Source organism: Trematomus bernacchii, unplaced genomic scaffold (genome assembly GCF_902827165.1).
Source record: "Trematomus bernacchii unplaced genomic scaffold, fTreBer1.1, whole genome shotgun sequence".
NCBI lineage: Eukaryota > Metazoa > Chordata > Actinopteri > Perciformes > Nototheniidae > Trematomus > Trematomus bernacchii.
The window spans coordinates 789,665-861,753 of NW_022987565.1; the positions used below are offsets into that span (position 1 = coordinate 789,665).

At 39.3% G+C, this 72,089-nt stretch overlaps 4 protein-coding genes across 8 annotated transcripts in view; all 4 read right to left on the reverse strand.

Moving 5' to 3' along the window:
- Positions 1–9,345: 9,345 nt before the first annotated feature.
- Positions 9,346–23,796, reverse strand: LOC117478545 (CMRF35-like molecule 6). 5 transcript variants are annotated; one of them, XM_034125541.1, is made up of 8 exons: positions 23,697–23,777; positions 22,837–22,956; positions 22,627–22,720; positions 11,221–11,550; positions 10,953–11,057; positions 10,572–10,682; positions 10,426–10,463; positions 9,346–10,356 (listed from the first exon to the last, which is right to left on the reverse strand). In XM_034125541.1, the coding sequence occupies exons 2-8, from the start codon at positions 22,945–22,947 to the stop codon at positions 10,204–10,206; spliced, it is 942 nt and encodes a 313-aa protein (XP_033981432.1). In that variant the 5' UTR covers positions 22,948–22,956; positions 23,697–23,777; the 3' UTR covers positions 9,346–10,203. The 5 variants fall into 5 exon arrangements, with proteins under 5 accessions (XP_033981432.1, XP_033981429.1, XP_033981430.1 ...); XM_034125538.1 differs by having other exon boundaries at positions 22,627–22,956; positions 23,697–23,796; XM_034125539.1 differs by lacking the exons at positions 22,627–22,720; positions 22,837–22,956 and adding an exon at positions 12,582–12,911 and having other exon boundaries at positions 10,995–11,057; positions 23,697–23,793.
- A 5,195-nt stretch (positions 23,797–28,991) lies between these two features.
- Positions 28,992–33,680, reverse strand: LOC117478583 (polymeric immunoglobulin receptor-like). Its single transcript, XM_034125587.1, has 8 exons — positions 33,623–33,680; positions 32,508–32,837; positions 30,962–31,294; positions 30,693–30,797; positions 30,310–30,420; positions 29,830–29,867; positions 29,704–29,759; positions 28,992–29,037 (listed from the first exon to the last, which is right to left on the reverse strand). The coding sequence occupies exons 1-8, from the start codon at positions 33,663–33,665 to the stop codon at positions 28,992–28,994; spliced, it is 1,062 nt and encodes a 353-aa protein (XP_033981478.1). The 5' UTR covers positions 33,666–33,680.
- An 8,534-nt stretch (positions 33,681–42,214) lies between these two features.
- On the reverse strand, positions 42,215–59,659 carry LOC117478584. The gene is made up of 7 exons (XM_034125588.1): positions 59,633–59,659; positions 48,558–48,793; positions 47,092–47,275; positions 46,881–46,976; positions 45,542–46,049; positions 42,772–43,150; positions 42,215–42,641 (listed from the first exon to the last, which is right to left on the reverse strand). The coding sequence occupies exons 1-7, from the start codon at positions 59,657–59,659 to the stop codon at positions 42,215–42,217; spliced, it is 1,857 nt and encodes a 618-aa protein (XP_033981479.1).
- Positions 59,660–67,639: 7,980 nt separating this feature from the next.
- LOC117478539 (peptidase inhibitor 16-like) overlaps positions 67,640–72,089 on the reverse strand; it is a 25,553-nt gene continuing 21,103 nt past the window's right edge. The window contains exons 5-6 of the mRNA XM_034125528.1: positions 70,885–70,976; positions 67,640–70,248 (exon numbers count right to left, since the gene is read on the reverse strand). Coding sequence (XP_033981419.1) covers positions 69,587–70,248; positions 70,885–70,976 — 754 coding nt within the window. The 3' untranslated portion in view covers positions 67,640–69,586. The remainder of the gene's footprint in view (positions 70,249–70,884; positions 70,977–72,089) is intronic.

Below are 72,089 nucleotides of genomic sequence, written 5' to 3' on the forward strand. Positions count from 1 at the left end.
TCGCCCTCCCTTCGGCAAATCAGACCACATCTCACTGCTGTTGTTGCCTGCGTACAAGCAGAAACTTAAAAGGGACAGACCGGTAACAAGGACAGTACAGCGATGGAGCGAGGAGTCAGATTTAGCACTGCAGGATTGCTTTGCATCCACGGATTGGAGTGTGTTTGAGGACAATAACATCAACACACACACGGACACTGTCATCTGCTACATTGGGAAATGCATCGATGACGTGGTACCGAAGGTTTGTGTACGAACATTCCCAAATCAAAAGCCCTGGATAAACTGCGAGGTGCGCGGCAAACTGAAAGCGCGCACAGAGCTGGAGATTTGGAGGAGTACAGGAAATCTAGGTACGATCTCCGGAGAGCAATTAACAATGCAAAGAGACAGTACAAAGAGAAGGTGGAATCTGACTTCAAAGGCTGTAACACCAGGAATATGTGGGCGGGACTAAGAACAATGACAGACTACAAAGGAGCAGCGGGGAGTGCTGCGGGAGTGTCTGCGTGCGCATCTCTCCCAGATGAGCTAAACAGTTTTTTTGCACGCTTTGAGAGCAGCCAGGCTGTGGAGGTACAGAGGGACCAGGAGCTACCCTGCCCTTTTGTTTTAAACAGGGCAGATGTGTGTAAATCCTTTAAAAGGGTTAACCCACACAAGGCTCCTGGACCTGATGGCATCCCTGGCCGTGTTCTCAGGGTGTGTGCAGTTCAGCTGGCAGAGGTGTTCACAGACATCTTCAACAGGTCCCTGTTGCAGTCTGTAGTCCCCACATGCTTCAAACAAAAAGACAATAATCACCTGCCCCAACGACTACCGCCCAGTAGCACTCACCTCCATCATAATGAAGTGCTTTGAGCGGTTAGTCAAATCATTCATCACCTCCTCCCTCCCTGAATCTCTGGACCCCCTGCAGTTTGCCTACAGAGCAAACAGGTCCACAGACGACGCCATAGCCCTCACCATCCACACTGCCCTCTCCAGAGTTGGGTAATAATATTACTTTTGTCAGTAACGGAGTAGTGTAACGCGTTACTTTTATAATTCAGTAATCACACTACAGTTACTAACATTGCCCCGACACGCGTTACTTCGTTACTTTTATAAAATCAGTCATAATCACACTGACAGACAAGAGGCGTTTCCGCCGCAGGTTTATATGTACGTAATCTGCGCGACTTGCGCGTCCACATCTCCGCGTGCAGTGCTGCATAAACATGGCTGAGTCAGCGATAACTTTCGAGGGGTGGAGGTATGCCCATTATTTTTAGTTTGTCCGAAGAATAGACAGGAATGTGACGGTGAGGTGCAAACTGTGTCCAGGCCAGAAGCTGTTATCCACTGCTGCAAACACCACGTCAAACCTCAACAAACACCTGCAAAGAACACATGCTAAGGTGAAGCTAATAGCTAAGGACCCCCGAACCCAGAGTGAGGATGTTGTGAGTGCGCCGACGCCGACTCCGAAGCGGCACAAATTAGAATTTGGAGGACCGGTAACCAAAGCAGAGATGGACAGGCTTGTAGCATCCTTCATAGTAGAGGTAATGTTGCCCATTTGCACAGTGGAATCACCATCGCATCGTTCAGAGATATACTGCGCAAAATACAGATAGCAGGAGACAGAGGACAGCCATAGTCAGAGCTATCTGGATCAGTCTTATGCAACAATGGAAACTGAACTAAAGAGAACATTTGAAACTTTAGCAGTCTGCGTGATCTGCCTGTAGGGAGTGGCGGGCCGGCCCTGCGAGTAAAGTAACGAGTAAAGTAACGAGTAAAGTAACGAGTAAAGTAACAAGTTACTTTATGTAGAGTAACGAAGTAGTGTAATATATTACTTTTTTTTAAAGTAATATGTAATATGTAATATATTACTTTTTTTTAGTAACGACCCCATCTCTGGCCCTCTCACACCTGGACCCGAAGAACAGGAACACATATGTGAGAATGCTATTCATTGACTACAGTTCAGCATTCAATACCATTGTGCCCTCCAAGCTGGCCATCAAGCTCAGAGACCTCGGGCTCAACAGCGCCCTCTGTGACTGGATCCTGAACTTCTTGACGGGCAGACCCCAGGCAGTGCGGGTGGGAAACATCACATCCTCCACCCTGATTCTCAACACCGGTGCCCCTCAAGGCTGCGTGCTCAGCCCTCTCCTCTACTCCCTGTTCACTCACGACTGCGTGGCCACACACAGCTCCAACACCATCGTGAAGTTTGCTGATGACACGACCGACAGATGATGACGAGACGGCGTACAGAGAGGAGGTCGAAAACCTGACATCTTGGTGCCAGGATAACAACCTCCATCTCAACATCAGCAAAACAAAGGAGCTGATTGTGGATTACAGGAAGCAGCAAGGAGAGGGACACGCCCCCATCGCCATCAATGGGACTACGGTGGAGAGAGTCAAAAGCTTCAGGTTCCTTGGGGTCCACATCACTGAGGACCTGACATGGACTCTTCACACCACCACCATCACCAAGAAAGCTCGACAGCGGTTCTTCTTCCTCCGCAGGTTGAGGAGGTTCAAAATGGATTCCAGGATACTCTGCAACTTCTACAGGTGCACGATAGAGAGTATCCTGACTGGCAGCATCACGGCCTGGTACGGCAGCTGCACCGACCTCAATCGTAAGGCTTTACAGAGGGTGGTGAAAACTGCACAGCACATCACCAGGACGGAGCTGCCATCCATGGAGGACCTTTACTCCCAGCGGCTCAGGAAGAAATCACTACGGATTATCAAAGACCCCCATCACCCCAGCCACAGACTGTTCTTTCTGTTGCCGTCTGGCAGACGTTACCGCAGCATCCTGGCAAAGACAAAAAGATTCGGAGACAGTTGCTTCCCGCGGGCAGTGAGACTGTTAAACAATTTAACTGCTGAAACAATTTCAAAACATTCATCTTCTACTTAGTAATATATATCTAATATCTAATATATATCATTCCAATAACTTGTATATAGACTCGTACTGCACTATTCCACATGCTCACTTTATTTTATAACTATTTTTCTTTTTGTATTGCTCTTGCTATCTGTTTTGTTATTATGTTGCATTGTTGGAGAAGCCTGTGACATAAGATTTTCAACAACATAATTACTCTGTAGCTATGTCAGTTTGACAATAAAGAACCTTGAACCTTGAACCTTGAACTTTAGGATGAAGATTTGTTGCAAAGACTGACATTTATTTTTAAAATAATTTCTTCATCCCTTGAAATGATCATTGTTATATTATGACTTACCCTGAGTTTCCTTGAGTTCATATGCTCATAACTTCCCTAAAACATGACTTATCTAAACACTTCTGCATTAACTGTTCTTGAGAAAAGATGAGCTCGTCTCTTTGTGTAGAAGTGTTTTAAATGGTGAGGTTTAAGCAGAATGCATGTTTTATGGAAGTACTGAACATACAGTGAAGGACATTTGGACTATACAGCATTAGTTGTGTTAGAGTTAGTTAACGGATGTTTTAATATATTTTTGCTGTTGTAAAACACGGGCCCGAATTAATTTCACATTCTTTAAGACTTTTCTCCATTTTGGGATTCTTTGTTCACCGTGGAGTCACGCTAGAAAAAAAATTCAAATTCAAGATGATCTGAAAATGGTAATTTGGGGGTAAAGTATTCCTTTAAAGCCCTGACCGCAGACACACACCACCAGTTCAGTTGTTAATATTGTCTATTGATCTCAATCTATTACTAATTGTCTTACTTGTTAACAGAACACAGAGCGGCCGTATATGATCTACTTCATTCAGATAAGAACAGAGACAACAGATCAATATGCTCGTGCCCCCAGTATTAAATTATTCATCAATAATATTCTAAACAATAATATTAAAAAACACTTGTATACGTGTCTCAGTTTCGGTTTATCATTTACTTTCAGAAGACATGTATGATTTAGTAAGGTAATGGTGAAAAGGTAAAACTATTATTAAGATAATGAAGAAGATTCAGTTTTTAGTAGAAACTCACCATCAATAACGATGATTTCAATATCCTTGTATGAAACCCATGACAAAGATGGTCCCGCACCACACCTGTAGCGTCCTGAGTCAGACTTGGTCAGCTGAGTGATGGTGACAATAAAACCTCCATCTTCATAATCAATGCTGTATCTGCCTCTCTGAGCTGTGGCATCAGTTGTTTCAATGAGAATGTTTTCTTGTTGACATGGTTCCTTACAGAAGACCTTCCTGTTTCTATAAGAAGAAATGGAGCATTTAACTGTGACATCTTCTCCTTCAATTCCTGAATAGACAGTGTGTTGGGCACTGACGAGACCGGTGCTTCCATCCTGCAGAGCTGAACAAAAGATGAACCATCATTAGTATTGATCAGTACTTCCTGTAAGATGCTGCATTCTGATGACAACACTTCCTGTTTCACATGAACACAGATCCTCAGAGTTAAACCACAGCCTGTGACTGAAGATCACCATCAGCACTGCAGGTTAATGTTACCGTTTGGTCTGAGATCTTTATCTCACACAAAGACTACATGAAGTCTCCATCTGTAACTTTAAGAGTTACATTAACGCAAATCCTTAAAGGGGACCTATCATGCAAAATGCACTTTTGTACGTCTTTTATACATGAATATGTCTCCCCGGTGTTCCAGGGAACTCACCAAGTGTCAGAAAACACAACCCTCTCTATTTTCCTCCATACCCAAATCTCTAAAAAAGGGGCTGCAACGGATCTGATAAAAACTGATCCAGATTTGAACACTGTCCTGACGTCAGGACGGTGGCGCTACGGCTATTGGGCCAACTCCACCAATCAGGAGTAGACAGCCACGGCCATTGCCGTTCGAAAGTGCTGGAGACGCTGTAGTACATATGCCAGGCCTGTAAGTGGCGCTGTAGTCTGCCACAAAAGCAGCGAAATAGACTTGGTTACCATGGTTACCCTTCTGTTTATTCTCCACTGTGCCTTTCTTTCTCCCTCCCCGAAGCAAGAGTTTGCTCCCGCTGCTTTAATTCAATGCAATCCCTCCCCGTCGAGGCAAGCACTGTAATTCTCTCCGGTTAGTCCACCAGCAGATGACAAACACCCACCTCTCCGCCTCTTCCAAGGAACGAGGGGACCGTGCGGCAGAGTTTCAGTTTCAGTTTGTTTCGCCGGTCAAGATGTCCGTTAAAGTTTAAATCTTCCGGACAAAATTAGAAAAGTGCCGGTCAAAGGTCTTCTTTGTTATTTATTGAGCTTTAAAACAAATGAATAACGACTCTATACAGTATAATAAAACACGGAGGACTGAGATCTCTTTTTCTCCCCCTCTTCTGACAGCCCAGCAGCTGATCAGAGCACGTATCCCCTCTCCTGCAGGGGGGCGTGGTCAGCAGAATCAGACCCGTAGACAGCAAACAGCACATAGAGCGAAATGAGGCATGGCTAAAATGCATGATCTGTTTGGTATTTTGAAAACAGAAACGTCTAAATATACCTTATATAGGTATGGCCCTACAATATATCATTTAAATATAGCATGATAGGTTTCCTTTAAAGTACATAACCTAAAAAGTATTTAATGTCAACACACTTTTTTACATTTATGACATTTTTGGACAAAACACTTAGATAGATAGATATAAACTTTATTTATCCCAAATTGGGAAATTGTTTTTGTTCCAGCAGCAGTGTCAAGCCGTACGCAAGTTGTAAATGTTTAAAAGATACAATAAGATACAAATATAATAAAAAGTTTAAATTAACATTAACGGCATGTATATATAGTAAGAATACAAATCAAAAGATTAATAAATGAATCAAGAAAATATTTTGCAGATTAAATGATTATGAAAACAATCATATTCATTATTTCACAGAAAGTAATGACTTCATTTTACTAATTCAGTAAGCAGATAATAACTGAGTTTAATGATGATGTACAGTTAGTTTGAGGAAGTGAAGCATGTCATTGGTTGCATAGGTACTAAAAAGCCTGATTTTGGAATATTTGAATAACTCGTACTGCTGAAGCCTTGCATTAACTCAAGAATAACAGAAAAAGAAAACAAATGAATTACTAACATGAAAATAAAGTGATGTACTCACAGAAGAGGAAGAAGAAGCAGATCAAAGTGTGACAGACTTTCATGCTGAGACTCTGATGGTTTACCGCTGACTGTCTTTCTTCACTGGCTAACCAGGAACTTGTTACTTCTTTAAATGATGAAGTCCCTCCTCCAAACACAACACAGCTCTACTCTCCTCCCCAACGCAGAAACACTATGGTTTAAAAATACTCCAATGAAAGTTGAACTGAATTAAAAATGTTAGTAATTATCAGCAAAATGTACTTTCAGTTTCAGTAAAAGTTATCATTATGCACCAATCTCATCTCTCAATTTCACAGTGTTGTTTTATTATAGAATAGTATATTCTGTTTTTATGTCTAACAAATACATGTAGGAGCATTTTAATGTTGTAGTGTGTCAAGGTGGAGCCAATTTGATATAAGTAGTGTACAGTACTGCATCATATCATCATGTTTCATATATCAAACGTTACAAGTAGCCTAACTGAGTGTCAGATATCTATAGTTGAGTAAAACATTATAAAATCTCGAAGCATTACATTTAAATACTCAAGTAAAGAACCAGTTAGTTATGTACAAAAAAGGTTAACATAGAAGCTTAATTCAGGCAGATATTGGCAAAATTAGTAAACTTTTAATTTCCATCATTTCACGACAACGCTCACTTACTCATGTATATGTTGTTGAGTCAACAGTAGAAAAACAAATATTACTGGAAATGATATCTGTAGTTTCATCACATTGTTCCCCTGAAAGAAGGAAGAAGTACTCAGGTCTTGTACTTAAGTAAAAGTAGAAGTAACAGTGTAGGAATACTCTGTTACAAGTACAAGTCCTGTATTCAAAAGGTTACTAAAGTAAAAGTAACATGATTAGCATCAATACTTAAAGTACCAAAAATATAATTATTAAATATGTAAATTCACTGATTCCAGAATAATATATGTTTTGATTATAATTATTGATCATTAAAGTGTTATCAAAGCTGGTAAAGGTGCAGCTAGTTTTAATTATTCTGTATGCTGCAGGGTAGCTTGTGAATTGACTCCAGGTGTAGCTAAAGTCTGATTTAAGTGTGGATTATATTTCACATTATTTATCAAAATGTGCAAAGTAAACCAAGATAATAAATAGATGTAGTGGAGTAAAAGTACACAGATTACCTCTAAATTGTAGTGGAGTAGAAGTACAAAGTAGCAGAAAATGGAATTATCTCAAAGTATCTCAACATTGTACACCAGTTGAGTTAATGTACTTAGTTACTTCCCACCTCTGTCCTAATGTTAGTTTAAACGGAAAATAACTTTTTTTTAACAGAACACGGCTAACAGAATCAGTCTGGAGCTAGCTTAAAGTGGACCTATCATGCTATATTTAAATGATATATTGTAGGGCCATACCTATATAAGGTATATTTATACGTTTCTGTTTTCAAAATACCAAACAGATCATGCATTTTAGCCATGCCTCATTTCGCTCTATGTGCTGTTTGCTGTCTACGGGTCTGATTCTGCTGACCACGCCCCCCTGCAGGAGAGGGGAGACGTGCTCTGATCAGCTGCTGGGCTGTCAGAAGAGGGGGAGAACAGAGATCACCGTCTTCCGTGTTTTATTATATAGAGTCGTTGTTCATTTGTTTTAAAGCTCAATAAATAACAAAGAAGACCTTTGACCGGCACTTTTCAAATTTTGTCCGGAAGATTTAAACTTTAACGGACATCTTGACCGGCGAAACAAACTGAAACTGAAACTCTGCCGCACGGTCCCCTCGTTCCTTGGAAGAGGCGGAGAGGTGGGTGTTTGTCATCTGCTGGTGGACTAACCGGAGAGAATTACAGTGCTTGCCTCGACGGGGAGGGATTGCATTGAATTAAAGCAGCGGGAGCAAACGCTTGCCTCGGGGAGGGAGAAAGAAAGCCACAGCGGAGAATAAACAGAAAGACCTTTGACCGGCACTTTTCTAATTTTGTCCGGAAGATTTAAACTTTAACGGACATCTTGACCGGCGAAAGTAACTGAAACTGAAACTCTGCCGCACGGTCCCCTCGTTCCTTGGAAGAGGCGGAGAGGTGGGTGTTGAGGCAAGCACTGTAATTCTCTCCGGTTAGTCCACCAGCAGATGACAAACACCCACCTCTCCGCCTCTTCCAAGGAACGAGGGGAACGAGGCAAGCGTTTGCAGCGGGAGCAAACGCTTGCCTCGGGGAGGGAGAAAAAAAGCCACAGCGGAGAATAAACAGAAGGGTAACCATGGTAACTATGGGCGGGAAGTCTTCTTCGCTGCTTTTGTTGCAGACTACAGCGCCACTTACAGGCCTGGCATATGTACTACAGCGTCTCCAGCGCTTTCGAGCGGCAATGGCCGGCCGTGGCCCAACCCCACATTCCCCTGATAGGTGGAGAGTTGGCCCAATAGCCGTAGCGCCACCGTCCTGACGTCAGGACAGTGTTCAAATCTGGATCAGTTTTTACCAGATCCGTTGAAGCCCCTTTTTTAGAAATTTGGGTATGGAGGAAAATAGAGAGGGTTGTGTTTTCTGACACTTGGTGAGTTCCCTGGAACACCGGGGACACATATTCATGTATAAAAGACGTACAAAAGTGCATTTTGCATGATAGGTCCCCTTTAACTTACCGAGGCAGGAGAAGAGCTGTTAGTCCATTAAGAAGAAAACTGCACTCCTGAAGTTCTTCGTACCTTCTGAAGTGAAACATGTCACTGTAATAAGTCATGAATAACACTTAAATTACTGTTCGGGATAAGATTAAAAGATCAACTACGCAGCTCCTCATTCCTCTCAGGTTCACTTTCTCTGACCGGAAACTGCTCTGTAAAACTTCCGGTCAGTTTTAGATAAAGTTTGGACTTGAGGATCCACATCTTTAATTTAAGATTAATATTGTATTGCGTTGTTTTTTTTTACTCAACATTAGTTTAAAAATATCATGTGTTCAATACATGAATTATTCATTTTTAATTCCACATTCATCAGCGAAAACACTTTCCTACACTTCATGAGTTTAATCAATACAGCATCATCTTCCCAAATGTTAAACATACATTCAAACATATGTTAGGTTAAAGTCAATATCATCTTTTCTTGAGTATTTCCATTTACTGCTACATTATACAATATACTTCATTACACTGCTAGAAGCATTTTACTGCTGCTCTGTTGTTTTTCCTCTGAAAACAATTGTTTCTCTCTTATATTGTAAGATGTTAATGGACTGATTGAGCGCTTAGCAAGTGAAAAAAAGCATGCATTTGCAGGGACTTCCTGTGAAGCTGAACATTTATTTTGGGATACATATTTCTCTGTAAGGAAGACATCTTTTAGCAAATTGCGTGAGAGGTAGTTTCCTGTGTTGTGAAGGACAACATTCTCAGCTACAGTCTGGCTGAACCACTCTAAAGACATGTATTATATATATATATATATATATTATAAGATATTAAAAAGAACAGAAAAGCCAATGTTGATCGGAGACACATTAGAAAAAGGTACAACAATTTAGGAAATCTAATAATCAAATAGAAGTGACTCATACAGGTAGCTGATCACACTTCTAACCACAGGAACAAAAAAGACGGAGACTCATTTTAAAATATACAACACCTGATGAGCACACATCTGGGGGAGTATATCTGTAAATATAAAAAGGGAAATGACGTTAAATAGAAAATGACAGAAATACAAAGGGTACTTTAAAACCAAGAAGATCAAACCGTGGTAAACTGCAAGCCAACAATACATTCTTTACACCATTTCCCAAAAACTTTGGATACGATAAAACTTTATTGATACCCAGGAGAATTGTTGTGTCTCAGCTGCAGATCAGAGTCGGAACACTGCCAATATAGAATAAAGTGTAAATATTGACAACAAACAAAAACAACTTCAATCCTTTTCCTTTGGTTGGGCCATTTGTCATATTTACACTTATCTGATATCTGTTTTTACATTTAACAAAAGTTTTTATGGATAAAAAAGCAAGAGATGTAAAAAACGTTCCCCCACTAGCATTATTGTTTGGGTCTGTGACCGGGGATAAAGCGTGTGGACATTTTTTAAAGGATGCCGCCTAAAGCTGCTGTTTTATGAGCCCAGAGTTAAATAACCCTAACTGTATTTTATGAATTAGAAGCAGTGTCAATGTTGTAGTAATCTTCGGTTTCATCTCCATTTGGTCGTGTATATCTGGCGTGAGTGTGAACAGAAGAGATTTCCACAGGAGGAGATCTGCTCCGGCCGGCCTCCCCGATATCATCGTACACTCGGTCGGTCTACAGGAGAAGAGGTGTGAATATCAGCTGGTTTCACAAACACTAATGATCTGGTTTACCAAAACTTACCTCTGTGACGAAATCATATTGTGTTTCCACAGGAGGTTCTGAAAAATACAGCAGTACGTTTAGATAATGACACTACACTGGAAAAACATCTTGCTCAGTCAAATGGAGACAAACACAGATTCATCCCTCATCAACTGTCATGTTACCTGGTTCCTCACTTTTGGCTTTACAAGTCCTCTTCCTGCAGAATACCAGCACAGACAGTGATGACACGATGACCAGGACGACCAGAGTCAGACGCACATACAGGATCCCACCTGTGGTTGTTGGAGGACAAACACAGGTCTGTTTTACACTGACAGTTAGTGGTCAGCAGGGTATCTTTGGGGGGAGTATTCTACTGCAGGTCAATAGTATATGCCACATAGAAGTGGTTACATCTGATTAGCTGTCTATTTAAATGTTCAGGTTGTAAAGAGTGTATACAGGCAAGAACATAGTTATGGAAGAATATCATTGCCATCCCTGCTCTATTATGTCTCATTGGTTGTTAAAGCTTTATTTATTAAAAATGTGTGTGGATGTACGTGTGGTTTTAGGGGAGGCTGGTGAAGATGTGGAGCTTTCACTTTGGTTTGATGTTTCTGTAGAGGCTGATGGGACGGATGATGAAGGAGTAGAAGTGGTCAGAGCTGTGAACAAAAACAAGCAAGAAGTCCTGAGAGAAATGAGATCCTCCCAAGTGTCTGTGTGTGTCAGCTGAACTAAATTGAGAGTTTAAAACATCAGCAGCTGTCAGTGAAAACTGTCTTCAGAGACATGAACAAACATTTTCATTATCAAGCAGAAACTCACCATCAGTGACGATGAGCCTAAACCTCTGGTATGGATCTATAGAGGAAGTTCTGTCCAGACCACACCTGTACCATCCTGAGTCAGACTGGGTCAGCTGGTCGATGCTCACATACAGAAATCCTTCTTTTGGAGATCCTTCAAGATATCTGATGCTGTATCTGCCTTTTTTCAAAATATCGTAAGTCGTTCCAACAAGAATGTCTCTTTCACATTCCTCCTTGCAGAAGAACATCTCGGTCCCAGAGCGAGTAAAGGAGCATTCAACTACAATACTTCCTCCAGTTCTAGCATAGATTGTTTTTTCTGCAGAAGGATCACCAACAAGTTTTGCTGTTGAAAAACAAAAACAATCAAAAGTTACTATGTGTAGATTACAAATTGTAGTTTCACTATTTTAAACTTTGTATATTTTCAGACGTGATCCAGTCACTGAGGGATGAGGTGTGACTATTTACAGTAATGAAACAGCTTTTTGACTGAAATTCTTTATTATTTTATTTCAATTTGATTTGGTATCATTATACTTTGGATTTATATTAGATTTGAATGATTTAATAAAATCGCAGGCTTTGTATTTTTAGTTATAAATAGTGTCTGATTGAGCTTAACTGATAATATATTATGACCCTGAGTTACCTTGAATTCATATGCTCATAACTTCCCTAAAACCTTACTTATCTAAACACTTCTGCATTAACTGTTCTTGAGAAAAGATGAGCTCGTCTCTTTCTGCAGAAGTGTTTTAAATGGTGAGGTTTAAGCAGAATGCATGTTTTAGGGAAGTACTGAGCATACAGTGAATGACATTTGGACTATACAGCATTAGTTGTGTTAGAGTTAGTTAACGGATGTTTTAATATATTTCTGCTGTTGTAAAACACGGGCCCGAATTAATTTAACTTTCTTTAAGACTTTTCTCCATTTTGGGATTCTTTGTTCACCGTGGAGTCATGCTAGAAAAAGTTATCAAATTCAAGATGATCTAAAAATTGTAATTTGGGGGTAAAGTATTCCTTTAAAGCCCGACCACAGACACACACCACCAGTTCAGTTGTTAATATTTTCTATTGATCTCGATCTATTACTAATTGTCTTACTTGTTAACAGAACACAGAGCGGCCATAGGATCTACTTCATTCAGATAAGAACAGAGACAACAGATCAATATGCTCGTGCCCCCGGTATTAAATTCTTCATCAATAATGTTCTAAACAATAATATTAAAAAACACTTGTATACTTGTGTCAGTTTCAGTTTATCAGTTACTTTCAGAAGACATGTAGGATTTAGATAAGTTAATGGTGAAAAGGTAAAACTATTATTAAGACAAGGAAGAAAATTCAGTTTTTAGTAAAACTCACCATCAACAACGATGATTTCAATATCCTTGTATGAAGCCCGTGTCAAAGATGGTCCCGCACCACACCTGTACTTTCCTGAGTCAGACTTGGTCAGCTGAGTGATGGTGACAAAAAAAACTCCATCTTTATAATCAATCCTGTATCTGCCACTCTGAACTGGGGCACCGGTTGTTTCAATGAGAATGTCTTCTTGTTCACATGGTTCCTTACAGAAGAACTTCCTGCCTCTATAAGAAGAAATGGAGCATTTAAATCTGACATTTTCTCCTTCAATTCCTGAATAGACAGAGAGTTGGGCACTGACGAGACCGGTGCTTCCATCCTGCAGAGCTGAACAAAGGATGAACAAAAGATGAACCATCATTAGTAGTGGTCTGTACTTCCTGTAAGATGCTGCAGTCTGATCACAACACTTCCTGTTTCACATGAACACAGATCCTCAGAGTTAAACCACAGCCTGTGACTGAAGGTCACCATCAGCACTGCAGGTTAATGTTACCGTTTGGTCTGAGATCTTTATCCTTCTTTAGACACAAAGACTACTTGAAGTCTCTATCTGTAACTTTAAGCTTTACATTAACGCAAATCCTTAAAGTACATAACCTAAAAAGTATTTCATGTCAACACCACTTTTTTTATTTATGACATTTTTGGACAAAACACTTCGATAGATATAAACTTTATTTATCCCAGCAGTGTCAAGCCGTACGTGAGTTGTAAATGTTTAACCTGTTCCACTCTGAGCCTGTTTTTCAGGTCTCAGGCTCGAAAATGACATTCCCAGAACAAATGACCATATCTTCCCTTCTAAAAGGGTTAAATTAATAATCTTTTCTCAAAGTAATGATAAACCTGTGAGTTGGATGTAGAAGTGTCAGAATCAATATAAATGTTTTTTATTTTAAAGAAAATTCAGATTTTACATAGTAAAAAACTGTAAATTATAGTGTCCGTCCAAAAATTATTTTTTACAGATAGTGAAAACTACCCTTGGATGATGGGTTAGTAGACTAAAAGCTTTAGGAATCCAAAGTACAACATATAATAAGTACCCTGTATCAAGATTGATGCAAAACAAGTGAAATTTGACCTTTTTAGAGAGATTTAGCCAAAAACTGGGCCATCTGGGGTCATTTGGGTGGATTTGACCTATCTCTGGCCCCCCTTGCTCGATCTGGTTGGTTGACATACCCTTGTGACCGTTAGAGCCAATAGAATCGAAGGAGGATACTCACATAGACACACATTGTAAAGAAAAAATGTTGCCGCTTCGCGTGTGGAAAGCGAAACTAAACTGGAGGAATGTCTCCTTCTGGAGTTTGGAAACTAAAACGCAGTTGTATTGCTTATGGATTATCAGAAATAATTTCAAAGAAGGCACAGACACATAGGATGAACCTATGGATTAACTGCAGCATCGTTTTTTTATCGTTTTAATGCCATTGAAGACCACTTTTGACCAAGGTAAGCCATATTTATATGTTTAGCTTCTTGGCTCCACATGTGATGATGTACGCTTTCGTTGATAGCGTCGCGAATGTTTATCACTGAGTGTTGAGGTGGGCACCGTTAGATTCAGTGTCTCCAGGACACCAAAAAATAGTGTTTGGTTGTGCATCTAGGATAAGTAATAAGGGAGTTCTGAGTGAGTTTATGTGCCTTTGTCGGTCCCGTTTTTTCGATCGAGGCTAATTCAGAGGCTGAGTGCTAGCATTGTGGGTTTTTTTTGAAAAGAAAAATTAAAAAGATCAGTTAGCTGAGTTTCTTCCCGTTACATGGATATAACACATTCATAGTTTTATTCAATATTAAGATTCCTTAGACGTTGTTTCCTGCAAATGACGCGTTTATCCGCCCGGTACCGGGGGGAAGGCGTGAAACAGGTTAAAAGATACAATAAGATACAAATATAATAAAAAGTTCAAATTAACATTAGCGGCATGTATATATAGTAAGAATACAAATCAAAAGATTAATAAATGAATCAAGAAAATATTTTGCAGATTAAATGATTATGAAAACAATCATATTCATTATTTCACAGAAAGAAACTGTCGTAATGACTTCATTTTACTCGTTCAGTAAGCAGATAATAACTGAGTTTAATGATGATGTACAGTTAGTTTGAGGAAGTGAAGCTTATGTCATTGGTTGCATGGTACTAAAAAGCCTAACTTTGAAATATTTGAGACTTTCATGCTGAGACTCTGATGGTTTACCAATGACTGTCTTTCTTCACTGGCTAACCAGGAACTTGTTACTTCTTTAAATGATGAAGCCCCTCCTCCAAACACAACACAGCTCTACTCTCCTCACTTATAGTAGATAAAGTACATTATTCAAAAGTTTACATTCACTTTAGATAATAACACGGGATAAACGGATCCTCTCTCTCTCTCTCTCTCTCTCTCTCTCTCTCTCTCTCGATGATTTTCTTGGAATCTTTGGGACACAGTTTGGTAAAAAACTAATATTTTTTGTTGTTAAATGAGTTTGATGACGGCCTCTGGCTTTTTAACACTAACACTTTTAATGCTGCATGTTTGCAAAATCCTTAGTAACACATTTTTTTGGGTGTTCTTGTTGTTGTTGTTGTTGTTGTTCTGACTAAAGGTTTACTCGGTCAGTTCAGAAATGACCACAAACTGTTCAAAGTTCATTTCAAATTTAGCAAACATTTATTCAGATAGAAAGGGTCTCTAGTTACATTTTGAACAAAAAAACTCATGTGAAATATTGTAAACTCCACTTCTCCACATTTACCTGTTCAAGTGAAAGAATGTTTCACTTTTTAATTATTTTCAAAGAGCCGGTTTGTGCTTGTTATGTTTCAGTTTGAGAAGTGTGTGTGTGTTCGGCTGCATTTCCTCTGAAAACCAAACATAATTTAAACCACAAACAGCTCAGTCTGTGAAAGATGAAACTCATTTCCTCCCCGTTAACCCTTTAAACTCCTCTTCCTCTCAGTGGAGATGCAGCCTGTCTGTCTGTGTGGAATATTTTGTACAATATGGACTTAGAAATTATTTATCTATTTATCTAATATATCATATTCCAATAACTTGCATATAGACTCTTATTGCACTATTTCACTATTTCACTTTTTTAAACTACTTGCACTATATTTCTGTTTATCTGTTTTATTGTGTTGCACTGTTGGAGGAGCCTGTGACCTAAGATGTTCATCGTCATAACTACACTGTAGCTATGCTCGTATGACAAAATAAAAACCTTGAACCTTGTTATGCATGCCCGCCAAAAAGGAAATGATATCGTTTCCAAACCTAACTTTTTTAGGTCAATGCAGTTCAATTTGCTGAATTAATTTTAAACCCCCTTTCTCCATGACAACCAAACAAACCAATAAGATGGTTACATGTTGAAATCTCCAGTAAAAGCAAGTGAATGAACCCTGGAGTTGTAAATCTAAGAGGGCATATTGACGGATTAATCAACCCTGAAGTCACAAAAGCATGCATTTGCAGAGACTTCCTGAGAAAGATTTATTTTGGGAGCTTCTAGCAGGTTTCTCTTATTGTGTTATAGGGGTAGTTTCCTGTGTGAAGTCTCTGCAGAACCAATGTGAAAACTACAAAGTGAGACTATAAAAACTAACCTGGCTATGAGAAATGTATTTGAAAGCGTATGTGTTTGCATTGTTGCTGAATTTGTATCTTCATGGTTGATTGCAATTATATTGTGAAAACCTTTGGATGAAGGTCAAATGTAAAAAAAAGTTGTTGATTACAAATACATTAGGAATATGCTCACACGTTTTTGATATTAAATACAAATAATGTGACTCATACTCATGGCTGGTCACACCTTTACCCAAACAAACAAACAAACAGCTGATGGTCACACTGGGGGAGTTTAACATTAAATACAGAAAGTAAGATGACGTTATAGAGAAATGACAGAAATACAAAGTGTACTCACTGAGAACGAAGAAGATCAAACTGTGGCAGACGTCCATGTTCCAGTCTCTGATGGTTGAACGCTGCCTCTCTTTCTTCTTCACCGGCAAACCAACATGTTTTCACTTCTCTAAACGATGGAGTCCCTGCTTACAATAAAACACTCACAGCTGGACTCTCCTCTAACACCTGCATGTGTATCACGTATGGTTTCACTTTAAAACTTTGCAACTTCATTCAGGAAAATAATATATTTAGCTTTTAACATTTAAATTATTGAATTATTGTGAAACACATTTCAGAAATAATTTAAGATAACTTTTATTTGTATATATAGAAAGTGTGTTGTGCAGCAGATGCAGTACAGAGCAGGAAGAGTGCTAATATAAAATACAATATAAAAAATAAAACTATAAAAAAAAGGTGCAAATCCAAATATATATATAATCAATACAAACAGGTTAAAAGTCTGACACATTACGTAACAGTATGAGGAGTGGCATCTTGAAACCCGTACTGACCACATCTATAGTTTCATAACTATTTATTTATATTCCGCTATAATTAAACATTTCTGTAAATTAAAGGACACCTATCATGCTATATTTAAATGATATATTGTAGGGCCATACCTATATAAGGTATATTTATACGTTTCTGTTTTCAAAATACCAAACAGATCATGCATTTTAGCCATGCCTCATTTCGCTCTATGCTGTTTGCTGTCTACGGGGCTGATCTCTGTGAGCTGCAGCTGACCACGCCTCCCTGCAGGAGAGGGGAGCGTGCTCTGATCAAGTCAAGAGGGGGAGAAAAAAAGATCTCCGTCCTCCGTGTTTTATTATATTATTTGCCTATAGACAGGGGTGCACATAACTGGTACGCAGGTACGCATGCGCGGCAACAATCTGAAATGCGTACCGTCACTTGTGTCACAAAGCGCATTTGCGTACCGACGTACTTGTGAAGCTTTTCCAGAAGGCGGTTAGATCACCGGACGACAGAGTGTGTGCACAGACAGTGCTGCTGTTAACGTCGGTCTGAACAGCAGCACTGCGCTAAAACAGCACGTTCACACGCTCTGTGGTCACGAAGCTCTGTACTCCACTACCCCCCCCCCCCCCCCCCCCCCCCCCCCCTGACGACAGTAAAGTGTTCAAATCTGGATCAGTTTTTATCAAATCCGTTGCAACCCCTTTTTTAGAGATTTGGGTATGGAGGAAAATAGAGAGGGTTGTGTTTTCTGACACTTGGTGAGTTCCCTGGAACACCGGGGACACATATTCATGTATAAAAGACGTACAAAAGTGCATTTTGCATGATAGGTCCCCTTTAACCAAAATAGTCGATTTAATAATCAAAGCTAATTCTAAGCAACATATCTTATGCTAATCTACTAACTTTACTAGAACAGTCTATTTTACAGAGATAACTTTAATACCATATCAAGTGTAATAAAATGAACTTTATAAATAAATTGAAGCCATAAAAGAGCTTTTTACATTAAATATAATTTAGCTGAGGCTTTTATCCAAAGGGACGTACAATAAGTGCAACCAGCTTTGACCTGAAGCAAACTGTTGAAGCGGCACTTTTGTGAACTAGAGCAGAGCTGGACTTATCATCACATGAGGTCATTCAAAGCAGGTTTGAATTAAGTAAATGGTTAAATAATCGTACATATTCCCACAAACATCTCTCTGTCTCAGAATATTTACGCGGCCGCTTAATCCACACCAGCTTCTTCTGCCAGACTGTGAGAGTTATTGGGGGTTGTTAACAGTAGAGTACAGAGGGGGCTCATCAGAGCTAGCTTCCACCTGAGGAACAGAGTAGATAACACACTCAGCGTCACCGTGGAAACCGCTGTGGGACGAGCCGACGCTGACTAATTTGATCTCAGAGTAGGTGTGTTGACTCAGGTCGTCTTCAGCCTGGAGAAAACAACATTGCTTGATTAAATGTGTCTTTAAAAACAGAACAAAACAAGCAACTGGACTTCATTGTGAAGTTATAAAATAAACTTTCAGAAGTTTTGTTTCTTTAGGTATTTTATTCATATTTACACGTATTATAATACTGCAGACATTGTCCGAAATGAATCAAAGCCAAATCTGGCATTTCAGTAAATATGAATAGGAAGCAGCAACAGGTGCAAACATGTAGCACTACCGAGCTAATGTTGTGTGATCCCAAAGTTAAAGTTGTATAACATTTTTTGGTGTATTTTGTAAACTAGCTGCAGAGACATCGTTGTAGTAATCATTGGTTTTGGCTCAATTTGGTTGTGTTTATTTGGCGTAAGTGTAAATTAAAGAGATTTCCCCAGGAGATCTCACATAGACCCTTGTACACTTCGTTGGTCTACATAAAACTGAATTAATATGATGCTCAGATTTCCTCAAACTCACCTCTGGTGCAGAAGCACATTGTGTTTCCTCATGAGGTTCTGAAAAACACAACAGACCTTTGAGAAAAAGACTCGGAACAGATTTTCAAACATGACATCACACATTCCCCATTTGGACCAATATTTAGGCCAACTGTTCAAATCTGAGTAAAACAAGATAAATAGATGTGTTTTGAGTTTGTAAACTCCAGTGGCGGCGTGTGGCACAGTTGGTTGTGCGCAGGTGTTCAGATCAGGGGGTCACAGGTTCAAACCCCACTGCAGTCAGCATGTCATTGTGTCCCTGGGAAAGACACTTCACCCCAAATTGCTCCTGTGGGGATTGTCCACAGTATTGAGTATGTAAGTCGCTTTGGATAAAAGCATCTAACAAGTAACATGTAATGTAATGTAATGTAAACAACAGAATATACAGTATATTTAATCATTAACCATCCTGCCAAATGTAAACTATTAAAACAAATTGAATAAGTATATAAAATAAAGTTTCAATGAAAAAAATAACAAGCTATAGCTGTACATGTTTCTAAAATGCATATTAACTTTAAAAAAGCCTCTGATCCTCTGACTTCACTGAGTCTCCAAAATAGAGGAAGCTATCCTCTTAGCTCTCTCTATTTGTGTGTGTTTGTAAAAGCTTATTTTTATAAATGGCATACGTTTTGTAGATAGACTGATTTGCAGTCAGGTGTGATTTAGATTTAAATGTGTGTTTTAAAAAAAATATCGTATTATTGTGTAGTTGTATACAGTAGATACTACTAGACTATATGTTCTATGTTTGTTATCTTGCAACTTACAAAGCATAAATCTAGCATCTGTTTCCTAGCAACAACTGAAGGATTATCACTCTACAAGAACCAGTGATAACAAAACCTTTAGACTGAGCAGCAGTTGGGTTATTCTTAATGCTGTAAATGAATATCAGTACAACCAATCTGGTGATGGGGGATGGACATTTTGTGTGAGAAAGTTATTTTAGAATTGTGCGTCTGCTTTTAAAGTTAATATAGGTCAAGAGAAAACTACAACTTTTCAGAGAGAAATGTTTTGAGTGTGTGTGTGTGTGTGTGTGTGTGTGTGTGTGTGTGTGTGTGTGTGTGTGTGTGTGTTACCTGGTTCCTCACCTTTGTCTCTACAAATGCTCTTCCTGCAGAATACCAGCACAGACAGTGATGACACGATGACCAGGACGACCAGAGTCAGAGACACATACAGGATCACATCTGTGGCTGTTTGAAGAGTTAAATGTAAACCATGCATGACATCGAACACTTGAGTACCCATAATCCATTTTGTTTTTCAAGGGGGGGACAGGTTATCTTTAGGTGAAGACAACAGGTCAGAAGTATTTATAGAGTAAATCTTTTGAACGCTGGGAACCTGATTTGGAGGTTCAGCATTTAAAAATGTACTTTTGTAAACTTTTGGACATGCTCATGCTCTTTTATGTCTCATAAATTGTTGAAACGTTATCTAGTAAACACAGTGTGTGGATGTACCTTTAGTTTCTTCAGGCTGCTCTGTAGCTTTAGGAGAAGTGGTCAGAGCTGTGAAGAAAAACAAGCAGACACAAAGAAGTCCTGATGAGAGAAATGAGATCCTCCTGAGTGTCTGTGTGTGTCAGCTGAACTCTTTTAAATTGAGAGATTAAAACATCAGCAGCTGTCAGTGAAAACTGTCTTCAGAGACATGAACAAACATTTTCATTATCAAGCAGAAACTCACCATCAGTGATGATGAGCCTAAACCTCTGGTATGGATCTTTAGAGGAAGTTCTGTCCAGACCACACCTGTACCATCCTGAGTCAGACTGGGTCAGCTGGTCGATGCTCACAAACAGAAAATAAGTAGAAAAATCTATGAATATATCTGATCCTGTACCTGCCATTTGCCTGATCTGCATTACTAACAAGATTGTCTCCTTCACATTCTTCCTTGCAGAAGTACTTCTTGTATCTATATTGAGTAAAGTTGCATCGAACTACAATATTTCCTCCAGTTCTAGCATCGATTGTTTTTTCTGCAGAAGGATCACCATCCAGCATTGCTGTTGAAAAAAACAAACAATCAAAAGTTACAATGTGTAGATTACAAATCTTAGTTTCACCATGTGTGTTTTAAAAACTTGATCCAGTCACTGAGGGTTAAGGTGTGACTATTTAATGAAACGGCTTTTTAACTTAAAGGTCCCATGTCATGGCCATTTCTACTGATCATAATTCCATTGTTGAGGTCTACTAGAATAGATTTATATTGTTCAATGTTCCAAACTCACATTGGTTTCTCATACAGCATCTCTGTAAAGTATGTGTATTCACTCTCTGTCCTAAACGGCTTGTTGGAGCTTCTGCCCCCCCCTCCCTGTGAGCCCACTGTGCTCTGATTGGTCAGCTCGCCCACTGGCTCGCTGCTGCGAGGAGCTGGCTTACTGGTGTGGTTTCCTGCTTGCTGCGAGACAGCGAGACATCGAGAAAGGACGCGGGAAGGGGGGCGCTGAGGGGGCCACAGTTTCGCCGTGCTGCGAGGCTCCACTAGCACCCCCCCCGCGGCGCACCTACAGTGTAAGCGCGCCACAGTTTCGCTGGGCTGCGAGGCTCCACTAGCACCCCCCCCCCCGCCAGCGCGTCACATTTTTGCCGCTAAAAGAGTGTGTGTGTGTTTTGAGGGTTAGTGACTCTGCAGACCGTTCACATGCATAAAAACCTTCATAACACACAAGGGGACGGGTAATAACCAGAAAAGCATGACCTTTAAATTCTTCCAAGAGATTTAGAAAATCATTATTTTACACTGTGCTCACAATTGGATTTTATATTTCTATATTTTGGATTTATATTAGATTTGAATGCTTTTATAAAATAGTCGGCTTTGACATTTTTATAATAAATAGCATCTGATTAAGGTTAACTGATAATTCAATATGTTAACTTTAGGAAGAAGATCTGTTGCAAAGACTGACATTTATTTTTAAAATAATTTCTTCATCCCTTGAACTGATCATTTTTATATTATGATTTACCCTGAGTTACCTTGAATTCATAAGCTCATAACTTCCCTAAAACATTACTTATCTAAACACTTCTGCATTAACAGTGCTTGAGAAAAGAGAAGCTTTTCTCTTTGTGCAGAAGTGTTTTAAATGGTGAGGTTTAAACCTGTAATAGGACTATACAGCATTAGTTGTGTTAGAATTAGTTAACGGATGTTTTAATATATTTTTGCTGTTGTAAAACACGGGCCCGAATTAGTTTCACATTCTTTAAGACTTTTCTCCATTTTGGGATTCTTTGTTCACCGTGGAGTCATGCTAGAAAAAGTCATCAAATTCAAGATTATCTGAAAATGGTAATTTGGGGGTAAAGTATTCCTTTAAAGCCCGACCGCAGCCACACACCACCAGTTCAGTTGTTGTTATTTTCTATTGATCTCAATCTATTACTAATTGTCTTACTTGTTAACAGAACACAGAGCGGCCATATGATCTACTTCATTCAGATAAGAACAGAGACAACAGATCAATATGCTCGTGCCCCCGGTATTAAATTCTTCATCAATAATGTTCTAAACAATAATATTAAAAAACACTTGTGTACGTGTGTCAGTTTCAGTTTATCAGTTACTTTCAGAAGACATGTAGGATTTAGATAGTTAATGGTGAAAAGGTAAAACTATTATTAAGACAAGGAAGAAAATTCAGTTTTTAGTAGAAACTCACCATCAACAACGATGATCTCAATATCCTCGTATGAAGCCTTTGTCAAAGATGTATCCGCACCACACCTGTAGCGTCCGGAGTCAGACTTGGTCAGCTGAGTGATGGTCACAAAAAAAACTCCATCTTTATAATCACTGCTGTATCTGCCTCTCTGAGCTGTGGCATTGGTTGTTTCAATGAGAATGTCTTCTTCTTCACATGGTTCCTTACAGAAGAACTTCCTGATTCCAAAAGAAGGAATGGAGCATTTAACTCTGACATTTTCTCCTTCAATTCCTGAATAGACTGAGAGTTGGGCACTGACGAGACCGGTGTTTCCATCCTGCAGAGCTGAACAAAGATGAACAAAAGATGAACCATCATTAGTAGTGGTCAGTACTTCCTGTAAGATGCTGCAGTCTGATGACAACACTTCCTGTTTCACATGAACACAGATCCTCAGAGTTAAAGCACAGCCTGTGACTGAAGGTCACCATCAGCACTGCAGGTTAATGTTACCGTTTGGTCTGAGATCTTTATCCTTCTTTAGACACAAAGACTACGTAAAGTCTCCATCTGTAACTTTAAGCGTTACATTAACGCAAATCCTTAAAGTACATAACCTAAAAAGTGTTTTATGTCAACACCACTTTTTTTATTTTTGACATTTTTGGACAAAACACTTCGATAGATAGATATAAACTTTATTTATCCCAGCAGTGTCAAGCCGTACGCAAGTTGTAAATGTTTAAAAGATACAATAAGATACAAATATAATAAAAAGTTAAAATTAACATTAGCGGCATGTATATATAGTAAGAATACAAATCAAAAGATTAATAAATGAATCAATCATATTCATTATTTCACAGAAAGTAATGACTTCATTTTATTCATTCAGTGAGCAGATAATAACTGAGTTTAATGATGATGTACAGTTAGTTTGAGGAAGTGAAGCATGTCATTGGTTGCAAAGCTACTAAAAAGCCTAATTTTGGAATATTTGAATAACTCGTAATGCTGAAGCCTTGCATTAACTAAAAAGAAAAACAAATTAAATTACTAACATGAAAATAAAGTGATGTACTCACAGAAGAGGAAGAAGAAGCAGATCAAAGTGTGACAGACTTTCATGCTGAGACTCTGATGGTTTACCACTGACTGTCTTTCTTCACTGGCTAACCAGGAACTTGTTACTTCTTTAAATGATGAAGTCCCTCCTCCAAACACAACACTGCTCTACTCTCCTCCCCAACGCAGAAACACTATGGTTTAAAAATACTCCAATGAAAGTTAAACTGAATTCAAAATGTTAGTAATTATCAGCAAAATGTACTTTCAGTTTCAGTAAAAGTTATCATTATGCACCAATCTCATCTCTCAATTTCACAGTGTTGTTTTATCATATATTAGTATATTCTGTTTTTATGTCTAACAAATACATGTCGGAGCATTTTAATGTTGTAGTATGTCAAGGTGGAGCCAATTTGATATAAGTAGTGTACAGTAACTGCATCATATCATCATGTTTCATAGGTCAAACGTTACAAGTAGCCTAACTGAGTGTCAGATATCTATAGTTGAGTAAACAATTATAAAATCTAGAAGCATTACATTTAAATACTCAAGTAAAGAACCAGTTAGTTATGTAAAAATAAGGTTAACATGGAAGCTTAATTCAGGCAGATATTGGCAAAATTAGTAAACTTTTAATTTCCATCATTTCACTACAACGCTCACTTACTCATGTATATGTTGTTGAGTCAACAGTAGAAAAACAAATATTACTGGAAATGATATCCGTAGTTTCATCACATTGTTCCCACCAAAGAAGGAAGAAGTACTCAGGTCTTGTACTTAAGTAAAAGTAGAAGTAACAGTGTAGGAATACTCTGTTACAAGTACAAGTCCTGTATTCAAAAGGTTACTAAAGTAAAAGTAACATGATTAGCATCAATACTTAAAGTACCAAAAATATAATTATTAAATATGTAAATTCACCGATTCCAGAATAATATATGTTTTGATTATAATGATTGATCATTAAAGTGTTATCAAAGCTGGTAAAGGGTGCAGCTAGTTTTAATTATTCTGTATGCTGCAGGGTAGCTTGTGAATTGACTCCAGGTGGTAACTAAAGTCTGATTTAAGTGTTGATTATATTTCACATTATTTATCAAAATGTGCAAAGTAAACCAAGATAATAAATAGATGTAGTGAAGTAAAGTACACAGATTACCTCTAAATTGTAGTGGAGTAGAAGTAGAAAGCAGAAAATGGAAATATCTCAAAGTATCTCAATATTGTACACCAGTACAGTACTTGAGTTAATGTACTTAGTTACTTCCCACCTCTGCCCTAATGTTAATTTAAATGGAAAATAACTTTTTTTTAACAGAACACGGCTAACAGAATCAGTCTGGAGCTAGCTTAACTTACCGAGGCAGGTAAAGTGAGGTTAGCATATTAAAGGTGGGGTAGGTAAGTTTGAGAAACCGGCTCGAGATACACTTTTTTGTTATATTCCATGGAATGCTCTTAACATCCCGATAGCAATGAATATCTGAAGTGCTTTGACAAAAAATCCATAAAAAAATGTCATCTGTGGAAGCCGTAGTACTGTAAAAAGCACGACCAATCATTTTAGCCGGCCCGGCTAAAATAACTGGATGGCCTACCCAGAGCCGTATAATAGAAGAGTTACGACATCTCCGTTCACTCCAATGGACCAGTTTTTTTTACAGCAATGGCGGATCGTGGAGCCGTCAATAGTTCCCCGGAAGTTAGCTTGCCGCTGACTTCCGGGGAACTATTGCGGCCAGCAACACAGTAGAGTTGCAGCATAATAGACCGTTCGTGATGGACTTTTAAAGGTAAGAAGACCTTTAAAGATTTATATTGCAGATATTATCAGCACATCTGAGTCAAATGAACATATGTATTAAAGGATGTTAGTGGATTATCCCTAAATCAGTAGATTTAGGGAACGTTTACAGATAACAGATTAGGCTAGGATACCGGATAAAGTTAGCAACACACGTTAACCATGAACAGCTATTAATCCGTTCTCCTAATGTTATTTCATCCAACGTTGTGGAATTAGAGAAAAAGGGCTTCTTAACGTGATTTTTTTGTGGGGTGGAGGAATATAATATTAGTTAAATATAACATTGGGGCACGTGTGATTGTAATGAGTGGAGGTGGAGAAATTACGATCTCCATTTTGGAGTAGGCCTACAAACTAGTATAATAAAGTTAACGTTACACAATAATAAGGAAGAGAGCTATTTGATATTAATTTAGAGTGCATATTTGAGACTTCCAAACAGAATTAAAAAACGTAATTTATGGGTGAGTGTTTTTAGTGTATTCTGTTGATTATTACCTGTCTGTATTATGTTGCAGCACAGCTGATTTTGAAATGATGGCAAAGTGAGAGTGAAAACACAAGGTAAATGTAATACTACTGTTGTATATAAGTAAGCATACTAAACATGTATTCTATCACTGTATTATATAAGTAATCTTGTTAGTGTATATTAGTAACCTACTGTATGGCAGGTGGAGGGGCAGTGATGTTACAGGTGGAGGACTTACTGGACATGTATACACTCATTACATACTGTACGTAAAATACGACCAAGAATGTGAGACAACTTTATACAAATTCATATCACATCCATTACTGATGCCATTTGTCATACTTTGTTAAACTCACAAATAATAAAGTTCCATAACTTCAGTTGGAAACAAAGACCACACCTTATCTCCCCAAGGCAATTTCCCATCCAATAGGTGTGCTATATAGGTGTGTATAACCCTTTCTCCTGTCTGTTTCTCCCTCTTTCAGCACAAGAACCAGAGGGGGATTCAATAGAGCCTGAATACCTGCACTGAGACCCTCACCCTGCACCCTGAGTCTCAACTCTCAGAGTTTTTCAAGCCTTTCCCTGTTATTTGTATTAAACCAAACATTAAGCTTCCCAATGGTGTGGTCTTCGTTTTGTGAAAAAGTGCAAATGCAGTGTTTGAATATGATTACCTCACATGTTTTGTTGCGGCTGTCTGTTTTGATTGTTAAATTGCTCCTGCTGACTTGAGCTAGCCATTTTTTCCTCCTCTCTGTGTCAGTGGGGAAGCCGTACATTCTCATTCGTACTCCTTTCTCTGAGCGATTGGAGCATCCCCAGGCAGCACAGCAAACCATGGTGGAGACTATATGCCAGGACAACACGGAGGAAAAGGCACAGACAAACTGCATGACATGCTATTCAATGTTTATTGAATTCCATGTATTTACAATGGATGTTCCTAAAACAACACTTTTAACATCATAATCATGTTGCTGCTAGTCCATTGATAGTCACCTGTTGGTCTCCTGTCCTTTCTGAAAGTCATAAAGATGACATTAGTCATTTAGATTACTTATGTCCTCAAGTACCATGGGATTACTGAAACCACCATGAATTAAAAAAATGGTAGAAATTAATCTAATCTAAATTTTGAAGCATTCCTTGCCATCCCCTCCCTCTAAATATATCAATAAACATTAGGAAGTGATGCTCCTGACTACCATACCTGTTTAAGAAGATAATATTTGTTTTAAATAATTCAAAGCAATACACAACAGCAACAGGCTCTTTAACCAAGGCAACAGCCTAACATGTATATTTTAACAAGTAAACTAGCTGTTCACACTATTCCTAATATTATCCATAAATATTAGCAGATTCTATTTATTTTTTAAAACATATTGATGTAAATACATACACATATCGGTATGTTGTATAAATATTGCAAATCAAGACCTTTATTCACTACTTATTACCAAAAATCGTAGTTCTATCTCCGGTAATAATGCATTCAAATGTCCCGCCACGAACTTCCGGGGAACTATTGACTCTCCCTGAACCACGTGACGATCAAGCATTTTGGACTTCCTCATAACTCTCTCTCTATATGGCGCTGGGCCCACCTGCCTGTCAGCCTTCCATCTGTGCACAAACTTATCTCGTGCCCTCATTGGTCATGTGCGCGTTCGTGGTGTGTGGAGGAGGGGGCTCTATAAGGAAGTGGCAGATTTTTCCGGTTGGGTATTTTCAAATTCTAGCGCACTCGAGCTGGTTTCTCAGAAAAACGGCCCTCCTGATGTTCTTTGTACCTTCTCCATTGAAAAAAGTAACTTGTATGTAACTGTTCAAACTAAATTAAACTGTGCTCTTATATTATTCATCACTTTCTGCTCATTCTAAGATCAACAATATGAAACGCAGCAGCAGCTCGTTCTTCTCACGTCACTTTCTAACACCGGAAACTGCACTGTAAAACGTATTAAAAACATTTTTTGTTTGTTGATAGTTAAACATAATATTACTTTAACATTTCACCTGTAGTTTCATCACATTTTGTTCTCATACTACTAAATGTAATGTACTAACACATTTAATTCAACTGAAAATAACGTTTTTTAACGGCTAAGGGAAACAGTCCTGGAGCTAGTTTAACTTACCGAGGCAGGAGAAGAGCTGTTAGTCCATTAAGAAGAAAACTGCACTCCTGAAGTTCTTCGTACCTTCTGTAGTGAAACATGTCACTGTAATAAGTCATGAATAACACTTAAATTACTGTTCGGGATAAAATATCAACTACGCAGCTCCTCATTCCTCTCAGGTTCACTGTCTCTGACCGGAAACTGCTCTGTAAAACTTCAGTACAGTTTTAGTTAAAGTTTGGACTTGAGGATCCACATCTTTAATTTAAGATTAATATTGTAATGCATTGTTTTTTACTCAACATTAGTTTAAAAATATCATGTGTTCAATACATGAATTATTCATTTTTAATTCCACATTCATCAGCGAAAACACTTTCCTACACTTCATGAGTTTAATCAATACAGCATCATCTTCCCTAATGTTAAACATACATTCAAACATATGTTAGGTTAAAGTCAATATCATCTTTTCTTGAGTATTTCCATGTACTACTACATTATACAATATACTTCATTACACAGCTAGAAGCATTTTACTCTTTGCTCTGTTGTTTTTCCTCTGAAAGCTATTTGTTTCTCTCTTATATTGCAAGATGTTAATGTACTGATTGAGCGCTTAGCAAGTGACCAAAAGCATGCATTTGCAGGGACTTCCTGTGAAGCTGAACGTTTTATTTTGGGATACATATTTCTCTGTAAGGAAGACATCTTTTAGCAAATTGCGTGAGAGGTAGTTTCCTGTGTTGTGAAGGTACAACATTCTCAGCTACAGTCTGGCTGAACCACTCTAAAGACTACACATTTATTATATATATTATAAGATATTAAAAAGAACAGAAAAGCCAATGTTGATCGGAGACACATTAGAAAAAGGTACAACAATTTAGGAAATCTAATAATCAAATAGAAGTGACTCATACTGGTAGCTGATCACACTTCTAACCACAGGAACAAAAAGACAGAGACCCATTTTAAAATATGCAACACCTGATGAGCACACATCTGGGGAGTATATCTGTAAATATAAAAAGGGAAATGACGTTATATAGAAAATGGCAGAAATACAAAGTGTACTCACTAAAAAACCAAGAAGATCAAACCGTGGTAAACTGCAAGCCAACAATACATTCTTTACACCATTTCCCAAAAACTTTGGATAAGATCAAACTTTATTGATACCCAGGAGAATTGTTGTGTCTCAGCTGCAGATCAGAGTCGGAACACTACCAATATAGAATATAGTGTAAATATTGACAACAAGCAAAAACAACTTAATCCTGTTTCCTTTGGTTGGGCCATTTATCATATTTACACTTATCTGATATCCGTTTTTACATTTAACAAAAGTTTTTATGGATAAAAAAGCAAGAGATGTAAAAAACGTTCCCCCACTAGCATTATTGTTTGGGTCTGTGACCGGGGATAAAGCGTGTGGACATTTTTTAAAGGATGCCGCCTAAAGCTACTGTTTTATGAGCCCAGAGTTAAATAACCCTAACTGTATTTTATGAATTAGAAGCAGTGTCAATGTTGTAGTAATCTTCGGTTTCATCTCCATTTGGTCGTGTATATCTGGCGTGAGTGTGAACAGAAGAGATTTCCACAGGAGGAGATCTGCTCCGGCCCGGCCTCCCCCGATATCATCGTACACTCGGTCGGTCTACAGGAGAAGAGGGTGTGAATATCAGCTGGTTCAACAAACACTTATGATCTGGTTTACCAAAACTTACCTCTGTGACGAAATCATATTGTGTTTCCACAGGAGGTTCTGAAAAACACAGCAGTACGTTTAGATAATGACACTACACTGGAAAAACATCTTGCTCAGTCAAATGGAGACAAAAACAGATTCATCCCTCATCAACTGTCATGATCCCATTTTTGTTTATCGGTTTCCTGTTTTATTATGAAAAGTGTTCTTCCCTTGTCATGTCTGTTTGTGCTTCCTGTCCTTGTGTGTGTTTTCCTTTCTGTTTTGATTGTGTGTCCTGCTCTGCCACCTTCTGAACTCCTGCACTTTGTTGGTTTTCTGTTTAGTCTTTGTCAGATTCTTGTATGTCGTTGTTCTTCGTGTTTAGGAACTTCTGTTCTGTTATTTGCGAGTACTTTAACTCTGAATGTTGTGTCTGTTTCAAAGGTTATTGTACAAGTGGAGAAAGATCATGCAGTTCAAACTTTTCTGTGATAAATGGAAAGTTCATGTGTGTTACCTGGTTCCTCACTTTTGGCTTTACAAGTCCTCTTCCTGCAGAATACCAGCACAGACAGTGATGACACGATGACCAGGACGACCAGAGTCAGACGCACATACAGGATCCCACCTGTGGTTGTTGGAGCACAAACACAGGTCTGTTTTACACTGACAGTTAGTGGTAAGCAGGGTATCTTTGGGGGGAGTATTCTACTGCAGGTCAATAGTATATGCCACATAGAAGTGGTTACATCTGATTAGCTGTCTATTTAAATGTTCAGGTTGTAAAGAGTGTATACAGGCAAGAACATAGTTATGGAAGAATATCATTGCCATCCCTATGCTCTATTATGTCTCATTGGTTGTTAAAGCTTTATTTATTAAAAATGTGTGTGGATGTACGTGTGGTTTTAGGGGAGGCTGGTGAAGATGTGGAGCTTTCACTTTGGTTTGATGTTTCTGTAGAGGCTGATGGGACGGATGATGAAGGAGAAGAAGTGGTCAGAGCTGTGAACAAAAACAAGCAAGAAGTCCTGATGAGAGAAATTAGATCCTCCTGAGTGTCTGTGTGTGTCAGCTGAACTAAATTGAGTTTAAAACATCAGCAGCTGTCAGTGAAAACTGTCTTCAGAGACATGAACAAACATTTTCATTATCAAGCAGAAACTCACCATCAGTGACGATGAGCCTAAACCTCTGGTATAGATCGTTAGAGGAAGTTCTGCTCAGACCACACCTGTACCATCCTGAGTCAGACTGGGTCAGCTGTTTGATGCTCACATACAGAACATCTCCTGTTGGAAATCTATGAGTATATCTGATGCTGTATCTGCCTTTTTCCTGATCTGATTTACTCGTTTCAACAAGATTGTCTCCTTTTTTACATTCTTCCTTGCAGAAGTACTTCTTGTATCTATATTGAGTAAAGTTGCATTGAACTACAATATTTCCTCCAGTTCTAGCATCGATTGTTTTTTCGGCAGAAGGACCACCATCCAGCATTGCTGTTGAAAAAAACAAACAATCAAAAGTTACAATGTGTAGATTACAAATCTTAGTTTCACCATGTGTGTGTTTTAAAAACTTGATCCAGTCACTGAGGGTTAAGGTGTGACTCTTTAATGAAACGGATTTTTAACTTAAAGGTCCCATGATGGCCATTTCTACTGATCATAATTCCATTGTTGAGGTCTACTAGAATAGATTTATCATCCAAACTCACATTGGTTTCTCATACAGCATCTCTGTATTCACTCTCTGTCCTAAACGCCATGTTGGAGCTTCTGCCCCCTCTTTATATTAGATTTGAATGCTTTAATAAAATAGTTGGCTTTGACATTTTTATTATAAATAGTATCTGATTGAGGTTAACTGATAATTCAATATGTGAACTTTAGGATGAAGATTTGTTGCAAAGACTGACATTTATTTTTTAAATAATTTCTTTATCCCTTGAAATGATCATTGTTATATTATTACATTACTGAGTTACCTTGAATTCATTTGCTCATAACTTCCCTAAAACATGACTTATCTAAACACTTCTGCATTAACTGTTCTTGAGAAAAGATGAGCTCGTCTCTTTGTGTAGAAGTGTTTTAAATGGTGAGGTTTAAGTAGAATGCATGTTTTAGGGAAGTACTGAGCATACAGTGAATGACATTTGGACTATACAGCATTAGTTGTGTTAGAGTTAGTTAACGGATGTTTTAATATATTTCTGCTCTTGTAAAACACGGGCCCCAATTAATTTAACTTTCTTTAAGACTTTTCTCCATTTTGGGATTCTTTGTTCACCGTGGAGTCATGCTAGAAAAAGTTATCAAATTCAAGATGATCTAAAAATTGTAAATTGGGGGCAAAGTATTCCTTTAAATCCCGACCGCAGACACAAACCACCAGTTCAGTTGTTAATATTTTCTATTGATCTCAATCTATTACTAATTGTCTTACTTGTTAACAGAACACAGAGCGGCCATATGATCTACTTCATTCAGATAAGAGCACACACAACAGATCAATATGCTCGTGCCCCCGGTATTAAATTCTTCATCAATAATATTCTAAACAATAATATTAAAAAACACTTGTATACTTGTGTCAGTTTCGGTTTATCAGTTACTTTCAGAAGACATGTAGGATTTAGATAGTTAGTGGTGAAAAGGTAAAACTATTATTAAGACAAGGAAGAAGATTCAGTTTTTAGTAGAAACTCACCATCAATAAAGATGATTTCAATATACTCGTATGAAGCCTTTGTCAAAGATGTATCCGCACCACACCTGTAGCGTCTGGAGTCAGACTTGGTCAGCTGAGTGATGGTGACAGAAAGAACTCTATCTTTATAATCAATGCTGTATCTGCCTCTCTGAGCTGTGGCATCAGTTGTTTCAATGAGAATGTCTTCTTTATCACATGGTTCCTTACAGAAGAACTTCCTGATTCCAAAAGAAGGAATGGAGCATTTAACTGTGACATCTGCTCCTTCAATTCCTGAAAAGACAGAGAGTTGGGCACTGACGAGACCGGTGCTTCCATCCTGCAGAGCTGAACAAAAGATGAACAAAAGATGAACCATCATTAGTAGTGGTCTGTACTTCCTGTAAGATGCTGCAGTCTGAAAACAACACTTCCTGTTTCACATTAACACAGATCCTCAGAGTTAAACCACAGCCTGTGACTGAAGGTCACCATCAGCACTGCAGGTTAATGTTACCGTTTGGTCTGAGATCTTTATCCTTCTTTAGACACAAATACTACATAAAGTCTCCATCTGTAACTTTAAGAGTTACATTAAAGCAAATCCTTAAAGTACATAACCTAAAAAGTGTTTAATGTCAACACCACTTTTTTTATTTATGACATTTTTTAACAAAACACTTCGATAGATAGATATAAACTTTATTTATCCCAGCAGTGTCAAGCCGTACGTGAGTTATAAATGTTTAAAAGATACAATAAGATACAAATATAATAAAAAGTTCAAATTAACATTAGCGACATGTATATATAGTAAGAATACAAATCAAAATATGAATAAATGAATCAAGAAAATAATTTGGAGATTCAATGATTATGAAAACAATCCTATACTTTAGTCGTAATGACTTCATGTTACTAATTCAGTAAGCAGATAATAACTGAGTTTAATGATGATGTACAGTTAGTTTGAGGAAGTGAAGCATGTCATTGGTTGCATAGGTACTAAAAAGCCTGATTTTGGAATATTTGAATAACTCGTACTGATGAAGCCTTGCATTAAGTCAAGAATAACAGAAAAAGAAAACAAATTAAATTACTACAGTAACATGAAAATAAAGTGATGTACTCACAGAAGAGGAGGAAGAAGCAGATCAAATTGTGACAGACTTTCATGCTGAGACTCTGATGGTTTATCACTGACTCTTTCTTCACTGGCTAACCAGGAACTTGTTACTTCTTTAAATGATGAAGTCCCTCCTCCAAACACAACACAGCTCTACTCTCCTCCCCAACGCACAAACACTATGGTCTAAAAATAGTCCATTGAAAGTTGAACTGAATTCAAAATGTTAGTAATTATCAGCAAATGTACTTTTCAGTTTCAGTAAAAGTTATCATTATGCACCAATCTCATCTCTCAATTTCACAGTGTGTCTAACAAATACATGTCGGAGCATTTTAATGTTGTAGTGTGTCAAGGTGGAGCCAATTTGATATAAGTAGTCAACACATTCTCACTCCCAACTCGGCCTATGTTGACGTTATGTCAGGGTCCCTGTCGTCACTTTCCAACGCAAGGGGGGGCCCTTTAGCGTCGAGTTTCAACTATCAGGGAGTCCCATTGACTTGCATAGAGCTCCCTGAACGTTGGTAATAGACGAGTTGGGATTGCGGCGAAATGCTCTCCGCAGATCCATTCTCACAGCGTTTATCAACCTTTTCTTACTCAATATCAAGCCACACTTATTGTGTTTACTTCTTTATTTTAATTGAATAATGTCGGACTTTTGTTGCCGTCAGTTAGGGGGAGAGTGGGGGCTCAGAATACTGAAATCTGTATTGCTTCATCGTTTTTTCCTTCTAATTTTGTATTATTTTCCAAACCCCACTGCAGTCAGCATGTTGTTGTGTCCTTGAGACACTTCACCCCAAATTGCTCCTGTGGGGATTGTCCACAGTATTGAGTAGGCTATGTAAGTCGCTTTGGATAAAAGCGTCTAACAAGTAACATGTAATGTAATGTAATGTAAACTCATTATAATTATTACCAATTCCAACTGGTGTGTGTTGCATTTCCTCATCCCTAGTGGGGACCAGAGTTGGGTGTAACGCGTTACAAAGTAATAATGTAATAATATTACTTTTGTCGGTAACGGAGTAGTGTAACGCGTTACTTTTATAATTCAGTAATCACACTACAGTTACTAACATTGCCCCGACACGCGTTACTTCGTTACTTTTATAAAATCAGTCATAATCACACTGACAGACAAGAGGAGTTTCCGCCGCAGGTTTATATGTACGTAATCTGCGCGACTTGCGCGTCCACATCTCCACGTGCAGTGCTGCATAAACATGGCTGAGTCAGCGATAACTTTCGAGGGGTAGAGGTATGCCCATTATTTTGAGTTCGTCCGAAGAATAGACAGGAATGTGACGGTGAGGTGCAAACTGTGTCCAGCCCAGAAGCTGTTATCCACTGCTGCAAACACCACGTCAAACCTCAACAAACACCTGCAAAGAACACATGCTAAGGTGAAGCTAATAGCTAAGGACCCCCGAACCCAGAGTGAGGATGTTGTGAGTGCGCCGCCGCCGACTCCGAAGCAGCACAAATGAGAATTTGGAGGACCGGTAACCAAAGCAGAGATGGACAGGCTTGTAGCATCCTTCATAGTAGAGGTAATGTTGCCCATTTGCACAGTGGAATCACCCATCGCATCGTTCAGAGATATACTGCGCAAAATACAGATAGCAGGAGACAGAGGACAGCCATAGTCAGAGCTATCTGGATCAGTCTTATGCGACAATGGAAACTGAACTAAAGAGAACATTTGAAACTTAGCAGTCTGCGTGATCTGCCTGTAGGGAGGGGCGGGCCGGCCCTGCGAGTAAAGTAACGAGTAAAGTAACGAGTAAAGTAACGAGTTACTTTATGTAGAGAGTAACAAAGTAGTGTAATATATTACTTTTTTTTAAAGTAATATGTAATATATTACTTTTTTTTAGTAACGACCCCATCTCTGGTGGGGACGTAACAATGTGGCACACACCATAATGTCGCTTTACAAAGATACAAAGTGAGCCTTTTTGGGGTTTTTTCTTCAGGTTTTCTCAATGGAAGGTGCATGGTTGAATAATAATAAGACAAAGTAGAGCAGTGTTAGAAATTGAGAGGGGAAAAAATGCCCCGAAAATTGCGAATGAGAAGAAACAAAATGAAATGTCCACGTTTTTTTTTTTAGATATATTTACAAGTTCGTCTGATATTCTAATCCCACATTATGTTTTTGATTCTGTGTCTGGTTATGTGCCATCTTCACCTCTGGTAACCTGCAGGTCAGAGATTTCTCCAGAAGTTGAATGGAATCCAGTTGAGGCTAAAATTAGGGTTTATGTGATACCATTTTCATCACGTTTTGTAGAGTGTCTCATAATTAAATGTAGTTAAGAAAAGTATTGTGTTTACATCAAGCTATGTCTGTTTCGACTTTCGAGGTAAAACTGAACTAAGCAGTGTGCTTGAGACTTGGCTGTCAGAAACTCCTAATAGTTTCCTGATTGTATTTTTCTCTTACAGCTTTCCTCTTGCAGGTGTTTGTGCAGCAGTTGTAGTTCCACGTGTTCACCAGCAGAGGGCGCCCTGCTGCAGCTGAAGCGATGACGCAGCTAACTCTCAGATTCCTCAGGTCAGACGTAGAAGAACAACAGGAGTTAAATGTGTCACTCCAGCGTGAAAATAGATTATAAACTACTACACCTATGTATTGTTTTTCACTGGTTGCGTTCACCACAATGACAGATCTGAGGTCAGACGGTGCAGCTGCGTTAAATGTCACTGATGCTGCCGATTCTCTCTGCACAGCTGACGAGTGTAGCTGTAAATAAAGTCCCATCGTCCTCCTCATAACATCACCATGGTGACGAGGCTGAGAGCTGCTGCCGTTGAGACACCTGTTGCTATGGCAACTGTCACGGAGCAGGCCTGAAGAGCCAACATGGCCGCCAGTGACTAAACTCAGAGATGCTGTCACTCAGTCAATGTTTCCTGCCGAGTTTGTGATGAAAAAAACAACAACCAGGACAATAACTGAACATGTGGCCCAGGTTTTTTAAACATAGTTGTTATATCAGCTGCGAAATGGAAGGAATTGACATTTAATTCCTTTGCAGCTGTTGACAGAAAAGACATACAATGTTGACTTATTGTTTCTTTACTTACAGTCCAGGGGAAACGCGCTCAATGAGGATCATCATATTCAGCCTTACCGTAAGTACCCCAAAACTCATCATATAGGCAGTATGTAACAAGACGCTTGACTAGACATAGGAAAAGACCACCTATTTCATAGACTTTAAAGTCTTAAAAAGAAAAGCAAGACAAATCTTCTGTCCTCTGTATGAAGCACTCTTGCTGTAAGCTGCACAAACCACAGTTTGTTGTTCTCAGCTGTTCACTTCAAGTCATGTGTTTCATATACATCATCATTTATTCACTAAGGCTTTTTCTAGAAAATGTACATCGTTGCCACTCAGGCTCTTTAATGCAAACAGATGGCTGCAAACCCTTGTAGCGTAACAGCAAAGTCAGCATACACAACACTGACGGCTTTTATTATTTACACCTGTGCTTTTCCTTTTGTGACATTTAAAAACCCACAATTTGAAGGCCATTTCTGGTTATAAAACTAACTACATATCTGTCTTCACTCACCCTTTTTTAGCTGTGGGTCATGTGCTTTGAAGAACCCTGAACTGTGCGGCAGCATGTGTCTGTTTTCACATCACGCTTTGATTCCCAAAATCTGCATTAGGCAGGATTTTCAGACCCAGCTGTCCTCTCACTCTGAATTTATGAACTCAGCAGAGCGTCTCGTCCCCACAAACTCGCTCCACATTCAGGGCCGAGATAAACAGCCCTGAATGATCATAAAACCCCAAACAATCTGTGTATTTAACAGCTTAGTCAACTGTTTATTTATATCCTGTTCGTTTATTTCATGCCAGAGGGATATTTGACTTGACTTGTGATCTTGGTGTTTTGTCACAACAAAAACAAAATTAAAGAAATCTCAGATGATTCATATAATAATAGTGTCTTGTAATTTTGGGTGGAAATAACTAATTTAATACAAAATATATTGAATTTGTACCCTTGTAGTAAATGCATTGCAGTAATTTGTTTTGCGTAATCAATTATTTCACTCTTGCTGAAAATACATTATTGTCCTAGTGAAATAACCTCAATTGAAAACACATTGTCCAATTATAATTAATTAATATTCGCTTTGTTCAAAATGTAGTTTTCTTTTAAGACAATCAATGTTTACTATCATTCATTCACAAAGGTTTTTCAGGACTTTTCCCAGAAAATTATTATTCAAAAAGAATGTAATAGAATTGCATTAATGTTAAATAAAATCATATTGAAATCTTCCTATGTTAATTTAGATGTATGTATTAGATTAAATCAATATGTTGTTGTCTTTGAAACATCATGGTTATAACTTGAGCAGAAACACTAAACAAAAGGCTTATTGCAGGAGGATTTGTCCCAAACATTAGGTAGGTCAGGTGCAACACAAAATCCACAGTGTACCTTTTTAGATTTAATTTATCAAACAAAAATAAACTCAACAAGGATATTTTTCAATTTTCACAGTTTACTGACATTGTCTTAAATTATTTCTGGGTGTGATCCATCAGAAATCTCATGGACATCATGATTCAAATTTCATTACATTTGTGAGGTCACAGGGTGCATGGAAACACAAACAAAAAATACAAAAACCCCTCGTTGTCGCCTTCCTGTCTCATCCTGATCCCATCGCACACACTACCTCCCTCTCTGACATCATCAGACACAAACTTGAGCACGACACGTTGAGCAAAAACACAACAGACTGCAACCAGCAGATTGACCTCTGATTATTGCACAAAGCCCTGAAAGAGACAGAAGCAGTAAAACCCCCCAAATCCAGGACCAGATTCACAAAACCTAAACAACATAGTCTCAAGTGCCATTTTAAAGTTGAACTCTCTTAAATAATTATTCAACATTTTCTGAAATATACCCATTTAGGTTTGCTCAGAGAGTGAGCCACAATGCTGAATATTCATCTCCTCTGTGTTAAAATGCAGGACATATTTCTTGTTCGACAGTCAATGCAAGGACTGTGAAATCACATTCTAGGAAATGCGATATGGAATAAACATTCAAAATCAAACGTTGTGCTAAGCTAGGCTAACCACCTCTCTATAAACTTTGTATTGAACACACAGGCATGAGACTTCAATTCATCTTTTTATCTGACTTTCCAAAAAATAAAGAATGAACACATTTCCCCTCTATTCTTCATGTAAAAAATAAAGAACAAAAAACACATCTCAATAAAAATATTGTTGTATCGGAGTAATCACAGCTATGACATTACTGTATAAAGTTTCCCTTTTAAGAATTTTCCTGGGTGTGAAGGGTGGAAAAAAACGTTTGACCTCAGATCGACAGATGATGAGTTAGATGCATGCTTCACAGAATGCACTGTAACCAGCCACAACATAGTCACATGGCTCCCTCAATACAATTTAACATATTAAATCATACGTGATTCCGAGCTCCACTTCCTCTTAGATAATATGTCAAAATCAAAGCTGTGAAAAATAGAGGACAATGACTTGAGCACTTATGACACTTTAGGCAATCATTGAAATGCTTGTTCTGTGCTAATCAGGAGTTAGCATGCTAGGTTTAGTTTGTCATAATAAAGCTTGCTTATGCTAACAGTTGATTTTACATGACATCTATATACATACACAAGCATAGCAGGTTGTTGGTGAAAAGCAGAATTCATCTACTGAAGGCAAAATAAAGGAAAAAGTATATAAAACTAATATAATTATAAAATATACTTTTACATCATACAGTGATTGTTGTTCTAGATTGTCTACAAACCAAAGTTATACAATATCTTTGGCTAAACACGACTAATACGTTGGTATCAAACGTTACACTTTCTCTCTCTCTGGCACACACACACACACACACACACACACACACACACACACACACACACACACACACACACACACACACACACACACACACACACACACACACACACACACGTGCACGCACACACACACACACACACACACCACACGTGCACGCACACACACACGCACACACGCACACACACAACATTTAAAAAATAAACCTTAAATATATTCATTTGACGAGTCCAACTTTGTGACCTGTAAACGGTCTTGATTTCCTCCAAACCTCGACAGAATATGAAAATAAATTGACATTATCTTATTTTAACAAAATTGCATTGAACAGTTTCAGTATATACATATCATTTCACCCTGATTAGTCTCAGATTAATGCTGCCACCCATATTGTCTTCTGGCATGTATGTGACAAGATAACAGATATATCGATATTTGTCACCAGTGTAAGCCCAACGTAAGTAAGGAGATTTAAGGACTGTTGTTGTGATGATCCGGTAATCCTTTAAAAGAATAGGATTATATTTAGTAAAAAGAAAAGCTACCTGAGATTCAGGCTGGATGAGAATCTTATTGAGTCATTTAAAGATCAAATAAATCTTAATTTCATTTAGATGAGAAGAGTGATACCTATTTTACATATGTCCAATAAGAAGCTCCAGCCAGCAACTCTGTATCGCAGCGTACCATATAGGCTCTAAACAATGGGAAACATTGTCCAAAGGTAAAGAATATCTGCCTATCAAATCCTCTAAAGCTTAAAAATAAACATGTGTTCTTGCATGTTTAGTTTTACTGGGAGCTATTACTGCTTTATGATTTTTTCAAACTGTATATAAATTCAGAACGAGCAGGAAACTGAACAGGATTTTGGTATTTGGTACTGACCAATCACATTTGAGTAGGATTTGGTGGCATGAAATAGAGGCAGAAAGCGTTTGCTGAAACACAATATCCGAGCTCATCGACTAACAGCAATTTGATTATTTCTATCTGAAGCTAAATAATTCAAAGTGAACTGACTCTAAACTGGCTACTTCAGTCAATCAAGTATCAATCACCTCGTCTCTTAACTCCAACTCCATCCTCATATCTTAAATTACTAACGGCAACAGTAAAAAAATGGCTGGTGCTTGAAAGAAGTCTGTGTATCAGGCTTATCGTCTTCAGACAAAATTGCCTGCTGGAGGATTTATACCTGATCTAACTAGCCTACCTTCTTCTGGTATGTATGCTAAGTAAGCTAAGCTAGTCTAATGACTGTAGCTCCATATTCAACATACATTGGGATCAATAATCTCATCTAACTTTATGCGAGAGAAAACAAAGAAAGGGTCGTCCACAAAATGTCAAACTATGGCAACCCTTGATTTGAAAACCGATATATAAATCCTTTTTGGACAGCTATGATCACTAAATGCAGCAGAATACTAAGAACTAAATAGAAACCGGATTGAACATTGCTGCATGTAGACTTGTGAGCCCTCCCTAAATATCTTATTCATTTACACTCCAAGTCTGTGAGAGATTAAAAGGGTAAACAACCCAGGATGAAAACTGTGAAAGTGGTGCCAGAACAACAACAACAGTTTGGTGCAACATTGTGGAAGAGGATTTAGAGGCTGTTTGATCATCCTCCAACCGGCTTACAATTTTTTTAAATTTCACCCTAAAGTCACCCTTTTGACAATTTATGGCACAGAGACGGAATCAAAGGCAGTTAAACCAGATAAAGGAGATGTAGAAACGTTTCCACAAGGCAACACAACCGATATGTGTTATTTTAGAGCAGTCACAGGCGGTCTGGTGTGTGAAGAGTCCGACTGGTGCGTCCAGTGAATCTGTTAATGATGCAGAGTCTGAAGCTAATGCAGCTCTTTAGTGTCCTTTACTTGTACAAACCTGCAGAAACTCATTTCTATAGCAATCTTTCCATCAGAAGTTTCTTGTTCTTGTCAGACTGTAGCGTTGGTTCAGTTTGTCAGTTTAGGTTCTCCAGCGATAGGAAGATTGCCATACATTTGTGTTCATTTGAACCTTTTTCTGGAGATTACTTGTTGGTCTGACCCTCAGTTGCAACTTTGGCCATGTTGTTCTTATATTTCTGAAACCCTATGAATAGATTCTTTTATGCTCTGATGTCCAGACTTTCATTGATACAGTAAATGACCAGACTAAGATCCTTTTTTATTGTATTTAAGTCCAATGTAGTTGCATTTTTACATTTCTGTTAATCTGTTTAAACTCATGTCTGCAAGCATCTATTTAAGCATTTGTTTATTTTAAAAATGGTAACATTTAACATTGCATAGACTGGTGCAATGCAATTTGAAAATGGCACTTAACACTAGTATTGCCAATCCTTTTAAGTGTAACACCAACTCAGCAGCTCTACCCAACTTTTAGCCTTTTTTAAGTCATTGTTTTGGTTTATCAGCTATATTTGAACTTGGTTGATATCCTCAGGCTCCCCCTATCCTCCCCATATATTGGCTATGCAATTGGTAGCAGCGAAGGGTTTAAAATTATCTAATTTAAATGTAATTAATGGATCCATGACTTCTGTCACCAAAAACTAGTATTTCTGATTTGGTCAATTTAGTGCAGACATTTGCAATTTTAACTACGCAAACCTTCTATGAATCTGGGCCTGAGTGTTGTATTGGATACTTTCATCAATCATCATATCAAATGTGTATCATGAGTTTTCCCAATCAGACAGTTGTAACTGATAACAGAGGGCTGGGACAAAGCTGACTGTCGCTCTCCACTCGTGTCCCGTGAGTCAGCAGTTCTTCAACAGTTGTCCAATCATCAAGCAGTTTGCGGTTCCTCAGTCGGTTTTGCTTCATGTGGCTCAGCTCCAGCACAGTTTGAGACGACAGCGACCCCTGAAGACCCCCGCCATGCTCCTCCCCTCCCCTCCTCTCTCTGTGTTGCCGTGATAACGCAACATGGCGTCTTCTTTCGGTGCGGCTCCAGTATCTCCCAGCCCATCGTCCATCCTCCCCGTTATCATCCCTTTCTCTCTCCCCCTCTCCTCGCACGTCCTCATCTGTTGTGACCTCGCTGCGTTCCCTGGCCAATCGGTAAGCTCGTGCTCTCAGGAGCTGGTTCCTGACTGACTTCTGATTGGACAGTCTGGAGCGTGGAGAGGGGGGGAGAGCGAGGGTGATGTTGTGGGGCTCCCAGGGTGCTGTAGTAAGGAACAGAGGGAGCTGTAGGCATGCCGGGGCGACTCCCTAAGGTTTGAAACCCGCGCCAGTCTGACGCTCCACTGGAGCCGGACCCAGGACTCTTAGAGAGGTAGTCCTCCTCTCTGCTCCGGCTCATGCGCTTGCTGTTTCTCAGTATGTTCTGCTGATTGATCATACTGGTTCTGTCGATGCTGAGGTGGTGACTGGTGGGGCGAGAGTTACTGGGATAACTGGCCCTGCTCCTCGGGCCCAGCGTGCTGCTGGCTGCTCGTGGTTGGCTGTTCTGGAGAATGTTTGGATCGGCCATGTTGGGATGACTGGCCCTGCGGGGGCGCTGGCTTTCGCTCAAATCTGTTATTGTTCGACTCCGCACTGGAACCTCTATCCTCCCGCCACCATGCTGTTGCTGCTCCAACCACAGCGCCCTACGCTGGCAGGGCTCAGTATGACAACCTGCAGACAAAATAAGTAATCAGGTCTCAAGTCTTACAATACATGTCCAAATACATACTTCTCCATTTAGTCATTATAGCAAGACTTGTTTCCAGGGAAAACTCTGCGCTCAATACCTTGAAAAACAGTGGCATGTTGGACCACCTTTGGCCCTAACACCTAACAGTTACCTCAAAGTGGTCTCAAAAAGCTACCTGTAACTTTTTGGTGTTAAACAAGACAACAAAGACATTGATGCCTCACAAAACTGCCAATGTTTATGGGATTTATTGGAATGGTATCTAAATAAATCAAGGACTGCATTCATCCCAAATGTACATTTTTATGTTACAGGATCAAAGGCTGAATAACAGGAACATATCTCAAACTACTCCTTGATTGATGTTGCACCATCAATCATGTTCATTCATCCCCTTGAAGGAAAATGGTGACCATGAATGATTCAGCATTGTCTTGTAAGATGTTATGGTGTGTCTTTATACAAATCTACAAATGTTTTGAATACCATACATAATAGTTAAATATATATAAATATATATATATATATATATATATATATATATATATATATATATATATAGGAGCACAGTTTTAAACAACTTTTCCTTGGCAGTTTCTGTGCTTCTTAATCGGGTATATGCAGGGAAAAAATAAGAAGATACCAAGTCATTATCATAAACTTACATGCATGTTCCCTTACGGCCCCTACACACGGCGGCGTGCGGTGACTCTTCAACGCTTCTGCCCATTCACTTTGAATGGGGTGACGTCACGATTCGCCGAACTGCATTCTGGGAGCAAAGCGTAGCTTTCCTCGCGGTGCTCGCTGCAAAAGTAGAGAATGTTCTACTTTTGAAGCTGAGGCGGAGGCGGCAGCCAATCAAATCCCGCGTATGCAAATCTGACAGTTCACGCGCTAGCCAATCAAACCGCGTGTATGCTGGCAGAGCCAGACCGCAGTTCATTTCCTCATATGCCAAAAAATTGAGGAGAAAATAATCGTAGCGGTAGGGAATCACCCGGTGCTTTCAGTCCCTGTTCACCTACCGGGATACAAACCGGAGGAGCCAGGCATGGAGGGAGGTGGTAGAGACAGTGGGTGAAACTGGTAGGTTTTCGCCTGTTTGGGGAGTTTATATCCAGTGTACTTCGTTTGAATGGACAGCAGGCATAGACAGTATATTTAGCCACCATGCAATGTTGCATAAAATAGCACCATAGACATGAATTAAAAATCGCTTTTTAGATATTAATGTCTATGGTGAGATTCATACACGGGAGCCTTTTTAAAGCCTTTTTACCCCGCTGCAAACAGAACCCCCCCCCCCCTTCCCATCACAAACTTTACACAGATCCCCCCTTCCAATTATCAACTCATGTCTTGTTTCCGCAAACTCTTGTGTCCTGCAGCAGCTAAACGTTTTGCAAGCCCCCGTTCGTTTAGTACCTAAAATAATAGACATCGCTTTTTCCAGCTGACAAACGCGACTTTCTGGTCACTTCTTCAATTTTCCAGCCCTTGGGGAGAGACACGGGAGATTCATGTGATTGGTTGTTGGTCGCGTTCCTCGCGTAAACTCTCCAAGCTCAAGACACGCCCACCGCCAAGCGGCAACGCACGCCGCCGTGTGTAGGCTGCGTTACACTCATATACTCTAACGGACCGTCTCCACAGCAGCGTTAAAAAAATCTTGGAGGTGGGCGTATCTGAAGCTTGGGGATTTTTTGCGAACAACCAATCACATGAATCTCCCGCCCGCGACATACGAAGCAAAAAAGCCCGAAGTAAACTGGATATAAACTCCCCAAAACAGGCGAAAACATACCACTGTCTCTGCCACCTCCCTCCATGCCTGGCTCCTCCGGTTTATATCCCGGTAGGTCTGGTCATAAAGCACCGGGTGATTGATTCGCTACCGCTAATTTCTCCTCCATTTTTTGGAATATGAGGAAATGACCTGCGGTATGTCTCTCCCAGCATACACGCCGTTTGATTGGCTAGAGCTTGAACGGTCAGATTTGCGTACACGGGATTTGATTGGCTGCCGCTTCCACCTCAGCTTCAAAAGTTGAACATTGTTCAACTTTGAATCCTCAAAATCCTCAAAATCTCCGCTCGCCTGCCCACAATGCATTTCGGCGAAAAGTGAGGGAAAGTGACGTCACCCCATTCAAAGTGAATGGGCAGAAGCGTTTCAAGATTTTTTAACGCTGCTGTGGAGACGGCCCGTAAGTATGTATGGACCGAACATTTTGAACGATTCCTAAAACTCTGACATTATAATCTGGTTGATAGTCCTTCTGATGTTATGGTTTTACGAATCTGTAAAATATGGCAATAGGTGAATATAAAATTAAATAAAAAAATAATAATTGGAGGGCTTTACTTACCAATGGAAGGGGAAGGTGGTGAACGGTGGCGAGGTAAGGTCGGACTTCTCTCAGCTCTGTGGAAGTGAACTGTGGTGGTCGTGCTGTTACCCACAGTGCAACGGGACGCCTGTGGTGCTCCAGAGTGAGTCATTTGAGTGGTCTCTGGGATGGACTCCAAATCCCAGCGTCCTCTCTGCTCTCGAGGGGAGTGGCCCGAGCGAAGATGGTGAGTTTGTCGATGGGCGTGGCTTCCGTGTATCTTATGCAGTCGTCTGTGCTCCCCGGTGCTGACGCTGTGGAAGCCCGAGTCGCTGGGTTCAGACGAGATGAGGGACTCGGAGGAAGAGGAGGAGCCTTGGGAGGAGGCGGTGTGACCGGGCAGAGAAGACATGGCGTCTGTCTCTGCCTCGGAGAGCGCCGCCCGGTGGTGGGGACTGTCAGGACCACATCCAAGCCCACTGTCCAGCTCACTGAGGGGGAGGTATCCCAGATGACGATCAGACCGCCAGGGAGGCTGGTAGTCCTGCTGAAGAGCAAGTAAGAGAACATTTCAAATCAAACTCAAAGTCAGTCAAAGTCAACTTTATTGTCAATCTTTCAGTTTGTGTGTAGGCTATGGACTGAGAGATCAAAATACCGTTTCCCACAATCTCAAATACAAATATGTATAAAATATGTATATCCTATATACACAATCAACAGACGCATTTATACATATGCACACATTAAAGGGGACCTATCATGCAAAATGCACTTTGGTACGTCTTTTATACATGAATATGTGTCCCCGGTGTTCCAGGGAACTCACCAAGTGTCAGAAAACACAACCCTCTCTATTTTCTTCCATACCCAAATCTCTAAAAAAGGGGCTGCAACGGATCTGATAAAAACTGATCCAGATTTGAACACTGTCCTGACGTCAGGACGGTGGCGCTACGGCTATTGGGCCAACTCCACCAATCAGGCGGAGACAGCCACGGCCATTGCCGTTCGAAAGCGCTGGAGACGCTGTAGTACATATGCCAGGCCTATAGGTGGTGCTGTTCTCACAGAATCAGCCCTTGCAAAAACAAGGCTAAAAAAGTGCAAATTGAGCGAAATGAGGCATGGCTAAAATGCATGATCTGTTTGGTATTTTGAAAAAAAAAAAGTATAAATATGCCTTATATAGGTATGGTCCTACACTATATTATTATAATATAGCATGATAGGTCCACTTTAAGATAAAAACACAACAATCAATATATACAAAATAACAGTCACAAATTCATTTATTCAAAGAGATTTGTTAAACAAGTGCAAAGGACAACCAAATCAGAAGTAAAATGGCTTTGATGCCATCACTGAAAATAGCTACCTGTCTGGAGAAATGATTTGGCTCCATCTCTTCTGTGTTGTAGCAGCCAATCAGACAGCTCTCTGAGTTAGGCTGGTAGGGCAACATTTCTGGAGTCTGAAATAGAAAAAAGAGATCAGAAATTAGAAATTATTCTCAAATCATTACTTGTGAAATATATAATAGCAATCCCTAGAATTAATTCAGAAGACAATACAATAAAAAAAATCACCTGGTAGTCCAGTCTGTCCAGGTGATCTAAGCTGTAGGAGACGCTGGGCAAGTAGCTGTTCCCCTGATGCTGATCATTGGATGATATAGGCAGGTATCCATTGGGTGGATAGACATCAGACATCATCATGTGACTGTTGGCCGAGTACAGGTCAGGTGACACGGCCATGTGACCATAGTAAGGCCTGTGTGGAAGAAGCAAGTAGGTCATGTTTTACAAGAAGGTGATGTCAAGGGAAATGTATAAGAGGGTAAGAGCTCAGATCATGTGGGTTTCTTTATTATTCAGATTTGCATAGATGTAAATGGTTCTTGTTTCCATGATATGTAAATTCCTCTATGAATATTTAGTTTTCATTCTCATGTATAATCAAAGCATGAGTTGCACTGACAGCTGCCTCAGCAGAACAACCTATCCCTCATGAATATTTATAAAAGTGCCAAGAGACTCAATGCAATATCATGCTGACCCTGCAAACCGTAGCCTGAAGTGAAAAGTGTTTTCCCTATATTTGAATCATCAATAGATGTAGAAGTAGAGGTCTTCATTTTATGTATTTTCCTTAAGGCTAAGGCCACTTTTTACTGCATTACAAACTTTTACGTCAGTCCAATCGTTTTTGGCCCATTCTAAAAATCGTACCCTTGTCCCACACATCCAGACTTTTAACTTAGGTCCAAATGTCCCTCCCATTTCCAAAATGATTACCTGGTCCAAAGCTCTACACAACTGTTAACCCTAACCCCCAATTACAATCCTTTAGTCCCAAATATGTAACTAAGAAAAAAGTCCAACGCTTATTTAGATTACTGTCTTCTTGCCTTTACTTAGGACAACCCGAGATTCATAATTTAGTTCCTTTCTCAAACTAAAGCTTAAAGGTAAACTATTATGCAAAATCCATGTTCTCATGTCTCTTCTACATCAACATGTGTCCCCTCTTCTTCATGTCTCTTCTACATCAACATGTGTCCCCTCTGTGTAAAGAGACTCTGAAAGTTTCAGGAAAAAAGATTCTCTCTCTTTTTGTCCTGATCCATTTTTATAAAAACCTGTCTGAAAATGAGCTGATCAGATTTTGGCCACTTTATGATGTCATAATGATTGTTTGGCTTGTGTAACCATTAGCCAATCAGCAACCAAGGTAACCCCCCCCCCCACCTTATCACCTGAATCTCCTCCTAGAGCACCATTGTGTTCTTTTTAACCAAATATCTCTCAGAGGGGCGTGGGGAGGGGCTCCTTATTTTCATCTAAAGTAACAGACAGAGAATCAGCACTTTTGAAACAGGGCTGAAACAGAGGGGATTATGGGATGCTGCAATGATCTGTTTGGTGTTTGGAGCCAAACACTTCAGAGACATGTTTTGTATATATCTGAGACCTATACTATATTGATTAGAAACAGTATAATAGGGGACCTTTAAACTCTTTACCCCAGTCCCTAAGCTTCCAACAGTACCCACCCTGCGGTGTATCCGTCTCCCTGGCCCCCCTCTCCCTCCATCAGCCCCATGGCTCTCAGGGCCTCCCAGTGTCTCTCTGTTGGGACGCTGAACTCCGGCCCGCATCGAGACCGCCGCCTCCTGTGACCATGCTCCCTTCTCGCTTCCACCTGCATTGTGATTGGCTGGCCATACTCATCCACGAAGTGCAACTCCTCCCGGTGTTGGTGCTGCTGAGCCGGTTTGTGAGTCTTGGCCTGGCGAGAGGGAACAACACATATCAGGATTTGGACTATACTTGCAAGGAATGCTTTACTGTCAAACAGGGGTGTCCAAACTTTTCTCACAGAGGGCCACATACAGAAAAATATAAGAAGGGCTGGGCCGCTCAGTAGAGGTATATTGCCTCATAAGTTCAGTTATACATTGGAAAAGTAAATCCAATGTAGGTAAATTATTCTTTAAGAAAAAACAGCTCACAGCTCTCCAGAGGATTTCATTTAGTTTGTTAGCGGCTCATTCCTTAAAACAGAAGCTTCAGATTGCTTATAATAAGAGGAAATATGAAGGCTATATTTCAAGTTTGTCATGTAGATTTGTTATTGGGCTTTTTTCTTATCAACTTAGATTTGTTAGAACATGTTTTCAACTTTAATTGTCTTTGAATTTATTTGAAAATGGGGCATATTAACACATGAATACTGTGTAATATACCGGTATTTGAACATTTGAACATATATATTTAAGAAGTACAATATAAGACAAGCAGAAGTTTATTATACTTAAGTCATTATACTTTTTTAATTTTGCTGAGTGAGGGCCGATTCAAAATGGTCCACGGGCTGCATCCCGTAAAACATTTAAAGACTAAACATTAAACATACACATGCCGCACAGAAGTAGTTATATAATTACACATTCCTGCAATTTGTATGTCTTCTCAAAGATTCAGATTTTAAGAAAGTGTCACTAGGAGGTTGCTTTTAAGATCTGAGGCCCTATAAGACATAATGCTTCGACTGTGAGACATTCAAGTATTGTCCGTTGTATTGATGAAAGATAAAGGCAGCAGTGGCACAGTGGGAGTTTAGTTTCCAATACAGGTCAGTCAGTTCTTTGGTTTGGAACTTTTTTCCGATACCTGAACACAATTGACTTGCATAACATTGCGTATGATTCACCCTCTCTTTATATAAACGGATAAAAGATTGAGCTTTTGAGTTTGTAAGTTGGATCTCAGTAAAGAGCGCTCTGAAGGTTTCTTTTCCAGATAAACAGATGCTGAGTTTAGTGATTATTTCCTCTCATTCTTTCTGAAGGTGTGTTCATCAGTGGAAAAGATTTGCTATAGTACTAAACTCTGCACGGTCTTGACCCATCATGACGCATACAGTACAAAGGTAGATGGACTTTCATGTTTAAAGTGCTTTTCTAGTCTTTCAACCACTCAAGGCTCTTTTTAACTATGGCCCACTTCCAATAGAGAGGCGAAGTCCCTCCCTTTCCGGGGACCTCCATGGGACCTTATTTCGGAAAAAGTATGTATTGAAGTCAATGGGGAGAGAAAGATAATCTCTCGATCCCGTTTGAATTGTGCCACGAATTACACGTATGATGTTTGTCAATTTAAAAGATCATTTTGCAAGTCAAACAAATAAAAATGTGTCGTAAAACTGTGAAGTAACACTTTTTTTGTGTGAAACCGCTCAATGAACTACATCTCCCATCTCGCACCACACACCAAGACGGCCGTCACGTTGGCACATTTCACTTCTTTCTTTCAGAATGAGGCGTAAAGTATTAAAAGAGGTGAAAATCACTCCAAGTCTGGGCATGTTGAGAGCTGTACATACACACAAGGGGAGTTAGTCGGTTCATAAGAGCCAGCATGCGGGACCGGGACTCTGGGATTTGTAGTCTTTCTAGTTGCGTATTTTTCATAGTCTTATATTTCAACAGTTTTACGACAAACTGTGACTTTTTGACATGGAAATAATTTTTTAAGATTGACAAACATCATATGTGTAATTCGTGGCACAATTCAAACGGGATCGAAAGATACGTTTTCTCTCTCCATTGACTTCAATACATAATCTTTCCGAAATAAGGTCCCATGGGTCGGTAGTAGATGGGCGGGACTTCGCCTCTCTATGCTGCCCTTACTCACACTTAGATAAAGTGTGAACTCCTATTGTAATTACAATCACAGCTCAATGAAGCTCCCTTGTTTAAAGTGTAGAGTATAAATACAGTAGCAACATTTTGAAAAAAACAACCTTTTCTCTTATGATAGCACCATGGATGACTTGCTGTTGGAGCATTTTATATCCCAGGGTTTTCATATAAATGGAAAAGCATTTCTTTAAGAAACTATCCTTGAAAGAAAATAAAAGAAAGTACAAAGGCAACAATAGAGTCCTTTTGAGCAGTTGAAAGTTCAAGTCTGACACTCGTCTACCCTACAGTGTTTACATTATTGACCATGTTATATTATACTTACACCTCTAGTGTATTTCTTGTTACTGGAAGACCATGAGTTTATATACTGTATAAACTCATCTGATATTGCTCAGTCAGGCTATTCAAGGGCAACATCATTAAGTTTGACCTTTGACTGAAAAGTGAGCAATAATAAACAGATGAGACAAACTTTTTTTATATATATATTGGCTTTTTTTAAAGGGGCTCTATTATGCTTTTGGGGTTTCCCCTTTGCTGTAGTGTGTTTTATAGGGTTTTGTGCATTTAAATGGTCTGCAAAGGCTAAAATCTGATAGTTCCTCTCCCCTAAACGCCTCCATTGGACTCCTTTGTTTACTTCTGTAACATAATGACATCACTATGCAACACTCACGCTTCTATTGGTTAGCGCTCCAACACATTGTACTTGATAGGCCAAGGGGCGGGACATCTCTAAACAGTAGACCAATCAGACTGGGACTGCAGCACAGGCAGTATGAGAAAAATAAACCACTTTTTGTCACAGTAGAGGCACAAATTACAAATATTAACCCAACCTTAAAATGAGCATAATATGTCTTCTTTAAATAATGATCAATTATCAGGATAATGGATTTGCTTATTATTTCTCACAAACACAATGAGCTTGTATGTTACATTAGAGAGCTCACAAAAAAAACAGTGAAGGTCTCAAATGCAAAAGGCAAGTGTGTCATCATTCTGTCAGCTCAGGACGTAAAAGGACAACTCAGGCCCTAAAGGACATTCTGTCATTATGTCTGCTGAGTGTAAGCAACAACACAACTATAATAGTGGTGGTTTGTGTTATAACATCGCATGTGAGAGTTAAGATGCAGGGAAGTTAATGAGACTCGGCCTTAACTGCAGCACGATGTAGGTCAGAGTCAGGAGCGGCCCACTGTAACCCCTGGACCAGTAACACTAGAGTCTTTATAGTCTCAGTGCAAGGCCTGGGGCCACACACACACACACACACACACACACACACACACACACACACACACATACACACACACACACACACATACACACACACACACACACATACACATACACATACACACATACACTCTCCGCGGTCACAAACAGACATTAATATGGAAAAACCAGCACACATGGATCCAGGAAGATGTGCCCATGTGTATAAAGACACGCCAGTTCATACATGTGGAATCCAGCTTCACTTAAAGTCATACACGCACAAACATGCTTAGAAATGTACACACAGCCACACATAGAAATCACAGAGTGAGAGTGATGTGCTGTACCCTGGAGAAGTGTGTTGCGCTCCACTGCACTTTGACAGTAACACAGGCTGATCTCTCTCTATCTCCCTTCATGTCTCTCTCTCACAGTTCCCTTTTTTTTTTTTTTACGAAGCCTTTGACTCAATTTTCACTCAAAGTGCAAAACTCGGCAAAATGCGACACTCTTCGTTCTCAGCACAAAATCACGGTCACCATGAGAAATTAAATCAAAAGTGTCAGAGGCAGAACGCTTTACAAAACGGCATCAGAATATTTGATTAGTTCCTGTGAATTTCAGTTTCTGCATACAATCAGATAAAAAAAGTCATTCTTAGTTGAACTATAGAAAAAACACGTTCAGCCTAGATTCTGTTTTAAGTGTCTTTGAAATAAAACACTCAAAGCTTACAAGGCGCAAGTACAATTGATTCCACTGTGTTTTAAGACACAAGAAAGCTGCAGTATAAAGGAAGCAGAGTATGTCTAAACATTATGCAAAAGGGTTTCAAACACATCCAGTGATGAATCAGTTCAGTGTGCTGATCAGCCTCAGACTCACTGAACAAATCTAAGGCCAGACGAGATGAGAGATATCTGACGTCAGAGACTTTACTTGAGACATTAGCTATTGAAGTCTAAAGACAACAATAATTTAGTGCAAATTGTCCATAGAATGCAATAATGCACGTTCAATGGACAATCTGCACTAATGTACATTCTCAAAATATTGAAGTGACTGTTATCTTTGTATATATTGATTGTTGTGTTTTTATTTAGGACTTAATGTGTGCACATGTAAAAAATGTGTCTTTGACTGTGTATATATATACATATTTGCACACATATTTTTATATTTTATATTCTATATACATTGTTTTTATATTCGGGATTGTGGGAAACAGTATTTCGATTTCTCTGTCTGTACACACAAGCTGGAAGATTGACTTTGAACATTTGTTGACTGTTTTGCATCATTCTTTCTACAATATCTGTGTATGGTGGTGTTGTCAGCTTAGGGAAAACATGTGGTCATGGATATATAAACTACGGTTTAGTTTTGGTTATGGTCACGGTTGGAGAGCTAACACACTTAGGGAAAAAATGTGGTGTGAGTTTAGCACTACATGCAAATGTACCACCACGACTTCCACACGCTCCGGCTGCATTTGCACAGAGTTCAGCCTTGCATAAAAGAACAGCCCTCTCTTCATTCATTCATTTGAATGAAACCAGTCTGTTGTGCAGTGGGGCGAAACACAGGGTTGCCCGGCAAAGAAAACAAGTGTTGACAAGCAAAAAGTTATACCTTGCTCAACTTTTGCTTCAACGCAGTGCATCCATCAAGTCATTACATCAATCAAATACATACAATTCCTGCATTCATTTTGTCCCATGAAAGCTATTTTTCTGACTGTTTTCCATGCTATCGTTGTGACAAAGTGTAACACTTTTCTGCAAAGTCCTGTCTGCAAGTTTTACAAAACCTCTTGCCGTGTTTTACCATCTGGTTCAACTTTAAAACCCATTTTCTGTTACTCCATATTTAATTGTATCATCGCCTTAAAGGTGGGGTAGGTAATTTTGGAGAAACCAGCTCGAGATCGCTAGAATTTGAAAATACACAGCCGGAGAAAATCTGCCACTTCCTTACAGAGCCCCTCCTCCAACACACACGAACGCGCACATGACCAATGAGGGCACGAGATAAGTTTGTGCACAGATGGAAGGCTGACAGGCAGGTAGGCCATCCAGTTATTTTAGCCGGGCCGGATCAGATGATTGGTCGTGCTTTTTACAGTATTACGGCTTCCACAGATGACATTTTTTTATGGATTTGTTGTCAAAGCACTTAAGATATTCATTGCTATCGGGATGTTAAGAGCATTCCATGGAATATAACAAAAAGTGTATCTCGAGCCGGTTTCTCAAACTTACCTACCCCACCTTTAATCAACACGCCCCGACCAACGTTGAAAGTGAGCACGGACCCAAATCTGGAGGTGTGCAATGAAACAATATGAATGTAACATTTAGGGATTGTGGCCTGCATCATAAACAAACTATATGTGTTCAAATGTACTTCATTGTCAGTGATTACCATTAACAAAAACACAGATGTAACCTAAAATATTAACTCAACATATAAATAAATCTACAGTGTAATCTTTTATCGTCTTTCATAACAGGAGATCCTTTACTGTGACATGTTGTTGTTGAAATCAAAATAAGGAACATACAGCTTATATACATCTGCTGTAAAATAAACTTAATGTAACATCCTGTTCCTATAAGCCGAGGACCTTTATCAAACATGTATTTTCTCTGACTATTGAGGCTGACATATTCAGGAGAAAAATAGATTGCGTGAGTGATTTGGATGAAGTGGAAAGTGAGTCATTTTTCCTTTTGTACAATACGCAGTGATATTTTTTTACTCAGAAATATAGTGCAGATAATTAAAAGATATGAATGGTGGCTTTATTTGGATGCAGCTATTATTGTATAATAAGGATGATTACAGTATTTCATTTGTGTTATTATGCAAGTTATAATTGTTACAGTTTTGTTAATGATTTATGCATTTTGGCATCAATTTTGGAAATGATGCTGAGCAAGAAACACGAATAATTCATCACTTCAAAAGACATGTTGCCACTATTTAAGTCAATGTAGGTTTTTCCAGCAGCTCTTTAAGGATGTTAAATGTACTGTACATCCACAGGCGACTGCACAACCACCCATTTATGTCAAGCTGTCAGTGTCTTTACAATCAAGTGAAACAACATCCTGCCCCTCTGCCTTATATCCTGCCAGACAAATACACCAAGTGTGGCCCTCCTCTCTCTTTTCCCTGCTCAAACATTTACATTATCTTCAGCAGCCATAATGGACCGTGCCTGTTGATCCTCTCTGAGACAGAACTCAGCCTTCACTTCGACTGCAGACTTTCATTGTTTGAAAATGGGTTGATAAAGACAAATGGATATCTATTTTCTTCTCTATTTCTTGTTATTCTGTGCACTTGAGGAATATCAATCACACTGCTATTTGTTTAACCATGTTGCAGAATGGTGCTTTTCTGGTGTCGCATGTTATATATTAAAGGTCACCTATCATGCAAAATCCACTTTTTCATGTCTCTCTCTCGATCAACATGTGTCCCCTCTGTGTAAAGAGAGTCTGAAAGTTTCAGTCAAAAAGATTCTCTCTCTTTTTGTCCTGATCCATTTAGATAAAAACCTGCCTGAAAATGAGCTGATCAGATTTTGGCCACTTTATGATGTCATAACCAGGGCTGCACATAACTGGTGCGCAGGTGCGCATGCGCACCCCCCGCCAAAAAAGAGCACCGGATCATTTGAAAAAAGGTGCATTTGCGCACCAACACTGAAGAGAGAAGAGAGAGAGAGAGATATTTGCGAGTTGCAGAAGAACTGGTAAGATAGCAGGGTTTCCCACACATAGACTTTACTTGGGCGGGCCACCCAGGTATATTAACGGCTGCCAAAGTATAATTCGCGAGCCATTTAGGTTTAATTTTTTCAATCCGTCGAAGCACGGCATCTGCGATCCCTCGCTCTACCCCTCGCTATCGCGTGAAGGGTCTGCTTTATGCGCTCCGCACAGTAACACTGCTGGGAGGCTCCGGCGAACAGTTCATGAGCGTGCTCAATAGCGCACCCCCCCGTTCATAAAGTCAAGTACCCCTCAAAAGGTCCGGTTTATTTCATTTTAAGGTTGCGCACCAAGCAACATCTGCAGGTGCTCCTTTGAGAACCAGGGCAAAAAAGTGATGTGCACCCCTGGTCATAACGATTGTTTGGCTTGTGTAACCATTAGCCAATCACCAACCAAGGTAACCCCCCAGTATAATAGGGGACCTTGTTTCCAAACATTGAGGACTACAGTAGGATCCAATGTTTTGTTTTCAATAGTCTTTCTGGCTTATCGAGGTTCTTAACTGGTTGTTAATACCCCTAAGTGGCAGCCATGATTTGAGTCTTCAGAATTATCTAAATGCTAAGGAAAGGCGCCTCACTGTTTCTGTTTGCTTATATCCTTTGGCACAGGGTACACTGGATCATCCTTTACCAAATAAAAGCACATTATGAAGCCCCACAACTCCTTGCTTTCAGGAGCAGGATTTGGGCTGAAGCTAGCAGTACGAGTGCCTCAACTTCATAGACTGTTTATAAGACTTAGAGGTAGTCAGGGTGACGTCATCCATTGGATTGTAGACTACTGTTATGAAACGGCGAGATATTATTTAAGGTTGTTGCCATCTTGATTTACGGTTATGAAAGTTAGAGGTTTTAGCAACTTAGGTAGCGCCCCAAAGCACCTCTGCTTAATCGTCTATTCTACTCTAAATTGGACCATCATTTACCATCATGCTGTATTAAATGGACTCGAAACTAGAGATTGAGACCATAACTGTGTCCGAATTTTTTTAACTAAAGGTGATAAATCAAGGGCGAAGTAGCGTCTTTTCTCATAGACTTCTATACAATCTGACGACCTTTTGAAAACCGTTTTGTTGCGCCGTGCTGGCCTTTGAAAGAAAGCAGGTTTAAGGCTCCTCCGTATTGGATTTGCTTTTCAGATCCAGAGAGTTTTTGCCTTTTGTTTTGATGGAATATAAGCGAGCTAAAAATGTTCCCCATTCAGCTGACTTTACTCGTATCTGAGTATAACTTATTCATAATATTGAACACGGTCAAAGGGGAAGCAGTGAGCCTTCTCTGGGTTTCTGAGTGAGTCTGTTTATCTGCCTCTCTCATCCCTATATAAAGCGATGGGTTATATATGTAGACCGTTATATATAGTGACTGTATTTCATGTGTTGTGTTTACAGTATGTGACGCTTGTCCTCCATCTCACAGATCAGGTCACCTTAGCAGCCATCAGATCCAGTTATGATCTCCGCCCTCTCTCTGTCCTGTGTTGGTCTGTCTGAAGGGTCCACTGCTTTCATTAACTGTGTGTGTGTGTGTGTGTGTGTGTGTGTGTGGTTGTGTGTATGTACGTCAGGAAGTCATCTGATAAGTTGTTTGTTTACGAGCACCGCACCATCAATGCATCCAGGATAAAAACCTCCTCTGACATGCGTAGCCGGATAATCAAGTGTTCCAACAAGCAGAGATGAACATGTGCCAGAACTCATCTGTCGTGCTGTCGTTGTTGCAGATTGTTCAGTTCTGCATGTCTAAAGAGTGTGTCGAACTGCAGCCAGTCGAGCCCTTTGATCAGAGAGGCGTTCAGCCAAGAAAGGTGGTGCTAAATGAAAAAGCGGGCTTAGCTACAAGAGCTCTCGTCACCGATGATTGCGAGGGAAAAATATCTACAGACATCAATTACTGAGATGTGGCTTCTCGCTGTAACAAGCAGGAGAGGATTTATCAGTAACCACAACAAACCCCATCCAAGAAGAACTCCCAGTGACAGACTAATTTGTGGAAGCGAAGCCGGAGCACTCTACATAATGTGTTGCTGTGCTGTTCACGTTGAAAAAAGCAGAGCAGAAAAACCAAGTCGTTCTCTGCCTTTGCTTTTAAAAAGTGTTGTGTTTGCTCTGCTGCAGATTAGTCACCACTGGAGCATGCTGTGCCAGATTTTTCTTTAAAGCATTGAAAAAATGTCCTTGGTGGAATTAAACAAGTCCATCAATAGCAGTTTCAAGCTCTGCATTCAGCACATGGCAGGTACAGGATGTTCAGTCGAACCACATATTGACATTTGAGAGTTTTACAGTAATAATAGGTCGACCTATATTCATTTTCATAAAAAACACCCACATTTTGGCAATGAACTCAATAATATAGAAGGTAAATTATTCAATATAAGACCCATAGCAAAGATACGTTAAATACTCTATGTTCTGCCTTGATGCCTTTACACATTGGGGGTGAGAAAAGAACAACACAAAAATATGATATACTCAACTGCAGATATATGTCTAGCGCTTTTGTTTTTTAAAGGTACAAACAGAAGTAGTGGTCTGATATGCACTGGTTGAGAAGAGTAATGAAGTTTGGGTCAAACTAAAATACAGTCGTTTCATTGTCTTATGAAACTCTAACCAGTGAGAACATGACTGGTTGATGCCCTCATTCACGATGCAAACACCCCCAAGAAAATCAACCTGGTTCCTAAAAAAATGATGTTGCTTTGTGTATGAAAATATTGATTACAAAACCAAAGCATAAAGAAATATAAACATGAAAAATAATCACCAGAAAATAAATCCCCTGTTGTGTGTAGGCCTCACATGACTCGTAATATCCATTTCCCTTTTTTTTTAATGACTAGACATTTTGCACAAAATGTAATCAAACAAATGATGTTTGGAGCAACATTAAGAGAGCATTATTATTGGACGACTCTGCAAAACCCCTTGATTATGACACTAACAAATGTGAAGCTTTAACAGATTGTTCAACATGTTTAGAGTCCAGGGAAAGATCTTTAAGTAAACATTACCTGTTGGATTGTCCTCCTGGGACACTAGCTCCAATATGTAAAGTCAGATGTGTTACACACAGTTTCTGCTAGTAAAGATCAGCCTGATAACCAAATATCCAGCTGTGGTTTGCTCCCATCAAAACAACAAGTGCTATCTGAGTTTGCAAGTCAAATTAGTTTTATTTATATCTGCCAAAACCACATTTGCCTCAGAGTATCCTCCATCCCACGCTTCAAATATAGAAAAAACTCCACCAAGAGAAAGAGAAACAAACTTTTAATAACTGTTGCTACACCTACTTTGCATCATCTACTCCTACGTAGAAATGACAGCTGAGGCTCATGGAAATTACAGTATTTATAGCCATACATCATAGTAAAAGTGTAAAGCAATGCTAAATGCTAACATCAGAATTCTAATATTCTCTCAATGAAAAGGCTAACGTGCTAATGTCTAGCTGGTTTAATGTTCGCCTGGTTAGATTAACGTGTGAGCATGCTAACGTTTGAGTCCGCACTAACTTTCAAATGTTAACCTTATGATGGGGAAAGATGACACACACACACACACACACACACACACACGCACGCACGCACGCACGCACACACACACACACACACACACACCACACACACATCTCTCAGCAAATGTAAGGGTCTACTGGTACTATCTGGGTTGTGTGTGTGTGTGTGTGTGTGTGTGTGTGTGTGTGTGTGTGTGTGTGTGTGTGTGTGTGTGTTTACAGTGATCTAACAGAGGGCAGGTCGTCTCAACAACCATCACATCTCACTATCAGTTTCTCTTCTCCCCCTTTCTTTCTGTCTCACTCCCACTCTCCTGCACTCCCTCCCACTTTGTCTCTCTCACACACACCCCATAACACACACGTGCAGAAGGTCACTCACCTTGGTCTTGGTGAGACGACAACCCATTCTGACTTTTCCCTTTTCCTCGACAGATACAAATTAGAAGGAGAGTGAGACGAGGATAAAAAAAATGGAGGGATAAAGGATTTAAAAAAAGGAAATAGGTGAGAAAGGAAGATGAAGAGGACAGAAAAGGGACAGCAAACAACAAGAGTCCAAAAGAGATCAAGACAATAGAAAGCTAGAGAGTTTGATGAGCCTTGTTTGTCCACCAGCTCACATTTCCAAACTCTGATGACCCACAATCCCCGGCTAATCAGCTGTCCTCCCGGGCTGCAGAGGAGACTACAGCTCCCATGATGCCGCGGTGTAAACAGCAGCAGTAATAGCAGTCGGTGGGCAGCAGGTTCATCCCATTAAACCTCTCTGTCTCTCCTCAGGAATCAGGAATAAACACAGGCGAGCGAAAAAGCATCAGAGAGAGAGAGAGAGAGAGAGAGAGAGAGAGAGAGAGAGAGAGAGAGAGAGAGGCTGCTGACACACTGAAGGAGATGAAGAGAGGAGGTGGAAGAGGAGGAGGTGAGAGAAGAGCCTTCCTCATCTGACAGTTTCTTCTTCTTCTTCTTCTCCTTTCTTATTCTCCTGTCTCTCCCTCTCTCTCTCTCTCTGTATCTCTACAGCTCTGCTCCAGTCGGCCAATCCCAGAGCCCGGATGCAAGGAGGATGGAGGCGGATGCTCTGATTGGCTGAGAGCAGCATCAGTTTAAACATCCATTCAGGGTTTTTCTCTCCTTCACCTATCTCTCGCTTGCTCGCTCGCTCTCTCTCTCTCTCTCTTTTTTTTTGTATCCGTCCTCCTTTTTTCTCCCGTCTCTGTTTCTTAACACTCTGCCTTTTTCTCTCGTCACCATCTGTCTCAAAATGCCTTCCTCCTCCTGTGCTTCACTCTCCGTCTGTGCACCCAGCCACGACTGATGCTGCTATTATTCTGTGTGTGTGTGTGTGTGTGTGTGTGTGTGTGTGTGTGTGTGTGTGTGTGTGTGTGTGTGTGTGTGTGTGTGTGTGTGTGTGTGTGTGTGTGTGTGTGTGTGTGTGTGTGTGTGTGTGTGTGTGTGTGTGTGTGTGTGCTTGTGTCGCTCAGGGTTGACAAGATGTGCGATCTTTATGTGAAATAAGAGACATGTTATGCATCAGTAACACTGAGTGTGCCTCTACACACTTTGTACATGTGGCTGATAAATGTACTAGCGCTGTGTATTTAGGACAATCCAGGGTGGGGGAAAACATTCATTAAATTCAATACTTGTATTCATCCTAAGTGACACGTGTCTCAATGAAACAAAAATATAGGAATACAAGACAAAAACACTGAAGAATATAAAGTGAACACCTGCTCTGAGGCAGACAAGGGAGGGACAGACAACATGCTGGAGAAGCTGCGGGAACGCGAAAGCGAATCATCACCATGTTTTTTGGGCTTGCTCTGGGATTCAGACTTACTGGACGATGATCAGAGACAGCATGGACAAAGTTTTGAAGGTTAAGATAATGTTGGTTGCCAGTAAAAAAGCCATCACAAAAAAATGGCTATGTACAGTAGAGACCCTCCAACACAATCAGACTGGTTTAATGGGATGCACGACATTTCTGTGATGGAAAAACTGACATTTTCTTTTAGACTCAAGACGGATCTATGTGATAAATGTTGGGAAGGTTGGATCGAGTTTATCAGCCCGTATAGAACAGATTTTATTTAAAAGAAAGTTACTTACATTGTGACCTGCCCTCTTCATGCCACACAGACTCTCACCCTTATTTGTATTTTTTTTTAAAGTTCATTGTATTTTTTTTTTATGTATATATTGTTTCTTTCTATTGTCTGTTGCTATTCATTTACCTGTTTATAAAAAAAATGATAGCAAAATGTGAAATGTATGACAAAACTTCAAGTGTAATGAACAACTGGCTTCGGTAGGGTTAAAGGTAATTAATTTGAAAATATCTGAAAATCGGTAAACACATGACTAAACTGTGCACACATAGTTTAGATAATCATGTACAAGTAAGACTTTAAGCATACGCGTGACATTTAGAATAAAAGTGAGGAATTATGTTCATATTTAACAGGATTTAATAGTCAGTGCAGTTAATAACAGGTGTCTGAAAACGAGTTAAATACCTGATCTGCATAGAAGAATGTAATTAAGGGGTAGAGATGTTAGCCGTTGATTGTTTAAACACAAATCATATCTTTAAATACATCTCCTGACCTTTCCTTTAACCTCACATATGACATATTAGACTTGCACAGTCTATAATTTATACCCAGCTCCAAGTGGCTGATTGTCTATTATGTGCAGCTAACAGCACTGGCACTGATTATTAATCAGCGCTTTCTTTAATGGGTGCAAAGAAAACACTCTAACTAGGGTCGACAGATTATTCTCTGCATTATCTTGCAAACCTTTCGTAAAAAAAACCTGCATTTTGTCAGTCAAGTATTGGGCTTTTATGCATTCTTTTTTAATATTCCTTGCATTTATTCAGCACTGTGTTTGTCTTTATTATCCCTTCATGTCAGATTTAAAGCCTTAGACGGGTTACATCTGAGAGATTAGATTCTGAATAACTTTAGTTTGGACCTTTAGTCGATAGGAGTCAATGAATTAAAAGAAGCATTCAAAAGGTGGCTGATCTACGAATTGATTTAGTGCTTTCAGAAAAAATCAAGACTGATACTTAAACCATGGGGAGATCAAAAATAAAGATTCATCTGACCTGATTGTCAGTCTTACAGGAAATCTAAAAATAAAAAAGTGCTCCATTAATTTACCACGATGATGACAATAATTGTCTTTGTGATGAGTTTCCTCCTGAGAGAAGAATGAGGGTTGATTACAGAAGAGTGAGGAAGATAGAGAGAGTTGTATCAGTCAATGTATACTCTGCTGACTACAGGGAGACCTGAACACGCTTAGACAAGCTTACATATTAACATACGCATACATGTGAACTCCCTCACTGAAAACGAAATAAGTTACACACATTCTGAACCAAAAGGGGCCATATTACTCTCATTTCCAGTTTCATATCAGTATGTAGTGTCTCTACTTTAAAGAGTCCTCTCCTGCTGATGTTCAGGTGTATATCAGTATGTAGTGTCTCTACTTTAAAGAGTCCTCTCCTGCTGATGTTCAGGTGTATATCAGTATGTAGTGTCTCTACTTTAAAGAGTCCTCTCCTGTTGATGTTCAGGTGTATATCAGTATGTAGTGTCTCTACTTTAAAGAGTCCTCTCCTGCTGATGTTCAGGTGTATATCAGTATGTAGTGTCTCTACTTTAAAGAGTCCTCTCCTGCTGATGTTCAGGTGTATATCAGTATGTAGTGTCTCTACTTTAAAGAGTCCTCTCCTGCTGATGTTCAGGTGTATATCAGTATGTCTCTACTTTAAAGAGTCCTCTCCTGCTGATGTTCAGGTGTATATCAGTATGTAGTGTCTCTACTTTAAAGAGTCCTCTCCTGCTGATGTTCAGGTGTATATCAGTATGTAGTGTCTCTACTTTAAAGAGTCCTCTCCTGCTGATGTTCAGGTGTATATCAGTATGTCTCTACTTTAAAGAGTCCTCTCCTGCTGATGTTCAGGTGTATATCAGTATGTCTCTACTTTAAAGAGTCCTCTCCTGCTGATGTTCAGGTGTATATCAGTATGTAGTGTCTCTACTTTAAAGAGTCCTCTCCTGCTGATGTTCAGGTGTATATCAGTATGTAGTGTCTCTACTTTAAAGAGTCCTCTCCTGCTGATGTTCAGGTGTATATCAGTATGTAGTGTCTCTACTTTAAAGAGTCCTCTCCTGTTGATGTTCAGGTGTATATCAGTATGTAGTGTCTCTACTTTAAAGAGTCCTCTCCTGCTGATGTTCAGGTGTATATCAGTACGTAGTGTCTCTACTTTAAAGAGTCCTCTCCTGCTGATGTTCAGGTGTATATCAGTATGTAGTGTCTCTACTTTAAAGAGTCCTCTCCTGCTGATGTTCAGGTGTATATCAGTATGTAGTGTCTCTACTTTAAAGAGTCCTCTCCTGCTGATGTTCAGGTGTATATCAGTATGTAGTGTCTCTACTGTGACATGTCTCCATGCTCTAATGTTCAAAAAGCTCTTTATTTGTCTCATACTGCCTGTGCTGCAGCACCTCTTTTCACCCTCTGTCTGAAACCAGAGCCCAGTCTGCTCTGATTGGTTAGCTGGCCGGCTCTGTTGTGATTGGTCAACCGCTTAGAGATGTCCCGCCCCTTAGCCTATCACGTACAATGTGTTGGAGCGCTAGCCAATAGCACTGTGAGTGTTATATAGTGATGTCACTGTGTTCAGGAAGTAAACATGTAGTATGTCAACAGATTCCACATAACTGTATTAGGTTAGTTGAAAGCAATCATATTATGTTGAACCTCATATATTTCATTTAAACCTAATATTGCTTTCAAATAACCTGATTCAGTTATGTGATATGACTGTTGACATAATACATTTATTTAAAGTCAACGGTTCAATTTTTTTTCAGTTTAAGGAAAACCCCAAAAAGCGTCATAGGGCCTCTTTAAAGCTTCATCTATCAATATGTTTACTTTGGTCACTTTTATATACATCTGACATGAACAACTGGAAATGTACCACCGAAGTCAATTTATTTAATTTGCTTGTTTGAGACAACAGACCCAACCCTTAGAGACATTTCATTTACGATCAGAAGAAGACTAAGGACCTCCAAAAAAGTAGTGTCGAAGGGATGGAGAGGGAATAAAGAGAGGAAACCAGGGGCAACCAGAGTTCATGATGTCACTATTAATCCTCTCTGGCTTCAATGACTGTTTCTCTTTCTCTGTTTCTCTGACTGTCTCTCCAACATTTTTTAAACTGTCCTTCTCTGACCCAATCTCTCTCATCAAATATGTATTATTCTTCTCCTTCTTTTTTCTCTTTGTTCTTCTGCTTCTTCTTCTTCGTTGCTCTAAGTCTAAGTGATTCATAAATCAATATCTCCTCTTTCTCCACATCCATCTATTTTTCTTTCTCTCTCTAGCTCTTTCTCTCTCTTTCTGTGAGTGTCTTTCTCCCTCTTTCCTCTCTTGTCTGTCCCTCCTCTAACATTTTGTATTTCGGTACCAACACACACACTCTGCCTGGAGGAAGGTTATTGGTGTTGTGCTTCACTGTGTGTCCACTGCAGTGGGAGCATCACTCTGTTGTAACACAAGTGTGGTGTTGCAGTGAAGCTCCTTCTCTTAACATTGGCCCTTATTTAAGTTTCACATGTGGCCATAATCCTACATCAGGAGCTACACTAGACTTGATGCAGAGTCCTGAAACCAGGCTATCTGTTTCCCTTCGTTTCCAGTGTTTATGCTAAGCTAGGCTAATCATATCCAACAACTTACTTTGGTCAGTGTGGGATAAGTTTTAGTGCATGTAAATGGTCTGCAAAGTCTAAAATCCCTGTGTTCCCTCCATAGAGAGTTTCTCTCACACACACTCCCCCCTGCCTGAAACGCCTCCATTAGACTCCTTTGTTTAACTTCCTGAACACAGTGACATCACTATATAACACTCACAGTGCTATTGGCTAGCGCTCCAACACATTGTGCGTGATAGGCTAAGGAGCGGGACATCTCTAAGCGGTTGGCCAATCACAACAGAGCCGGCCAGCTAACCAATCAGAGCAGACTTGGCTCTGGTTTCAGACAGAGGGTGAAAAGAGGTGCTGCAGCACAGGCAGTATGAGAAAAATAAAGAGCTTTTTGAACATTAAAGAATGGAGACATGTCCCAGGAGAGACACTACATACTGATATACACCTGAACATCAGCAGGAGAGGACTCTTTAAAGTAGAGACACTACATACTGATATACACCTGAACATCAGCAGGAGAGGACTCTTTAAAGTAGAGACACTACATACTGATATACACCTGAACATCAGCAGGACAGGACTCTTTAAAGTAGAGACACTACATACTGATATACACCTGAACATCAGCAGGAGAGGACTCTTTAAAGTAGAGACACTACATACTGATATACACCTGAACATCAGCAGGAGAGGACTCTTTAAAGTAGAGACACTACATACTGATATACACCTGAACATCAGCAGGAGAGGACTCTTTAAAGTAGAGACACTACATACTGATATACACCTGAACATCAGCAGGAGAGGACTCTTTAAAGTAGAGACACTACATACTGATATACACCTGAACATCAGCAGGAGAGGACTCTTTAAAGTAGAGACACTACATACTGATATACACCTGAACATCAGCAGGAGAGGACTCTTTAAAGTAGAGACACTACATACTGATATGATCCTGAAAATGAGCAGAATAGAGCCCCTTTATAGTTTTGAGACCCCTATCGGTATCTCTCTTTTTTTGTCAAAACAACTGAATCTCTAGTATGTAATGAAATTGTGACTGCAAAAGGGAATAACGTTTTATAGATGGCAAACAGTCATCACCCAGAAACCCATTATCATTTACAAATCAGCCACACGCACGCAAGCACGCACACACACATACACACACATACACACACACACACACACACAGACACTCACTCGTCTGCAAGTGAAATTAAGAAGCAATAATAGAGGAGAAAGACAGGGAAAGACAATAGAGAGTCACCAGAGAGGAATTCAATCAGACAAAAGCTTTTTAATAGAAGAACAGAGAAGTAGCTGCAGGGAAGAGCTGCATAAAACACAACACACACACACACACACACACACACACACACACACACACACACACACACACACACACACACACACACACACACACACACACACACACACAGTTGTATGCCGTTTTGCTGTAACGTAGCACCAGAAATAGCCTGAGAGCAGTTAGCAATGAATATTTCAACTCTTCTTTCTCCTTCGCTCCCAGTCTCTCTCTCCTCTGACCTCTCGTATCGTTCCTTCTTCCACCTTTTGGGTTCTCTCCTTTTTCTGTTTCCTCCTCTAAACTGTCCTTTTCTTCTCTTTCAAAACTGTGCGTCTCAAACCCTCTTCACGTATCTGCTCTGTATTTCCACGGCTCAGAAAACATAAATTACGATGCCAATTATTTTCTAAGATTAATCTGTTAGTCGTTTGTTCTATAAAATCTCAAAAAGAAACTGGACAATTTCAAACCCAGTTTTTCAAAGTTTAATGTTAAGTCTTTAAATGTCTTATTTTGTCAGCCCGACACATAAGATATTCAGTTTAACTTGATATAAAACAGAGAAATGAAGGAAATCTTCATTAAAGAGACGCTGAAATTGCCATTTTTGCATTAAAAGTAATTACATTTTGAGTAATTCCATGTTATGCTTCTTTAAAAATATAATTCATTATATTTAATAGAAAGCTTATACTATGTTGATTTGAATCAGATTTTTACTTTACATGTTACGTTATTTTTACACTGTAGTATTTGCACTTTTACTTCAGTCAAATATCTATAAATATTGCAACATTGATTTGAATACAAAACAATATTCAAAGATGTATTTATTAGAAAAAATGGTCTCATTATTTGTATTTTCTGATGTATTTTCTGATGTATTGTCTGTATTTTCTGATGTATTTTCTGTATTTTCTGATGTATTTTCTGATGTATTTTCTGATGTATTGTCTGATGTATTGTCTGTATTTTCTGATGTATTTTCTGATGTATTTTCTGTATTTTCTGATGTATTTTCTGATGTATTTTCTGATGTATTGTCTGTATTTTCTGATGTATTTTCTAATGTATTTTCTGATGTATTGTCTGTATTTTCTGATGTATTTTCTGATGTATTTTCTGATGTATTGTCTGATGTATTGTCTGTATTTTCTGATGTATTTTCTGATGTATTTTCTGATTTCAATTATCTTAAGAAATCCTGAATAATATATATATATATTTGTGTAAAAAGGGCTGTACAGATGTATAAACGTGTGAGCAAAGGTGTTCATAATAATTGTACATAAACTGTAAAAACATAACCATAAAATGTCAAAAAGAAGAACAAATGTTTAATTCTTTATTAATCCTATATACAGACATTTACAGCAATTTTTACTAAAATGATTAAAGATAGTTATGGTAACTTCCTGTTTTAAAGACAGTGTAACAGAGATGATGTCAAGTATTAGATGACTCTGTCCAGTTGTAGTTTCCAGTAAATGATACACAGAAGATACATGTACTGTGAAGAAGCAGAAGAAGAAGCAGGGTCGTCAAAGTGAAACACAACAGTCATTTCTCCTGCATTTACTAAACACTAAACATTTTAACAAAATAACAAATATTGCTTTAACTTTATTTTTACCGTGTTTTTTCCACGTGAGATGATGCTGTATATTGTTCACCCTGCAGATTAACACGAGGAGGAGATCTGAGGGTCGGCTTTTATTCATTGAGTGAGTAACCTCTCTTAAGAGCACTTATACCCTTTTTTGTTTTTTTATACACAAACTCTACAGCTCTGTATCAACAAATCAGAAAATGCTGATGCCCGGGAAAAACAATAATTGTATTTATCGTCTAATTAAACACATTTGTGGTTGAAAAGCTTTTGTGCATTCATCAGACCATCTGAGTGTTTTACTTTGCAACAAAACACTTCATTCTTAAGAACTTAATTTGTTTCAGACCGTCAATTGAGGTCAAGTAAATGAGAAAATCTATTTGTGGTCACTGACCAAAGTAAATTGAGGGATATGATTAGCCTAGCTTAGCATAAACACTGGAAACGAAGGGAAACAGCTAGCCTGGTTTCAGGACTCTGCATCAAGTCTAGTGTAGCTCCTGATGTAGGATTATGGCCTCATGTGAATCTTCTTGAGATCTGACCAAAAGGGAATTCTGTCTTTAATCTCAGAATTCTGACCAAATTTTGAATCTTCTTCCTCAAAAATCTGACTTTTTTTCAATGTAATAATTTATTTCTAAAATATCTGACTTTGTTTTCCAAATTCTGACTTTTTTTTTCAAATTCTGACTTTTTTTTTTAGAATACGGACCAACTGAATTCTGGCTTAAATCTCAGAACAATTTTTTATTTGGTCAGAAAAACGTTGATTTCGATTTTTTTTTCTGACTTCTGAGTTTTCTATTTGTATTCTTGACTTTTTTGTTCAAAATTCTGACTTTTTTCAGGAAATTCTGACTATTTTTTCAAAATTCTGACTTTTTCTTTTCTGATTTCGGACCAACATTTTTGAATCACAGAATGCTGGCTTAAATCTCAGAACAAAAAAAAATTCTATTTGGTCAGTACTTTATTTTGTATTTTCAGGAAAAATATGATTTTCTGACTTTGGAGTTTTCTCTTTGTATTCTTGAATCTTAGAATTCTGACCTAAATCTCAGAAGGTTTTTAACCTTAAATGTAGTACTGTAGTGTATATAATCCTAAAAATGAATTAAAATGTTGTCTGACGTTTATTTTGAAAAATCACTATGCCTAAAATGAGTCTATACTGACACAATGTCCAAACTGACACTAGAGGGCCTCATACTGTGAAGAATAGACCCAAAACAAGTATTTCATGAGATGGGAGTGAGAATAAATTGTCATAAACATTCATCACAAACATCATAAACCCCCATTTGTCTAAAAAACCTCCAAACGAATGATATAAATCTGTTTCCTCTTAATGATCACACCATATTTAGTTATTTTCACTGACTTGTATTTACTTGCAGTAATATTTTCTGAGCAGGTTGAAGCAGTTTATGCTCTCATTATTTGACCCAGATCTCAGGCCTGTTTTGGCAGCTGTTTCATGAGAGTTATTTATTAATTAACTCATATTACTCTGCAGGAGGGAGGGGTGTGAAAGTGTTTGTTACCACAGGGTGGGTTAACAAGGTAATGTGCAGTCAGTCAACACAGGCATGGTGAGGTGATGTCTCCTCTTCCTCCTCCTCTTCCTCCTCTTCCTCATCCTCATCCTCCTCCTCCTCACAGCCTCAGAGTCAGGATCCCAATCAGAAATGCTAACAGGAGTGAAGGTGAGGACACTGAATCAGAACCGGAAGTCATATCTCCCCTGTGTTTGTAATTATCTTGCGCTACGTCCCTCTCCGCCTTTTCCTCCCTTTGCTCCACCTCCTCTTTCTCCTCCACCTCCTCTTTCTCCACCTTTTCTTCAATCTCCTCTTCTTCTGGTGTTGTTGAGGGGGTTTCTGGAGGAGGGGTAGTGCCCGGGGCGGGTGTTGGTTGGGCTTCCTCAGAGTCCCAATCAGAGGTAGTGGTAATACTGGGTGTACTGGTGGTGTCAGGCTGCTCATCGGGGGCAGATGTCACCGGAGAAGCAGCAGCCTCCTGCTCTTCCTCCTCCTCCTCTTCCTCCTCCTGCTCCTCCTCTTCCTCTTCTTCGTCGTCAGGTTGGTCGTAGGGGGCAGTTGTTGCTAAGGAAGCAGCAGCAACGTCCACCTCGTCTTCAGGCAGGAGGAAGGGTTCAGATGTAACTTGGGGAGGAACAACTGTCCCACCTTCATCATCATCATCAACCCCATCCTCCTCCTCCTCCTCCTCCTCCTCCTCCTCCTCCTCCTCCTCCATCTCCTCCTCCTCCACCTCCTCCTCCTCCTCCAACTCCTCGTCTTCCTCTCTGTCAGCAACTATAAAACAAACAACAGAAGAACATAATGTTTAATTCTCAAATCTTCTCCAAAGACTACACTTTTTTCAGTTACTCAAATAAAAATATTATTATTGTATAGTGAATATAAAAAGAGATAATGATAAATGGCTGTTATTTCTTATAGCACTACTTTGCATCTTATTTTTCTGCAAAGATATTCAGTTTACAAGAAAATAAATCTCTTATTTGACTTGAGTAAATGTTCTTTATTTTGTATTATTGATGTTTTAATTATTATTATTATTATTATTAATGCTGTCCACCATGGTACACGTGCATTTAAATCTAGTTTATTTTTGTAGTAATATAAATAAATGTCCTTTCGTAGCTCGAATGTGCAACAAAAAACCTTGACATTTTCTTTTCTTATAAAAAGGAAATCAGACATTGAATTCTGAACGCTGGAGGCCGAGAAGCATGTGATGAAGGACCCACTACAGAGTTAAACTCATCTAATAAAGGACTAATATATGCCTAATAATTGACTGAGTTGAAACTCAATCCTGCTGCACTCATTAGGACAGAACTGAACCTAAATTAGACTTTAATAATTGGATTTTTGCACTACATTATTGTGTGTGTTCCTGAAGCAGCAGCAGTTCCTATCTCTTACCACAGAGGTTGTTTTCGCATTTCTGGAGGTTTTCAGGACATCTGGAGCACCATTCACCCTCAACATACGGCCTTTCTTCCTCATAGTTCCCTCTGAGGACACATTTAAATCACAATATTCACACACAGACATAATGACTTTAAATACCTAATAAGATAATTATGACACCCAGGTGTAAATAGCATCATTAGCTATGGACACCCGGGTGTAAATAGCATCGTTAGCTACGGACACTCGGGTGTAAATAGCATCGTTAGCTACAGACACCCGGGTGTAAATAGCATCGTTAGCTACAGACACCCGGTGTAAATAGCATCGTTAGCTACAGACACCCGGGTGTAAATAGCATCGTTAGCACAGACACCCGGGTGTAAATAGCATTGTTAGCTACGGACACCCGGGTGTAAATAGCATCGTTAGCTACGGACACCCGGGTGTAAATAGTATTGTTAGCTACGGACACCCGGGTGTAAATAGCATTGTCACCTATAGACACCCGGGTGTAAATAGCATTGTTAGCTACAGGCACCTGGTGTAAATGGCATCGTTAGCTACGGACACCCGGGTGTAAATAGCATTGTTAGCTACGGACACCCGGGTGTAAATAGCATTGTTAGCTACGGACACCCGGGTGTAAATAGCATTGTTAGCTACGGACACCCGGGTGTAAATAGCATTGTTAGCTACAGACACCCGGGTGTAAATAGCATTGTGTACGGACACCCGGGTGTAAATATTGTTAGCTATGGACACCCGGGTGTAAATAGCATTGTTAGCTACGGGCACCCGGGTGCAAATAGCATCTTCCTAAAATTATACTATACCTATATAAAGTTTAACATAACAATACAATTAAATTATTATTATGATATAATGTATTCATATATTAATATAATATCAAGATAATAATGTAAAGTGTATTATATAATTACAACAAATAGCCTATATAGTATCTTACCTTTAACATAATTATACATTTCTATATTTGTTTTACTTTTCATGATGTTGACATTGACCTAGGGTTTTCAAATTAGTGATTTTTAAACTAAAATTTAAAAATAAATATTGATATTAAATAACTGTCCACAAGGGGGAGCTCTTGTTCCAACAAAACTAAGACTAACACTGTTAGATCATGGTGCAGCAGTGAAGTATCAGGGACATACTGTATACTATAGTGGTAGTAGTAGAAGTAGTAGTAGTTG

Bases quoted from the DNA above. Each gene is read 5' to 3' on its own strand.
- LOC117478545 (XM_034125538.1), bottom strand. From the start codon at position 23,739: ATGAAAGTCTGTCACACTTTGATCTGCTTCTTCTTCCTCTTCT. The intron at 22,957-23,696 runs GTGAGTACATCA...ATCTTTGTTCAG, and splicing joins CTGCTTCTTCTTCCTCTTCT to CTCTGCAGGATGGAAACACC. The intron at 11,058-11,220 runs GTGAGTTTCTGC...TTTTGTTCACAG, and splicing joins TAGGCTCATCGTCACTGATG to CTCTGACCACTTCTACTCCT.
- LOC117478583 (XM_034125587.1), bottom strand. From the start codon at position 33,665: ATGAAAGTCTGTCACAATTTGATCTGCTTCTTCCTCCTCTTCT. The intron at 30,421-30,692 runs GTACATCCACAC...CAACAACCACAG, and splicing joins AGCCTCCCCTAAAACCACAC to GTGGGATCCTGTATGTGCGT. The intron at 29,760-29,829 runs GTAAGTTTTGGT...CTTCTCCTGTAG, and splicing joins AATATGATTTCGTCACAGAG to ACCGACCGAGTGTACGATGA.
- LOC117478584 (XM_034125588.1), bottom strand. From the start codon at position 59,659: ATGGGTTGTCGTCTCACCAAGACCAAG. The intron at 48,794-59,632 runs GTGAGTGACCTT...CCCTCTCGCCAG, and splicing joins GTCGTCTCACCAAGACCAAG to GCCAAGACTCACAAACCGGC. The intron at 47,276-48,557 runs GTGGGTACTGTT...TCTTCCACACAG, and splicing joins GGAGACGGATACACCGCAGG to GCCTTACTATGGTCACATGG.